This window comes from Corythoichthys intestinalis, chromosome 14, assembly GCF_030265065.1.
Source record: "Corythoichthys intestinalis isolate RoL2023-P3 chromosome 14, ASM3026506v1, whole genome shotgun sequence".
Classification (NCBI taxonomy): Eukaryota; Metazoa; Chordata; class Actinopteri; order Syngnathiformes; family Syngnathidae; genus Corythoichthys; species Corythoichthys intestinalis.
The window spans coordinates 43,868,072-43,929,019 of NC_080408.1; the positions used below are offsets into that span (position 1 = coordinate 43,868,072).

Below are 60,948 nucleotides of genomic sequence, written 5' to 3' on the forward strand. Positions count from 1 at the left end.
GGGGATTTCAGGCAGTGCAGGAATTTGGAGGGCAGGAGGGTGAACTTTCACAGTCAAACAAACACTTTTGTTCACATTCATTTGATTTGATATAAACGCTCGCATTGAGATTTTAAGCACATTTTCAGAGGTGGGTAGTAACGCATTACATTTACTTTGTTACATTTACTTGAGTAACTTATTGAGAAAAATGTACTTCTAAGAGGAGTTTTTCTAAACCATATTTTTCACTTGAGTAGATTTGTAAGAAAGAAACGCCACTTTTACTACTTTACTACTACTTTGGGCTAAACTTGTCATTAAATTATTCCTCTTTATTCTATATATTGAATTTATTTTTGCCTGAGATGCTGACAGTGGCTGTCTCAGTTTCACCAATGAGACGTCGCAATATTAATCACGTGGCTGCATGATACCAAACAGACTCAAGCTTGCCGTTCTAGGATCACTGCAGCCTTTTCAATCGCATGGCACCGTAAAAAATTAAGTATTTGACACATAGAGCGCTGCCGTCAACATAACCTCTCTCCCAGTTTTTATTTGGCACCGATTGACGACGGAAAACTGGAGATATCATCCTTTTAATTTCATGATAGTAAATGTTTTCTCCACTAGAGGGCACTCATGCTCTTTGGACGAATGATGCTTCATTTGTGTAGATTTTTTTCTCTCGCCTAAATTTAATGATTTTTTTTTTCCCCCTTTGGCTTATTGTGGTTATGTAATAGGTTATAGTCCGTGTACTTGTGTACTATAGTCCGTACTTGAAAAAGTAATTTAATTACTGATTACTGATTACACCTCAAAAAAGTAATCTAGTTACTTTATTGATTAATTTATTATCAAAGTAACTAAGTTACTTTAAAAGTAATTTATCGGTTACTTTTTACCAATTTTTCTCCCTTTGCCGCCTCAACATAAGAATAACAAAAGTATGTCATTGCATGTATTTGACGTTCCGATAACTGAATTTAAAGGGGAAGATCAGAATTTTTAACATAAGGCTTAATGTTCGAGTTATTGGAGGTTTAATTAGTCCATGGAGTTGATTTTAACCACCACTGACTCACGCTAGCTAAGCCACTCCGGAGCCCTGAAACTAACAAATAACTGACAAATTGCATGGAATTTGCTGAAATCAACTCCAACAACTAATTAAATCCCACTAACTCGAAGATTAAGCCTAATGTCAACAATTCTGAATTTTGAGTTAGGGTTTAGAGGTTAGGGTTAACGGAATATTAGTGCTATGCAATGTAAAACAATGCAAAATGACTGCACAATAATCAACAACACACAAATAAATTGCACAGTGCAATAAACACAAAGGTGGGGGCAAGCGCCTACACACACGCGTTCAATTTGGCCACAAAACATGGCCGCAACTAAGCACTAGACACCCAATCGGACTTACAACACATCCCAAAGATGCAAAACGAACATGTCACCTCACGGCATAAATGTGCAACACGAATATGATGTAAACAATGCTTGCCGATGACTACCCACCGTTGCAATGGCAAAGCTACGGAATGGTTGCGCATGTAGCAGTGCTAACCTATCGCTGCAACCATCCAGAATGAAGAAAATATACTCATGTTCATTCATGGATGCACACAGATCACCATTCCCCCGCACATCTCAACAGGTGGCTGCACTTGGCTCGAATGTGCACCCGCACTGGCACACGCCTTTCTCAGTCTTAAAACACTTAGCGCATGTGACTCGAGGCCAAAACAGGAAGTAAATGTGAGCGGTTACCATGGAAACGAACACGTAGTGCGAACCTTTCTTATAATAATAATAATAATACATTTTATTTGTAGAGCGCTTTTACCAATGCTCAAAGACGCTTTACAGTAGGAACAAAAACAGGAAACAACGTGAACAGAACAAAACAAAGAAAATAATTATAAGTTAAAAGCTAGTTTAAAAAAGGTGAGTTTTTAACTGTTTTTTTAATGTGGGAAGGTCTGAACAGGTACGGATGGGTTTTGGGAGTGAGTTCCAAAGGGAGGGGGCAGCAGTGGAGAAGGCTCTGTCCCCCCTAGTTCGGTGTGTTCTTTGTTTGGGCGGTGCGAGGATGTTTCCATTAGAAGAGCGGCGGTGACGGGAAGGGGTGTGGGGACAGAGAAGGTCTGTGAGGTAGGGTGGGGTCAAGTTATTGAGTGCTTTGTAAGTGAGAAGGATTATTTTGAACTGAATTCTGTATGAATTAGGAAGCCAGTGCAGTCTGTGGAGGACGGGGGTAATGTGGTTCCTATAGGGGGTCCGGGTGAGAAGGTGTGCAGCGGAGTTTTGGATATATTGTAGTTTATTGATGAGTTTGGATGGAGAACCGAAGAGAATGCTGTTGCTGTAGTCAAGTCTGGAGGTTATGAAGGCATGGATGAGGGTTTCAGCAGTAGAGAAGGTGAGGGAGGGGCAAAGATGGGCTATGTTCTTGAGGTGGAAGAAGGCAGTTCTGGTGATATGGTTGACGTGTGGTCGAATCTTAGTTTATTGTCAAGAATGATACCAAGGTTGCGGGAATGTGTTGAGAGAGGCAGGGTGCAGTTGTTGATGGTGAGGGAAAATTGACTGTCTATGATGTGGGCTGCAGGGTCGAAGATGATTATGTCTGATTTGTTACTGTTGAGTTGAAGATAGTTTTCTTGCATCCAGGAATTAATTTCACTGAGGCAGCTATGAAGTGTGGATTGGGTGCTGTGCGAGATTTGTTGTGTGGTTATGTAAATTTGGATGTCGTCAGCGTAGCAGTGAAATTGGAGTCCATGTTTGCGGATGATCTGACCAAGGGGGAGGATGTAGAGAATGAAGAGGAGGGGACCTAGAACTGAACCTTGGGGGACACCTTGTGGTAGGGGAACAGGAGGGGATGTGCAACGATTGATGGCGATGAATTGTTGTCCTTGTTGTTCTTACATATTCTATTCTATTCTCATTCTACATACACTTTGAGGCAATAACAAAATAATAACACACAGACACTAAGAAAACTAACTTTAATCAGATCACTGCATGGTTTGGAAAAACGAACATGTTAGGTTACTCGTTACTGAAAGAAAGTAATCAGATTACAGTAACGCGTTACTTAGTAACGCATTAGTGACAACACTGGTTATAGTACAGTATAATAACAGTTCATGTAGATAACTTTGTAAGGAGAAAAAAAATACCATTGTTTGAAAAAAGTTCAACATAGAAGTTACAATATTACTCATTACTTGAGTATTCTTTTCACTAAATACTTTTATACTTTTACTTGAGTACATTTTTTGGATGACTACTTTTACTTTTACATGAGTAATATTACGGTGTTTTGAAGTAACGCTATTGTTACTTTAGTAAAATTTTTCGCTACTCTTCCCACTTCTGCACATTTTTTACATTCACTATACTGTTGAACTTTGATTGAACTGACTTAGAGAAAAAAAAAATTCTTGTGGCTAAAACACACCAAACACGGTTCAAAATTATTGCAAGCAAATTTAAATAAAAAAACAAAACAAAGAAGTTAGTTTTCAAAAGTTTTTATTTATGCTATCGTTAAAACGTGAATCTGTTACATTAAAGTTGAACTGTACTTTGGTGCCTTGAGATACAAGTTCAATTCTCTCCTAATTCATAAAACTTCTATCTCAAATCTAGCCACAAATCCGTTTCTTGCTCAAAAGTATTTTGGGGGAAAATGTCTTCACTGAGTAATATAGCGCTAGATAAAATCTTGCCTGATGAAAATATGGCAAAATTATTCCACAGCCATTATACAACCCCTGTCTTAATTTATGAATTACACGTTTCGGAGGATGTTCTGTATGGAACCCCAAAAGTGTCGTAATTTGTGTGTTAATTATCAAAATTGTATTTATTTCTAAATGTTTTTTTAATGTATTTAATTGTGACATTTTTGGGGTATCATTAAAATATGGAACCCCCAAAGAGGCATAATGGTAGGTATTTATTTCAAAATGTTGTTTTTATTGATTTAATTATGACTCCTTTGGGGTTCCATAATGTTCATGCAGTTGTTTAATTTTATAGATTAAAAGCAGATAGTAGATTTAAATGGCAACTTTCTGGCTTTAACGCTTAAAGAAATCAAGAAAAAAAGATGTGGTAGTCAGTAACGCTTACATTTTTTAGAACAAGCCAAAGGACATAATTATGGAATCACTCAAATCTGAGGAAAAAAATTATAGCATCACCTTTTAACTTTGTAATATCAAACTTCTTTAAGAATGTCAATCGTCAAGCAGTGCTTCAGAAGATGTTGGTTGTTCACCGTCAGCTGTCTCTAAAATCTGGACCAAGTACAAACAAAAAATGGGAAGGTTGTTAAAGGCAAGCAAACTGGTAGACCAAGGAAGACATCAAAGTGTCAAGAGAGAAAACTTACAGATGCAGTATATACCTTGAAAACAGAAAAAAGCACAACATGACAAATGAGCAACAAATGGGCAGAAGCTGAAGTCAATGTCTGTGAGAAACCACCAAAAGGGAGTAGGAGTTACATACAAGAAAGCCAAACAAAAAACATCATTAATGCCTAAACAGAAAAAACAAGGTTACAATGGGCTAAGGGAAAGGAATTGTGGACTGTGGATGACTGGTTGAAAGTCATATTCAGTGATGAATCATGTATCTGCATTTACCAAAGTGATGGTGCTGGAACTTTTGTTTGTTCCAGTGAGCTTTATGAAGACAACTGCCTGAAGAAAACATGAAAATTTTCTCAGTCATTCATGATATAGGGCTGCGTGTCAGGCAAAGACAATGGGGAGATGGCTGTCATCAAGAGCGTTTGGGGATGATAACATCATTTTTCAGGATAACAATGGATCTTGCCATATAGTAAAAACTAAAAACATTCCCTGAAGAAAGACACATGAGGTCAATGTCATGGCTTTCAAATAGTCCAGATTTCAATCAAATTGAAAACCTGTAGTGGAAATTAAAAATAAAAATGGTTGATGACAAGGCTCTAATCTGCAAAGCTGATTCGGCAAAAGCAGTCTGAGAAAGTATAGGCCAGATTGATGTAGAGTCCTGTTTCTCACTCATTGAGTCTATGTCTCTGAGACTGATTTATTTTAGTGTTTCTTAACTCATTTGCTCACAAAAACGTATAAATACGTTCTATTTTTAATTGTTTCATTGTCCCAAAGACGTATTTATACGACTTTTACGTTTTTGTTTTTTTTTACAAGAGACATCTCTGGGTTCTGATTCAACTTAGCTCCAAAGCACAACACTGAAAATCCATTTTAAAGCAATAAAACTGGCCACTGGAGGGCAGTAGTGTATTTGGTAAGACCCACAACCCAATTCAACGGAGCGAACGGCCGACCAAATGGACGTCCAGGATGCCAGGTGGCGGACCACCGAGCAGAACAGGGGTCCCCATCTGCTGGGCCGCGGACCTGTACCGGTCCGTGGACTTTGCTACCGGGCCGCACAGAAATAATAATTTAATAACGACCGCATTCTGGCAGAATTAACCCTGTGCCCCTGCTTAACACACCAATATCCCTGTCTACTCTAGATATAATACTACGGGATAGATTAAGAATGTCGTCATAGAAATCCATTGATTGGACTGCTAACAGTACATCTTGTTTGTGTATATAATATATCTATGTGTGCTTGTCCTCGATAATAACGTATTGCTAGGCCGCGGGTGCAGCACATTTGTTCCCGGAAATAATTAGCCCCCACACGAGCGAAGATGACTGGAAAACAGACGTCTTTGGAGATATTTTTACGGCGAAAAGGGCAACTGACGAGCCTACAACCTCGAAGACCCACGAACTGCGAAGGAGTGGATTCGTGACCCGTTTGTGAATAAACCGAGTGATTTGAGCATGTCTGTGCAACAGTAAGATCAACTTGTAGAGATCGCTACTGACGGCGACCTTATTAAACGTACATTTGAGACAACATCTCTACCGAGGTTCTGGATTAAAGTCATTCTGGAATATCCTGACATCGCTACAAGAGCATTGAAAACCTTGCTACAATTTCCAACATCGTATCTTTGTGAAGTGGGCTTCTTAATTAATGTTTAACGACAAGGCGAAGTCGTTAATGGTGAGAGCGGTGTGAAGTTGTTGTGTGCAGCTTACATGGCAGGATGTATCTGAGGAGAACTTTTCTACAAGTTCTTCCATGATCAAGTGTAAGTTAATATTCCTTTCTTTCAAGAAAGTTTGTAGTGTTTACTTTGGAATCGCTGCATTTGCGCATTTTGCGGCTATGTTTAACGTTACGCGCATGCGCAGAACCGCATCATTGCAATTTTTGATGGGTTGCAAAATTTGTCAGAACACCGGTCCGTGAAAAAAAGACCCAAATAACACCGGTCCGTGGTGCGAAAAAGGTTGGGGACCCCTGGAGCAGAACAACCGGGAGGACACCCGGGATGCCAGGCGCCGGATGACCAAGCAGAATGACTGGGACCACCAGCGCAGCAGACGATGCCATTGAGTCCGTGCTGCTCGCCGAGCAGAGACAGGCGGCGATGAGGGAAAAGTTTACCCCGGCTATTGCGGCCACAACAGCGTCAAAAGTTCTATTTGTCTTGTTGTTTATGTTATATTGTAAAAGGAAAACATTATTCAGATGTTTGGGATGCAACTAAAGCAAAAAATAGCTGTGTTAAAGTCAAAGTTATGTTTGAAATGTATGCTTTCATAAAAAGCTCAATTTCTCTGTTTTTTCATTAGAAATTGGAAAATTGCTCAAACTAAGCTATTTTCTAATGCTGATTTCTAAAGAATGGAAAAAGATATGAACCAACTTTATTTTCCCGATGAAAGAAGAGACTCTAATCTTTCTTTTGGTGTGTTCCATGTTTATATAGCAATAGAACAGAATTTTCTGTGGGCCTTGGAAAATCAGTCAAAATCCGGTAAAACGGCCGGGAGCGAAGGGGGTTGCACCGGTGAAAATGACTGGGAGTGAATGAGTTAATGTCAGAAAGTTGCCATTCAAAATGACTTCAGTTTTCTGTCATTTCTGCGATCTGCTTTTTTTCTACAAAATTAAACAACTGCATTAACATCCTCCGAGACTGGTAATTCCATAACGTTTGCCAGGGGTTCTATTGCCACAAGTTTTGCACCGATACAAATGTTTGCCTCCCAATACCAGTTTCAACACCCTGCTGTGAGATATTAGCCACTTGTTATTCATCCTTTTTTTTTCTTCAACTTTTAATATTAAATTACTGCCTACTGACAAGACCAAATGAACCACCATGAAGCTTTGAACCAATTGGCTGCAAAGTTTTATTTGGCCATCACTGCTCCCTTGGGAGAGACAGTAAACCTCTGCTGCCAACTGCTGTCAACACTGTTGTCATCAACATGCCTCCTTGCATCCATTGCTGCGCTACCGATCTAAATAACAAACAAAATTCATATTCTGTGCTAATTATGTCTTCAGTTACTCTTCCAGTTGTTTCATTAATTGCAAGCCATGGTATTTGGTAACACTTTATTTGACAGTGGCACCATAATACTGTCATAAGACCATCATAATTATGACATGACACTGCCATGAGCATTACTGAATGCTTATGACAGATGTCATTTTGTGTCATCCGGCAAATGATCTAACTTTTGAATTGACACAAATGGAGTGTTAGTGACATAATTTGCCAGATGATACTTAATGGCATCTGTCATAAGCATTCATTAATGCCCATCATAATGTCATGTCACAGTTATGACGGTCTTATGGCAGTCCTATTACACCGCTATCAAATAAAGTGTTACCTAATAACCCAAATAAATCAACAAATAAGCCGCGCTGGACTATAAACTGCAGGATTCAAAATGAGGGGAAGAAGTAGCATCTTATAGTCCTAAAATTACGGCAATTTTTCCTCAGATTTCTTGAAATAAGACAAATTGCTAGCTGAAAATGAGTTTAACAGACTTATTTAAAGAAATAAATTGGGATATTTAATCTTTAAAAAGCTTTGAAATGTCAGAAATGTTCTTAATTCAATAATAGACATTGTTCAAAACATTACTTGATTGATTTTAGATGTATGGGCTGAATAAGAACAAATAGTAATATTTACTTAAAGTAAATGGAATAATCTCACGCATTAATCTGTTAACTAGTCTATGACACTCAAAACAAGATTGACAAAATTACTTGACGAGATTTAAGAAAAATAACCTGATTAAGACATTATATATTTGCAGTGTACTCATTGGCTTCCATTGAGAGCGCATATGATGTCATTTTAGTGCTGTATTAGGTCAGTGCAACACTTAATGGCACATTCTAAACACAAATGAAGGCGGGCAAACATCTGGAAGTTGTTGTAATATCAGTCATTCTTCCTGGGGGTTAAAGAATATACAGTATATGCCTGTAAGTATTGCTATAGTCACTCTCTATACAGTGGGGCAAATAAGTATTTAGTCAACCACCAATTGTGCAAGTTATCCTACTTAAAAAGATTAGAGAGGCCTGTAATTGTCAACATGGGTAAACCTAAACCATGAAAGACAGAATGTGGAAGAAAAACAGAAAATCACATTGTTTGATTTTTAAAGAATTTATTTCCAAATTAGAGTGGAAAATAAGTATTTGGTCAACTACAAACAAGTTAGATTTCTGGCTGTCAAAGAGGTCTAACTTCTTCTAACGAGGGTCCACTCATTACCTGTATTAATGGCACCTGTTCTAACTCATTATTGGTATAAAAGACACCTGTCCACAATATCAGTATGTCACACTCCAAACTCCACTATGGCCAAGACGAAAGAGCTGTCGAAGGACACCAGAGACAGAATTGTAGACCTGCACCAGGCTGGGAAGCCTGAATCTGCAATAGGTAAAACGCTTGGTGTAAAGAAATCAGCTGTGGGAGCAATTATTAGAAAATGGAAGACATACAAGACCACTGATAATCTCCCTCGATCTGGGGCTTCATGCAAGATCTCACCCCATGGCGTCAAAATGACAACAAGAACTGTGAGCAAAAATCCCAGAACCACCCGGGGGGACCTAGTGAATGACCGACAGAGAGCTGGGACCACAGTAACAAAGGCTACTATCAGTAACACATTGCGCCGCCAGGGACTCAAATCCTGCACTGCCAGACGTGTCCCCCTGCTGAAAAAAGTACGCGTTCAGGCCCGTCTGCGGTTTGCTAGAGAGCATTTGGATGATCCAGAAGAGGACTGGGAGAATGTGTTATGGTCAGATGAAACCAAAATAGAACTTTTTGGTAGAAACACAGGTTCTCGTGTTTGGAGGAGAAAGAATACTGAATTGCATCCGAAGAACACCATACCCACTGTGAAGCATGGGGGTGGAAACATCATGCTTTGGGGCTGTTTTTCTGCAAAGGGACCAGGACGACTGATCTGTGTAAAGGAAAGAATGAATGGGGCCATGTATCGGGAGATTTTGAGTGAAAATCTCCTTCCATTTAGAGCCTAGTTCGGGCCTAAAAAATCCAGCCCGACCCGACACGGCCCGCTGGTATTGAGGCCCGACCCGGCCCGAGCTCGATCACTTAACTAGATTTGCAGGCCCGAGCCTGAAAAACCCGATTTTTTTTTTTTTTTTTTTTTGAGTGACGCGGAAAAAACGCAGCAGCAGCAATTTATTTTCATTTCTTCGAGTTGGCAGAAAAAAACACAAGTTTTCTTAATGTTTAAATAATCTACATATTTTTTTGAGAATTATCAAAGCATTCACACAACGAAATAACGCTGGGAAAGTTTGTTAAACATATTTCTGAGTGTGTGGGATATTGTTCTCACATGGACGCGCCTCTCTGACAAGGAAATGAAAATGAGAGCGGCGCCTCGGCCGTGCCAAACGGTACAGCGGGAGGACAAGAATAAAGAGCGGCCGGCGCCACGGCGTTCGTGCACACGCACAAGCAAAAGCGCAATACAGAGAGCCTGCTCTCCATTTTTTTTTTTTTTTTGAGTGACGCGGAAAAAAACGCAGCAGCAGCAATTTATTTTCATTTCTTCGAGTTGGCAGAAAAAAACGCAAGTTTTCTTAATGTTTAAATAATCTACATATTTTTTTGAGAATTATCAAAGCATTCACACAACGAAATAACGCTGGGAAAGTTTGTTAAACATATTTCTGAGTGTGTGGGATATTGTTCTCACATGGACTCGCCTCTCTGACAAGGAAATGAAAAAGCGGCCGGCGCCACGGTGTTCATGCACACGCACAACCAGAAGCGCAATACAGAGAGCCTGCTCTCCCTTTTTTTTTTTTTTTTTTTTAAATAATTTATTAGTCCGGCATGGCGGCCCGACCCGAACTGACCCGAACGTGAATGCTTAAAATGTGGGCCCGACCCGACCCGACATTCGGGTCGGGTCGGGTCGGGTCGGGTTCGGGTTCGGGCACAAAATCTAACCTCTACTTCCATTAGCAAGGGGATTGAAGATGAGACGTGGCTGGGTCTTTCAGCATGACAGTGATCCCAAACACACAGCCAAGGCAACAAAGGAGTAGCTTCGTAAGAATCATTTCAAGGTCCTGGAGTGGCCTAGCCAGTCTCCAGATCTCAACCCCATAGAAAATCTGTGAAGGGAGTTGAAAGTCCGTGTTGCCCAACGACAGCCCCAAAACATCACTGCTCTAGAGGAGATCTGCATGGAGGAATGGGCCAAACTACCAGCAAAACTGTGTGAAAAGCTTGTGAAGAGTTACAGAAAATGTTTGGCCTCCGTTATTGCCAACAAAGGGTACATAACAAAGTATTAAGATGAACTTTTGGTATTGACCAAATAATTGTTTTCCACCGTGATTTGCAAATAAATTCTTTAAAAATCAAACAATGTGATTTTCTGGGTTTTTTTTTTTCATATTCTGTCTCTCATGGTTGAGGTTTACCCATGTTGACGATTACAGGCCTCTCTAATCTTTTCAAGTGGGAGAACTTGCGCAATTAGTGGTTGACTAAATACTTATTTGCCCCACTGTATATGGGTTCAAACACTAAAACTATTTCGACAGTTAACTTAAACTGGAAGTGGCAGTGAAAAGCTACAAATGTGTATTTTTGTTCTGTATAACCCAAGCCTCCCATTCTGGTCTAGATATTTTATTTAAATGTTTTCCTATTTGTTTGGTTTCGTAGGTTTCTTGGAAAGAGAGTTTTAAGCATTAACATTTAATATTCAAAGTGTCTCCTAAGTCACAATATTTTTTTTGTCATGATAACCCTCTTTACCATCCTCACTTTAAGAACCCTCCATTCTTTACTTCATTCCACCGCTTATGCCTTCATTGGATTTATTTGAGAATTGTTTCTTAATTGTACTTTGTATTCATTCAGTAACTATAGACGTTCAGATTTTCAACTGTTAATGACTTCTGGCTGTGTTCACCAATTATGAGCTTAGACATTATCTCCTTTTCTCTCTGATGGTCTTAAAGCAGTTGGCAAGCCACGTCCTAGAGATTAAATTGATCTTTAAAACGCAAGTAAAGATAAAGATAAACTCTTTGACCAGGATGGTCCAGTGATTTGGAACCCAGTCACATGCAGATTTGATGAGTTATTCTAAGAAATGTGAAATCTCATTTATGCCTTTTTTATTTTTTTAAGGCCTCATTTGTCTGCAACTGCGGCAGATTTTTGTTCATTTATTTTATTTACAGTAAAGTTGTTGATTTAACCATAGCATACTTCTATCAACAGATTCAATGGGGAAACACTTTAACTCTTTATAGGGCAATCATCAAACGCATTGACTGCCACAGATGGCACGAGACGTCCAATCCATTTTGACTGGGAGGGTCAAAACTGTGTATCACAAAGAAAACCAAAAGAAAATCAAAATTAGAAATGTGAACTTAAGACAATCAGCACAACTAAACTGAGTGTTACTTGTTGGGATTTTTTTCTCCATTCTTTCTACGCATCTGGACCATCATCCCTTTTGGGCTACATAGTTTCATCCATGCCATAATAGATGTCCTCTCTTGCAATACAATGTGGAAAGAATCTTTTTGAATGCCTAATCCATCCTGTGCAGGCATCTGCTGTGATGTCACTGGATGCTGCATTCATTGCATCCAGACACTTGCCATCTTCATGTGGAGAAAAATTCTTCTATGAGATTGAGGAATGGGGAGTATAGTAGGTGAAACTCCATTACCATTCTGTTGTGTGTTGCAAACCATTCCCTGATTATGTTGGAGTGGTGGAAACCCACATTGTCCCAAACTATCACAAATTTTGGCAGGTTAAAATAAGTTACATGAAATACGTAACGAAAATGCTTAGAAATAAACACACACATGTTGACATATTCTGACATCATGCTTATGCATTTTGCATGTAAAAACTCATGCAATGAAGTAATGAATAAATGATATGGGTGGTGAGACTATGACATCATCTGCAACTTGCTCAAAGAAATGAGATGTGCACTAGTGATATGCACTAGTGATACAATGTTGCTAGGATCGAACAAGTACTTTTGAGAATTTTAATTCTGATTTGAGAAACGTACCAAAGCATTTAAGAAAAACTGTTGACGTCCAATCCATTTTGACTGGAAGGGTCAAAATGGATTGGACGTCTCATGCTTTCAATGGCACTGAAACATAGATATTCACACCCAGTTACCCCCGTTTAGATTAAATGGACGTCCATTTTTGTCATGCCCTGGCGAGTTAAATCATATGAAGTTAATAATGTATGGACTGGAACTGATATGTCAGAACTTAAGGTGGGAGTAAATAAATTTTACATCTTCTCACTCCTTTTCGAATACTCATATTTTGTTCTTCTTTTCTTTTACTGGATTATTGTCACTGATTGTTGGTACTAATGTATTGCATATTCGAAATAAACATGTTCAATGAATCAATCAATCAATCAAATAATATGAAGATAAATATTATTAACTTTTCTGTGTTATTGGCAACCATATCCATAGTGTATCTCTGTTGTTATTACTTCTGCCAGTGAGTGAAACCTGCATCAGCAGAGCTTATTTATTCGGTACAGGTTGTCCATTTGTATGTTTGTGTTCTGGATAACTCAAGAAGAATAGAGGGAATATCATCAAACTTGTAATTTGAAACAGGGAACTTCATTAAATTTTTGAGTAATTAAAGATCACAGACATCAGAAAAAGAGTTTTGTTAGAGAATTATTCAGTCTTTCATTGCTATTGACAATGATAGATGTCAATTTATGTGGCTTATTTCATCCATCTGGTGTGAGTTTTTTGGAGGGGGTGGTAATCGCTAATAGGTGGCCAATCCATTTGAACTGAGAGAGTTGGCAGGGAATGAACATTCGTTCATACGTTATCACCCCTCCCAGTTCAGATGGATTGTACATTTAGCGCTATCAATGGCATCCAATGAGTTAAAAAATAAAATTTGTTCTTACTCTGGCCAAGATGTAGCTTCCCACCAACTATTTTACCACTAGTAGACGTCCAATACATGTCGCACAAGTAGCAAAATAACATGGATTACCTGCAAAAGCCAGTTTTCGGTGCAAAGTACTTCATCTATCGCTCAAAATTAAATTTCTGTGTCAATGAACATGTCAGTGCTGTCAGAATGATATGTCCTTGGTTCATTGGGTACAGACAAGAGAATCAAATTGCTTAGTCATGCTCTCAATTGAACAGCTACTCTGGTGGAAGGCTCTGATGCTGAAGATGGTGTACGCAAGTTTAGATTAAAATTGCAAGTTACACCTTTGTGTGTGGGAGATTGATTACAAGAGACTGGACAAGATCCATTTTACACATTTACTGTTTTACAACCTTTACAGACCATGTCATTGCAATACAGAAAGCAAAAGACAGCACTGAGTATCACAAAGAAATATAACATTAAAGCAAAATTAGAAATGTGAACATAAGACAATCAGCACAACTAAACTTCAAATGCTGTCAGGATTATTCACCAATTCTTTCTACACATCTTGACGTTCCCATCTCCGTGGCCACAAATTTTCATCAACGTCACAACGGATGTCCTCTTGCTGTACAGCGTGGAGAGAATGTTCTTGAATGCCTTACCTAGCTTCTGCAGGCATCTGCTTTGATGTCACTGCATGCAGCATTCATGGCATCCAGGAAAGTCATCTGATTGTGAGGCTGGCGATCATACATTTGCGATCTCCATGTGGAGAAAAATTCTTCTATGGGATTGAGGAATGGCGAGTGTAGTGGTAGGAACTTCATTACTGTTCTGTTGTGGATTGCAAGCCATTTCCTGATTGTGTTGGCGTAGTGGAAACTTACATTGTCCCAAACGATTACAAATTTTGGCAGGTTAAAATAAGTTACGTAAAATAAGAAATAAAAATGCTGAGAAATAAGCACACATATGATGACATATTCTGAAAACATGTTCATCCATTTTGCATGTAAAGGCTTATGCAATGAAGTAATGACGATATGTTGATATGTTGTGGGTGGTGAGACTATTCAATAGAGACCCATGATAATCCATTTTGACCATCATGGCAGATGCAACTTATAATGTAGGAAACAGCAGAGAATTGTACATTGTAGCCATTTGCAAGTTGCACATAGGAATGAGAAACTGCTCTTTTGATGTGCACTGGTGATGTGATGTTGTGAGGATTGAACAAGTAGTTTTGAGAATTGTAAGTCTATTCTGAGAAACGTACCAATGCAATTGAGAAAAACTGTAAAACTAGAAGAATTTTCACCAGACTTGAATAGCTCTGTTTGGGAAGACTTTGGTTGACTCAATATGACCACACTGTATTCATTAGAGATGTCCCGATCCAATCACATGATCGTAAATCGGGCGGTTAGTGCCATTTTTCAGAGTATCAGGATCGGATGAAAAGGATCGGGTTTTTAATTAAAGATGCACCGATACCGATACTGGTATCGGTAAGGGGTGCCGATCCAGCCTGAAATGGTGGTATCGGTATCGGCGAGTACCAACAAAGACGGCGCCGATACCATTTACCGGTCCAATATTATAACATTTGACCGCAGCCTTTTTTTTTCCTCCTAGCGCTCACTACACTCTGTCTCTGTGCTGTGTGATGACACGTGAACATCAAGCAGCTATCGCTATTGGCCTGCTCCAGACCAATGAGAGCGGGCCAATAGCCACTCCTAACCAATCACAAGGCAGCTTTTTCACATGGAGGAAACACAAACCAGGAGTAATGGCGGCAGTCGGGAAGTATTTCAAAGTAGAAATCCCGTCGATTAAAATCAATGACTGCATGCAAGATTTGCGGCCTGAAAGTTTCGAGATGTGGAGTTAAATTGGCCAATTTCAATACCTCGAACCTGATAAAACATTTGAAGACGAAATGTGAACGAACACAACGAGTTTGAGCGTGCAAGAGGAGAAGTGGTATCCAGAAGAAGGGCGCTGGACCGGAGCAACAATCTCTGGTCAGTTCACTACGTCTACTTTACTTTTATTGTGTTTCACTGAAAGAAATGCCGCAGTAATTTGGGAACTGTTTCCAAAGTAGGGTTGCCACCTTTCAGAAATAGAAATAAGGGAAAAAAGGAGGCTAATAGAGAGACGGGATGCTGTGGTCAGTTAATATTACTTATAATTGTTAGCGTCCGCAAATGCGGAAACAAGGTGGGAACTCAAAGCAGACAACAAGCGGGGGATATGTACAAGGGCTTAATGATTGCAAACAAAAAATAACACGCGATCGCGGGATAGAAGAAATAAAAAAAGGAGTCCGTGACAGCAGGTCGACGGAGCTCAATACTACAAACTCGAAAGTTAACTAAGACAATAAGCAGCGAGCCAAAAAGCCAAAATAAAAACATTCAAATACCTGCACAGGGCGTAACAAGCAAATGTAGCGAGACTATAGTGCGAGATGTCAAATGGCGATCAGCAAGGCAAAATTCCTTTGAGATCACCCGTGCTTAAATGCTGCGCTGATGAGATTGGATTCAGGTGCGACGTCAGGAAAGCCCCCATGACCAGCCCAGCAACAAGACACAATCTAACCAGCAGCAGAATGTGCCAATAATATAATGAAAGTTGCACTGTTTGGCCTTTGAGAGGTTTAAAAAGGTTTATTCAGTTCATTCTGAGTTTATTATTATGAATTTATTTTTACTTTCTTACTGTTGGGCTAGCATTATACATGTTTTATTAATTTCATAAATGTAGCACTATTTTGGCCTTTGAGAGCCAAAGGTTTATTCAACTATTGTCTACTAGGGTTTAGTAGACTATTCACTTTGTACTAGTCTTTTTCCTATTTTGCAAAGGTAAGCAACAGCCTGACAAAGCCTTGATAGCAATGATTTCACATCCAATTATGTAGCTCTTTGGGAAAAAAAGAAAAAAAAAAAATTATATACATATAAACGGGGTGGTATCGGTATGGTATCGGTATCGGCCGATACTGCACAGCCAGGTATCGGTATCGGGACCAAAAAATGGTATCGGTGCAACACTATTTTTAATGTAAAAAATATATTTATGTTTTTCTGCTCCATGCTCTTATATCCTCTCATGCGCCGTTCTGAAAAGCAGTGCCACCAAACTGTTTTTCTTGTTGTCACCAGTGCAGCTGGCATTTGGTACTTAAAGTTAATGATGACTAACAGCTCTGTAGCTTTGATCTGGCCAGAGTTACCTCAGTAGCTCTACGATCCAAGGCACAAATGTGTTAATCACCGTTAAACTTGGTATACTGTCTGAAGTGTGCTGTAGCAACTCATTCATTGTCTAAGTGAGACGTTTTTCTCGGCAGCGTGAGCATCAAAGCAAAAAAAAAAAAAAACAACTATACGGTATTGGATTGGGACTCGATATCGAAAGATTCTCCAAATCAGGTGACTCGGACTTGGGTGCAAAAATATGCAATCGGGACATCCCTAGTATTCATATAATACCATTTAATCCAGACTAAAATCTGTGAATTCTGTGAATTATGAAGATTTGTGTATATAAAAGGGATCCAGGAAGCCATGTTTCTGCACAATTGCTGCCTTTATGAAGAAAAACAAAAGTTTACATTTAAAAAAACAAAAACGTCCCGCGATAGGACTATTGCGCATGCACACATTGCGATGGCAAACGATACATTGTGCAGGCCTAATTGGATGTCTATCACCGTCAAAGGCACCCAAATGAGCAAATATCTCAGCTGATCACAGATATCTAGTGCTTCAATGATTAATCGATTAAGCTGAGTAATTCAATTAGAAAAAAGCTTCGAATCAAATTTTGCTGCTTCGATCATTCGTTTAACTAGAGTGTGGTTGTAATGATTTGTTTTGAAAGGGTTGCATTTAGTTTTATTAATTTGGGTGGATATAGTGCCCTCTAGTGGCAACAGTGAATATGCCATAACTCGTCTAACATGGCTGAATCCAGCTGCTCCCTGTTAAGACCAACATAAGGTATGTTTTTGTTTGAGCTAATATATTTGTTTATGCATTCATTATTTGGTTTAGAAGTATAATTAGCTGTTTTTTGTGGGAATATGTGTTTGAACTATTTGTTAAGAAAAAGAAAAGATAAAAAAAAAAGTACAGAAAAAAAACCTAGCGGACTTTTGCTACGCAAATTTACCAGTTGTTCTTTTGTTGAAGTTAGATCCTCATTTTTCCTTTTTTTTAAATACCGTTATGAGGCTAAGATCAGGCATTATAATTTCGTTTTAAATGCATTTATTGCTCTTGTGAAATGAAAGTGCAATCTTGCATAGTTGAAGAAACACTCAGGAATTTTATTTTGTATTCGCATTTAATGCTCTTTTGAAAATGCAATCTTAGCAAGCCAAAATAAATGTTATTGCTGGCGTAAACTCTTGTTTCTGTTTCTCCTCAAATTTATTCTGCAACACATTAAATGTTCGTAATCCGATTACTCGATAAGTCATACTAACTAATCGATAGATTAATCAATTACCTAAATAGTCGAGAGCTGCAGCCCGACAGAAATCAACTGCATTTTTTATTTTTCGATCTAAGACCTATTGGAAATGTCTGCCAATGAGGACCCAGTTGAATTGGACAGGCTGCTAATAGAGACAAGTGGGAGGAAAGCGGGAAGCGAGAGAGGAGGCTAGTGTTTGACAGGAGGCCTTTGTAAATCCCACACTCATCCATCATAAGTGGCGTTTGCGTGCTCTGAAGGCCTCATAATAGCCTTTTGCATTTTGTGCCTTCTGGATTCCATTGGGGGGAGAAGAGAACGCAGAGGTGCAAAAGAAGGTGGGGGTTCATTCATTCTCTTTTTTAACTCATCATCATCCAACTCTGTTTCCCCCCCTACATTTTGGGGAAAATCACTATCTGAATTGGAAAAGGGGCCCTGGGGCCACAAGGCGCAGCGCCCGTGTTTTTTTTTTTCTTATGGATAATTGACTCTCTTTGCCTGCTTGCATATAATTCATCAGTAGAAGAGACGCTGACGACCCGGCAACCTTGCAAACACACACTTCCTATCTTCTCGCACGCCAACACAAACACACACCGGCGTCGAGCGAAGGGTTGGCTTTGAACCCCGCGCTCTCCCTTCCCCCGCTCGCCTTATTCCTCCACCTGCCCCAGAGGAGCCAGCAGGCTGGAATGAGAAGAGGGAGCAAGCGGCAAGTTAGCGGTTGAAAAAGCTGAGATGATAGATGGGCCGCATTGTAGCGTTCTGAATGAATTAGAGCTCCCAAATACCTTGAGCGGTGCAAACTGTCAGCCGGTGTCTTTGCTAATCTGCCGGCAAGTAGAGCCGCTTGTACATTAAAAAGGCCCGAGCGGGCAGAATTAATTGAGCAATCAGGCTATTAGAGGGAAACATCATCCTGAGCCCGAGCGTCATTCGTCACCGCCCCAACACAAATCTGATGTCCTGCTCCCACTCCACAGATGAGCATTACTGCGACAAGACACGGGGAGCTTTTGTTTTCTTCCGTACTTCATCACGGCTGTCACTGGGCTCTCAAGGCCTTCGTCTAGCAGACTCTGGCCTATTTTTCAAACCACCTTTGGCACCAAACGTTGATTTGTTAACTTAATAGTACATGCAGAGGTGGCAAATTACTCACATTCACTACTTAACACTTTATAGAGCAAGTGATTATTTTTGGTCATTTAAAAACTAACTATAGACCTGCCGTCCACATATATAGACATCACATTTTGGGTCATTTATGCCATATTTGTATAGCAAATATTAATATTGTGGCCGACATGACCTAAAATGTAATGTTCATATATGTGGACACCAGGTCTGAATTATAATTACATAACATTTTGCGAGCTGCTTATCCTCATGAGGGTCGCAGGGGTGCTGGAGCCTAACCTAGCTTACTATGGGCAGTAGGTGGATACACCCTGAATTGGTTGCCAGTCAATCACAAAGCACAAGGAGACGAAAAGCCATTCACGCACACACTCATACCTAGGGAAGATTAAGAGCAGGGTTCACCAATTCCAGATCACAAGGCCACCTATTCTGTCGTGTTTTCCATGTCTCCCTCTTCTCCAACACACCTGAATCAAATAAACTGGATCAAAATCAGGCTTCTGCATAACTTTTTGATGACATAATCATTTGATTCAGGTGTGTTAGGACACAGAGCAGGAGTGAAAGTGGGCCAGAACGGCCCGGAACGCCGTTCCACCATGACTTTCCGAGCCAGAACGCCGTTCCGGCATACAGTGCTTTGATCCCGAAAATATGACGGCAACTGTCAAAACCCTATGTGTGATGGTTTGTTTAAAGCAGTGTTTTTCAACCTTTTTTGACTCGCTCGTTTTTACATTGGAAAAAATCTCACGGCACACCACACCACAAACCAAAAATGTTACAAAATTATTTTCTCCACAGTGTATTTAATTGTAAAATAAATTCTCAGTATGTATACTTACTCAGTGTGAAACTTGAGCCTGTTTAGATGAACACAAAGTCGATATCCTTATTCTTCAACAGCTCTCAGTCTTCCTCTGTTTTTATTATTTTTTCTTTTTATTGCAGTTGGGCTTGAAAAAGCTCAGAATTATCAGACAGGGGAACTTGAGCAATGTCTTTTACCACATCAGGGCCGAGCATCTCTCAGACAATGGCTTTGAGGGCAGATAGTATTAATTAATGTCTGTCACGGTGTGGGACTTTTTGGATTTAGCAACAAGGCTTTGAGGCATTGAGGGCTTTGTCATTTACAGTGCCTTGCAAAAGTATTCGGCCCCCTTGAATCTTGCAACCTTTCGCCACATTACAGGCTTCAAACATAAAGATATGAAATTTAATTTTTTTGTCAAGAATCAACAACAAGTGGGACACAATCGTGAAGTGGAACAACATTTATTGGATAATTTAAACTTTTTTAACAAATAAAAAACTGAAAAGTGGGGCGTGCAATATTATTCGGCCCCTTTACTTTCAGTGCAGCAAACTCACTCCAGAAGTTCAGTGAGGATCTCTGAATGATCCAATGTTGTCCTAAATGCCCGATGATGATAAATAGAATCCACCTGTGTGTAATCAAGTCTCCGTATAAATGCACCTGCTCTGTGATAGTCTCAGGGTTCTGTTTAAAGTGCAGAGAGCATTATGAAAACCAAGGAACACACCAGGCAGGTCCGAGATACTGTTGTGGAGAAGTTTAAAGCCGGATTTGGATACAAAAAGATTTCCCAAGCTTTAAACATCTCAAGGAGCAGTGTGCAAGCCATCATATTGAAATGGAAGGAGCATCAGACCACTGCAAATCTACCAAGACCCGGCCGTCCTTCCAAACTTTCTTCTCAAACAAGGAGAAAACTGATCAGAGATGCAGCCAAGAGGCCCATGATCACTCTGGATGAACTGCAGAGATCTACAGCTGAGGTGGGAGAGTCTGTCCATAGGACAACAATCAGTCGTACACTGCACAAATCTGGCCTTTATGGAAGAGTGGCAAGAAGAAAGCCATTTCTCAAAGATATCCATAAAACGTCTCGTTTAAAGTTTGCCACAAGCCACCTGGGAGACACACCAAACATGTGGAAGAAGGTGCTCTGGTCAGATGAAACCAAAATTGAACTTTTTGGCCACAATGCAAAACGATATGTTTGGCGTAAAAGCAACACAGCTCATCACCCTGAACACACCATCCCCACTGTCAAACATGGTGGTGGCAGCATCATGGTTTGGGCCTGCTTTTCTTCAGCAGGGACAGGGAAGATGGTTAAAATTGACGGGAAGATGGATGCAGCCAAATACAGGAACATTCTGGAAGAAAACCTGTTGGTATCTGCATAAGACCTGAGACTGGGACGGAGATTTATCTTCCAACAGGACAATGATCCAAAACATAAAGCCAAATCTACAATGGAATGGTTCAAAAACAAACGTATCCAGGTGTTAGAATGGCCAAGTCAAAGTCCAGACCTGAATCCAATCGAGAATCTGTGGAAAGAGCTGAAGACTGCTGTTCACAAACACTGTCCATCCAACCTCACTGAGCTCGAGCTGTTTTGCAAGGAAGAATGGGCAAGAATGTCGGTCTCTCTCGGTGTGCAAAACTGATATAAACATACCCCAAGCGACTTGCAGCTTTAATTGGAGCAAAAGGTGGCGCTACAAAGTATTAACGCAAGGGGGCCGAATAATATTGCATGCCCCACTTTTCAGTTTTTTATTTGTTAAAAAAGTTTAAATTATCCAATAAATGTTGTTCCACTTCACGATTGTGTCCCACTTGTTGTTGATTCTTGACAAAAAATTAAAATTTTATATCTTTATGTTTGAAGCCTGAAATGTGGCGAAAGGTTGCAAAGTTCAAGGGGGCCGAATACTTTTGCAAGGCACTGTACCTTCGTAGTTTTTATCAAAAAAGCTGCCTGTTTCTCTATGTTTTCACGAAGGCGAACAAAATAGTGCATCGAGTTGTTTTGAAGCGACGGGTGTTTCGTTTGGAGATGACGTTTAAGCTTGCTTGGTACCATGGCGCTGTTGGAATGGTCAATGCTCGTGTCGCGTTCAAGAACTGCTCAGATTTTTAGCCATTAGCCCCCTTGCTGTTCTCAACAATGTGTTGGAATAAAACACAGGGGGAGGATTGATGGTCGTCACATTTGGATAAAATAGAAAGGACACTTTTGAGTATATCGACACATGACGAGTCTAACAAAATAATGTGCAGTAGACGTGCTGGGGTCCACATTATCGCAGACAGCAAGGTCGTTGATGGCTCGAAATCTGAGCAGTTTTTGAACGCAACTAGAGCAATACTGCGCTCATCTGCACACGACCGAGAACTTTCTACCTACTCCTCCCTACCTTCCTACTGCAACTCCGCCCGACGACGTAAAAAAAATATTGTAATAGCCCCATATGGGGAAATAGGAGAGGAGTCGGTGATGACTTTCCCACTTTATTGTGGCACCAATGGAAAATAACAAACAAAATAACAGCGGCATCCGCAATATGCCACCGCTAACTTCACTCTCACGCCGTTCTCCCTCCCTCCTTGCTTGCTTCCCGCCAGTAGCTACGTCACCACTCTGCAGTCTGATGGCCCCTTCAACGGACGTTGCAATATTTATATATATATATGAATGCGACAGTAGATAATTTCTCGCGGCACACCTGACAATCTCTCACGGTACACTAGTGTGCCGCGGCACACCGGTTGAAAAACACTGGTTTAAAGTATTGTATTTTGTCAAGTGATGCCCTCTGGTGGCAACATTGGGTGTGGCTGGACTCATCCCTTTACCGACTGAGAACCAGAAGTGTCTGACATGGCTAAGGGACAGCTACGCTCTGGCTCGGCCCACATGAGGCTGTAAGTTGTTTCAGTCTATGTATGTGGGTGTAGGCATTTGTAGTTAAGTTTGGCGATACTGTCTTTTTAGTTCTGTTTAGCGATTTGCTATGAGAGAAGTGTAAATACGTTAGCATTCGTAGCTTTAAGCTAGCGGACTTTATTTTGCAGATTGGGTTGTTAGGATTTACTAAATTTGCATAATGATCGTACTGGAGGAACTTGTGACGTATATCTTAATTAAAGAAAAAACGTAAACGTTTACGTTAGCTTCAATTTGAGTGTACATCCAATGTTCTTAAATAGTTAAAGTTTAGGTTTTGCATTTAGGAAAAGTGGGAGAAAAATTAGGAGATGGAGGTTGAGGTTACTGCTGTTTTTGTTAACTTTATTTTGCAAATCATTGAAGAAAAACAATTTTGAATGAAAAGCATTATTTTGTTTGTATGTGTTATTGTAATAACTATGCCAAAGCATTTTATCAGCATTTAAGTGGTTTTAGGAGGTGTGATGATTCCCCCCCAGAGTTCCGCCAAGAAATTCTAGCCACTTTCACCCCTGGGAGAGAGACATAGAAAACACAACAGGATCGGTGGCCTCGAGGTTCGGATTCGGTGAACCCTGGTTTAGAGTGTTTGATCAGCCTAGATTCCATGTTTTTGAGATACGGGAGAAGAAAACCAGTGTACCAGGAGAAACCCCACACAGGCATGGGGAGAAAATGCAAACTACACACAAGAAGCACAGAGTTTGGGATTGAACCCTCGAACGCAAAACTGTGAGGCAGACGTACCAACCATTTCCACGTTTCCACGTCCAAGGCATTCAAACTTGGGGTAATGGCTGTGAATGTTCATTTTTTTTCCTGCAACTGACAGCCCTAGACGTCCATTTGACCCTTGCAATCCAAATGGATTGGATGCCTAGTGCTGACAATGGCAGCCAATGAGTTATTCATTATTGTATTTTTGTAAATTATTTTTATGTTATCTTATGTGAATAATATCTTAAAATTAATGAAATGTTAATACAAAGTAAAAGAAGTACACTCTAAATTTGTTGTTGTATTTATAGTATTTAACTTGTTGCCTGCTATTGACAACGATAGACATCCATTTTATTTAAACTGAAGGGACTTGCTGTGACTGTCCATATTTCACTGCCATTGATGGTGCTAGACAGCCAATCTATTTGGACTGGGAGGGGCGAATGGACGTCTGTAGTTGTACATGGGATTTACAGTTCTTCTCAATTGTTTTGGTACGTTTCTCCGCTCAGAATTGAAATTCTCAAAACTACTTGTTCAATCCTCACAATATCGTATCACTAGTGCACATCAAAAAAACAATTTCTCATTTCTTCGAGCAAGTTGCAGATGTTTTTGTGCATCCATGCAAATTTTGTACAATTCTCTGCTGTTTCCTACATTATCAGTGGCATCTGTCATGATGGTCAAAATGGATGATCATGGTATCTATTCAATAGTTTCACCACCCACAATATTTAGTCATTACTTCATTGGATAAGTCTCTACATGCAAAACGCATTAACATGTTGTCAGAATATGTCAACATGTGTGTGCTTATTTTTAAGCATTTTCGTTTTTATTTTACGTAACTTATTTTAACCTGCCAAAAGTTGTTATAGTTTAGGACAATGTGGGTTTCCACCACTCCAACATAATCAGGGAGTGGTTTGCAACTCACAACAGAATGGTAATGGGGTTCCTGCCACTATACTCCCCATTCTTCAATCCCATAGAAGAATTTTTAGCCAAACAGAGAGGAACGTGAGGATGTGTACAAAGAATGGGTGAATAATCCTTGAAGCATTTGAAGTTTAATTGTGCTGATTGCCTTATGTTTACATTTCCTATTTTGCTTTTGTTTTGTTTTTTCTTTGTGATACTCAGTGCTCTTTTGCTTTCTGTATCGCAGTGACATGGTCTGTCAAGAAATTGTAATAACAGTAAAAGTGTAAACTGAATCTTGTCCAGTCTCTTGCAATCAATCTCCCACCCACAAAGGTGTAACTTTTCAATTTTTCAATTTTCATCAAAACTTACATACACCATCTTCAGCATCACCGCTTCCCTCCAGAGTAACTGTTTAATTCAGAGCATGACTAAGCAGAAATTTAATTTTAATTTCATTTTGAGTGATAGACTAAGTACTTTGCTAAAAACAAAAAAATACATTTAAAAAAACACTTTTGCAGGTAATCCACGTTGTTTTGCTACCTGTGCAACATGTTGTGAGGATTGAAAAAGTAATTTTGAGAATTGCAATTCTGATCTGAGAAACGTACCACAGCAACTGAGAAAACCTGTAAGTGCAATACTTTTTTTTTTTTTTTTCTTTTCTTCTTATAATAGTTTTATATATATATACTGATTTTCTTTTCTGACATTCAATGTTCAAATTGTGTACGATGGTACATAGGTGTTAATTTTATTAATTAATTAAAAAAGTTAGGTATGATACCTTTTAATTTAATCTGTTTTTTTCCAAACATATTGCCATGCAGTATCTTTTTATAAAATTATATATGCAGTACATCTTAACTAAATACTTTCAGTATTTTTGTGGTACTCTGCTGAACAGATTTTGAAACTGACACAACCAGTGATTTTGCTGAAAAATCAGGCCTTAGGTGCAAGTAAGGTATGTAAATAAATGAGTAAAGTGGGTTTAGATGGCGAAATTAATAATGGAAATCTATAAACCAAATAAAACTGACATTCGCGTATTGGTACTGTATTGGTACTTTAACTTAGGATAAATATACATGGTCAAAAAATAAAATCTATCAGTATCAAAATCAAAGAAAAGCATGAAGTAGTACCCACCATTCACAATTGCTTCAGTCTTCCACCTTTAGTTACACTTTTTGTACATTGAGCATCATGAAACGCACACAAGAGCCATATAAAAACGCATAGTCATCTAGCACCCTCTAGCGGAAAACAAATGACACTTAAAGATTTTATACAACAGACCTAGTACTAATACAACCACTGTATTAAAATAACACTGTAATAATTTCTTTAAACCTCTATACGGCACTCAGTGAACTCATTGGCTGCCATTGACGGCCCTAGATGTCAAATCCATTTTGACAGACTGGAAGAATCTGGCAGCAAATGATCAGCCTCTCCAAATCAAAATGGTTTTGACATCTCGCACAATCAATGGCACTAAAACTTGAGCATTCAAAGCCCGTCCTCCCGGTTTAAATGAATTGGACGTCTGTTTCCGTCAATGCAAGCAATTAACTTAAAAGGTGTAATCAGGGTCCATAATCACTAATCAGTGTATTTCACTTTTAACTGATTTTAATTTCATTAATTTAGATTTTTTCAAACATGACATTAAGAATTGCACGTAATTTAATAAATAACATAAAGATACAAAACACAATAATAATATTAAATAAAACTATGTTGTTGTTTTTTAATTAACCAAACTCGTCAGTTGCCATCCTAAGGAGAAATATTTTTATGTTGTTTGTTATTGTTAAAAAAATAAAAAAAATACTGCTACAATGTTTTACTTAATCAGTCACAACAAATTATTGGTTAATCAAATGTAGCACCTGACTTTAATTTTCACAGTCCTTTATGTGGATTTTAGAGGAATGCAAACAGCTGGCATACACAACAATTATCTCTTGCAGATGCTCAAAGTGCTGTAGACATAGATACAGTGAGGAAAATAAGTATTTGAACACCCTGCTATATTGCAAGTTCTCCCATTTAGAAATGATGGACGGGTTTTAAATTTTCATGGTAGGTGCTTGTCCACTGTGAGAGACAATCTAAAATAAAATCCAGAAATCACAGTGTATGATTTTTTAACAATTTATTTGTACTATACTGCTGCAAATATGTATTTGAACACCTATGCTCTAACTGAGAGAAGGAGGTAATTCCCCCCAAATCTCACAATACATGGCCTTGGTCATCCTTCCCTTAATTGTGCAGTCATCTAGTGCTTCACAGTATGGATGGTGTTCTTGGGGTGGTATTCATCATTCTTTTTCCTCCAAGCACTATGAGTGGAATTAAGACCAAAAAGTTTCTTTTGATGTCATATGACCACATGACTTTCTCCCATGACTCCTCTAGATAATCCAAATGGTCATTGGCAAACGTAAAACAGACTTGGTCATGTGCTGGTTTAAGCAGGTTGACCTTCCGTGCCATGCGTAATTTTAAACCATGACGTCTTAGTTTATTACCAACAGTAACCTTGGAAATGGTTGCTTGGAAATGCTAATAATTGTTCCAACTGTGGATCTTATATTACTAAGCTGCTTGTCAATTGCCCTGTAACCAGTGTTCTTAATCTTACTTTAAAAAAGTAATTAATTACAGTTACAAATTTCTTCTCTCAAAAAGTAATAAAGTTAGTAACTCTGTTACCTGAATGTAAGAGTAATTAGTTACTTGGCAAAGTAACTGGTGTTACTTTTTATGTCTTTTTTTTTTTTGTTTCTTTGTTTGTTTGACCCCCCCACCAAAAAAAAGAAAAAGAAAAAGAAATAGGTCACACTATGTGAAGTTCAAAGGGTTTTTGGGACAATTGGCTCTAGCCTATTTTTTACCCTAAACTTAACTAGACACAGGGATACTGCAGATATTGGGATGATTAGATAGTAACCTTTGCTATGTTTGGAAGTCATTTAATGTTGTGAATGAACCGTTAAAGCTGTTAAAATCGCTCCTGTCATTGCATTAGTTCCCTTCTGTCTACTTTCGACATGTCAAAGTTTTAAAACTGTTTCATCATTTAAAGATAGATTCAAGTCAAGATTTTGCCGATTTAGGAGTATTTTAGATAAAAAGTTGCTTAGGTTTGCTGGAAAGGTTCTTTACAACAGAGCCTTCCTGAGAAATCTACTGCTTTAACATGGCCGCCGTTTACTAACGCCGGCGAGTCTATCATTTCACATGTATTTCTATATACATGTGATATCATACACGCCCAAGTCGGAGAAAAATCGCAGGGTGTTCAAATACTTATTTTCCTCACTGTATATGTATGTATACTGTGTATATACAGTATATAATGATTTAATATGCTCAACAGATAGATTATTCTTATATACATACTATTACATTCTGTTATCTGCTGGTCTTCACTCCTTTTCTAGACACACTTGTGACTTGATATAGGAAAATTTTCCCGACTTGTTCAGTGATACAATGAGGGACTTGTCAGTTGGCGTTGTCAACTTTTTTATCCTCTGCGAAGTACAACAGAGAGAGGAAACAATTATGCAATGTTATGGGACAGAAATAAAGAGAAAAAAAAAACTCTTCAGACCTGAGTGATTGATCCTGGAGTTTTTGTGACACTGTAGAGAATCCACAGAGGTATCATGATAACTGAAGAAAATGCAAGCAATAGTCCCAGAGCGTATGCCCACCAGGGGAACTGGTAGGTGTTATTGTACTTCAGAGGGGTGAATTGCACAAGGAAGAAAAATAGAATGCCCTATTCAGATAAGAAATGAGAAATTTTCCATTTAACATAAGCTCTCATATATCACATTTTGTATGATTGAAAATGCCTTAAACTTAAACTTACTGTAGACAAAAAAGGAGTCACAAACTTCCAAGAATACTTCATGTAAAGTGAAGGCCGATAGCCAATCATGTCTGTTATTTTATGATAATAATTATCAGCACCTAGAAGACAAACATACTCATTTTAAGTATGACACAAAGCCACCCAGCGTACAGACATTTTTTATTTTCAGTTGGAGGACTTTTGACCTTATGCCGCTCAACTGTCATGTACATTTATGACCTCTTTTAATTTTGCCCTCTTGCCGCAAAATGGCAGCACTCTTTTTCTACACATCATATCATTTTTATTTATTCCTTTTTTTTGTAAACCTGTCCTGTTCAGCTCTTTGACATGGAGAATGGAAGTCTAAGTGTCCGGTTGGTCTGAACAGTTTTGATGTTTCACATTAAGAGTATGACATACTCCCATTGTGATCATTCAACATACCTCGTTTATTATGACAAAGCAGCGAACGGGAAGGGAGGGAACAGAAGAAAAGAAAAGAAATACAAGAAAAGAAAGAAAAGACACAAAAAAACAGAAGAAATACGTTGAACTCCTACACTAACTATGAATATGTTGGTGCTATCGTCAGCTAGATGTATTTCCGGTTGACACAATGAGGAGGGCCTGTTGACCAGGGAAAGAAGGGGAGGGGGAGTCTATAAGATAAGTGATTGGAGGGGTGGAGTTCACACAAATCAGCTCTGTGATCTAGAAACCAGTAATCCTGTGAATCCCTTGTGAGTGTAAACCTGTCGGCAACTGACCTTACGCCGCCCCATCACCAATCCTGGCACCGGGCCCCCCACCCGAGCGCACCCAATCCCATCCAGCCACGCGCTAGTCCCACCAAACACGCGACAGACACGCAGACGAGTGGAGACGCGGCGCGGGCGCCACCCCAGGACCACGGCTCCCACCCAGCCAGCCCTCGGGAGGGGGGCCAGCGCAGCCCATCCCTCCTCCCGCATCCCAGCAAAGGGACCCCCAGGATCACCCCCCGGGCCACCCGCGCCCCCATCAGGGATGGGAAGAGGGGGCGCACCACCAACCCCATTCCCACCCGGCCCATGGCCTACACAGCATACCACCTAGCCTGCAAATTTTAGTTAAATTTATAACAGATTCATTTATTTATCATGAAATGCGTTTTGACCTTTGACCTCACTACTTTAACTTTGAATCGCCTCTTCTGTTTCACAAATATGGTCTACAAGTTTCATAATATTCCCTTCATTCGTTCTTAAGTAATCTTCAACACAGACATAAGGAAACCTAATACTTAACTTGCAATTTATATATAAGCCGATTAGTCGACTCGTAAAAACATAATCAATGATCAATTGACTATCAAAATCATCGTTTTTGGCAGCTCTACTCACCATATATCCATCCTATGCAAAGTGACTCCATAATGGCAAAAGCGATCAAGGGGATGCCGGTGCAGGCATAGTAGTCAAAAAGTTGAAACACATACAATCCACCCTGCAGACCATAAAATCAGATTTGATTAAAAACACCATACAAGTGTCTAGGCAACCTAAATGATTTATAGAAATTTGAACCCTCTCACCTCAGTAACCATACAGAAGCCAACACAAAAGGAAATACCACACAAACCCAGCAGCAGTAGTTTGCGTTGGTGTCCAGTAAAAAAGATGGATGGGTACAGGTCAGATATGGATGTGACCAATCCTTCAAGATACACAAACTGTGGGGGTAATATTTTTCAAAACTTTAACTCCTTTACTTCCATTGACGGCAATAGACATTCAATCCATTTGAACTGGAAGTTCAGCAGTGATCGGATGATCCCCTCCGAGTTCAAATGAACTGGGTGTCTATCGCTGTCAATGGCAGGGAAATATGTCTAGTTTCACCTGACTGTCCACTCCCAGGAAGATGATCATTAAGAAAAAGAGGGCTGCCCAGAGTTGTGGTAAAGGCATCATGGCTACTGCTCGAGGGTAAGCAATGAATGCGAGGCCTGGACCTGCAATAAATAAACCAAAGTATCCCAATCCTATTTTTCCGCTCTTACTTGACCATTCACAGGAAGTGACGCGTTGTTTGTTTTGAATTAAATCACAATTTTTTATTTATTTACTTTTTTAACATTGCGACAATCGGCTTTTTTGTTATTTTTCTAAACATTTTACTCGTTAGAGACTGGTTGATAAAGGAGCACTATGAGAAAGCAAACTTCCGCCTAGGCTGCCAAATTCAAAGCATAGCCATATTTCGTAGAGTGGACACTCCCTTCCCTCATGCCAAAAAATGACACCTATTCATCCTACAAACTTATCCTGCAAGTTTGATAATAGTCCCTGTGTTCGTTCCTGAGTTATTTTGAACACAAATTTACAGACAGACATACAGAGGCCAATACTTAACCGTAGGTTTCGCCTTCTCGCAGAGGTAAAAGGGGCCGTGTAGGAAATCGCTAAAACATGAACACTCTGCAGCCGTCATAAAATAAATGCATTGAAATCGCCATGCGTGCTATAGTTTCAGTTATATTCATAGTAGTGCTGTCAAATTTATCGCGTTAACGGGCGGTAATAATTTTTTTAAATTAATCACGTTAAAATATTTGACGCACAATGACTCAGTTTTACCACATTGAAAGCGATAAGGCAGAGAAATGCGAGTGGACACAGGCGTTCATTGGACCACAGCTGTTTTTGGCTTAAGCTTTGGCAACTCTTTCACAACAATTATAAGTATTGTGGCGAACGACGTGGGGAAGAATGACATGAGGCGATCTTTTTCTTAACACGCTTAATTGAACACAACGCAGAACATACAGTATACCATTTGCGGCCAGCACTGACAGTCATGGTTGCCCAACTTCCCATTATGCATTTGGGTGGAACAGTTAAATCACTACAGTATCATTTAGTGAAAGCACAACATAAATAATATTCCTATCGCTCAAAAAAATTATGTTCACAAAAAAGAAAAGCGCCCAATGCAGACAACTGGCATTCCCAATCAAAATAGCTATGCAAAATACACATAAAACTTACTCAGACTTCTAATTAATTTAAAACTCGCCATTGACACCTTGTGGTGTATTTCAATCACTACCTTGCGTAGTTAAAGACACTGTGGAAGAACGGCAGGGAGCCCGATGTGACGTCACCGCTCAGCGACGTCAACAATGGTGAGCTATTAGTTTATTATATGATTGAAAATTTTACAAATTTTATTAATAAGAAAACATTAAGAGGGATTTTAATATAAAATTACTATAACGTACTCAAAATATCTTTTAAGAACCACAAGTCTTTATATCCGTGGATCCCTTTAACAGAAAGAATGTTAATAATGTTAATGCCATCTTGTGGATTTAATGTTATGATAAACAAATACAGTACTTATGTACAGTATGTTGAATGTTTATGTCCGTCTTGTGTCTTATTTTTCCATTCCAACAATAATTTACAGAAAAATATGGTATATTTTAGAGATGGTTTGAATTGCGATAAATTACAACTGATTAATTTTTAAGCATGTGATTAACTCGATTAAAAATTTTAATCTTTGGACAGCCCTAATTTATAGACATATTTGTTTTCTGTCTATGAAGCTGCGTTAGCAATAATGAAAGCTAATTCATCTGTCTTTGCGTTCTGGCTTGAACAGTAAAATGCTCCTTGTTTAAAATGTGAAATTACTCCAGAAACCTTTTTAGGACTTCTTTCCGCTTCTGATACACATTTAATCTTGTATTCACGAACCAAAATTTCAGTGTTGCTGTAAACTGCCTGTCGATTTCAGTACCATTACGTGACATCATCATCATCGTCAACTATGCTGCTGAAACATATTTGAATACAGTACTTCGTATAATTCAGGATTGCCAACTGTCCCTTGAAAAACGGAATCGTCTGGTTGCTGACGGAACAGTGACAATACGAAATCACACTCATCTCATTGGTTGAGGTACTGTCGCTAACAGAACACAACATAAGGGGGTGGTAGATAAGAGGTTTGAGTGAAGCGAGAGCAAAAATCATGTTCAAATCGATGATCATTTGTTTTCTTGTTCTTCTGTATGTACTCCATTTTCAGCCATTGGATTATATTTTTTTAGGGATCACGATCGCGTCACTTTTCAGAGGATCGTAATCGGGTGAAAAGGATCGGGGTTTTAATCAGTGGTGTTACCAGGATGCCAGGTGTGGGTGGGCATTAGTCTTACCGGGGGGGGGGGGGGGGGCATGCAGGTAACAATGTTTTTTAGGTAACCTATTGTGGTTCCTCGGTTTTATTATTAATTATTATTATATCATAGTTATTCTTTGTTCCGCAGCCCGTTTGAGCTCAATTTGACCCCCTTAGAATGCTTTAGAATGCACCAAAATTGGCAGGCAGGTCAAGACAGGTGCAATCTTTGATACCGTTTAAAGACAACTTCCAAATACACAATGTAGCGCCCCCTAGCAGTCATTCTTTGTCCCGCCGACGCTTTGAGCCCTACTTTGACCCCCTCAGAATGCTTCAAAACTCACCAAACTCAACAGCCAGGTGAACACTGGTGTAAACTATACTAAAAAATAAATATATTAACAAAAATATGTGTACATGTGTGTAGCGCCCCCTAGGAACAAAACCAACATTTCATTTAATTATTTATTTATTTATTTATTTATCTATTTATTTATTTATTTATTTATTTTAAATTAAGGTGATAGAGGAGGTAACAAGGCAAAGGTTAGAAGACATCAGTACTATATGAACGGGATATCATACACAGTCCCCAGACTGCCGTTAGTACTACATCCAGTTTTCTTTGGGTGGGCAGAGCGTGTCCATGGGTGGGCACTGCCAACCCCTGCCCCCACGGTAACGCCCCAGTTTTTTTTTATTTCTTTTTTTTTTTTTATTAATTATTTTTTAAAGGGCTAAAAAGTAACAAAAACTTCCAGAAATACAATAACATTGCCAACAGATACAAAAATATATATGATTTAAGCTCCACAACACTCCTGGAATTTTTTTTTTTTTTTAATTAAATTAAAAAAAAAATTTCATTATCAGATCGGGACTTTGTATCAGCAGATTTTTAAAATCAGGTGACTCGCACTCGGACTTGAGTGCAAAAATATGTGATCGGAACATCCCTAATATTTTTGTGTTCTGTCAAATTCATTATATTTGGAGTGATCATTTGCGAAAATGTTATTGCTGATAAATATTGCTGTTATAGCTTTGTATAAAAATACATTAATATAATTATTGTTTTTCCATGTGATTATATAACTAAAATATGTTCTTTATTCAGTTTTGAGTAAAATTACTATAATATGATATTTAGGACAACAACAACAACAAAATCACTTTTCACATACAAAAACAATAATTAAAGAGTGACGGTTACTGGTCCGGCTGGCTCTACCAATGAGGTGTCCCTTTTTTTTTTTTTTTTTTGAGGATGTGGCAACCTTAGTATCGATAGTTAAGGACCAAATCTTTGCTTTTTTAATACCTTTGAACAACATTGAATTGTTTAATTACAGTAGTGTGAAAGTGGGACTTTAAAAACTGTACATTATGTCCTGTAGGGTCCTACCTGATTCCGCTACTTCTGAAATGTCAATACCCAGTTCGTATGACATAAAGCCAAGAACTGAGAATATTGCAAAACCGGCGACAAGGCTCGTTGAACTGTTCAGGAGGCACAATGCGAATGTGTCTCTAGAATGAAAGTCATAAATATTGAACAGCAAAACGACTGGAAATTCTCAGTCATGAATTGTTGACTCGAGGCAACTGAATGGCGTTAAATTTGTATCGCAATTAACATGAACGTATTATATTTTCAAATTCGGAACTGAAGTTGATTTTTTGGAATGGTAAAACATATACAAGAACCATATCCAGTTGCTTTGATTCAACAATTGTATTTATACATAAATATTTCTTACTTATAGCAATTGTTGTTGTATTTGTTGTAACTCCCCAGAGATGCCAAACATCCCGTGCAGACAGCATAGGAGTAAAATATCTGACTTGCTGCATCCATCCACACCTTTACAAGACATCAACAGTGAAATCATTCATTCATGAAAAAAAAGCCATTAACCACATGCTGCCTGATTTCACATGAATAAATATATATAACGCATTGGATGAATACATAAAAGAATATTGAATATAAAAAAGAAAGTCCAAAGATAAAAAATAAAATAAAATAAAATAAAATAAAATAAAATAAAATAAAGATTAAACAATAAGAAATCAATGTTGAAAATGAATTAATAAAACATTTAAATAAATTTAATGCATTTTCTTCATAGATTTTTGTTGATTTTAACTTTAATTGTCTATATTAGCCTCTAAATTTATTTATTTTCTTAATATTTTTACTAATTCAGGATTTTTAAATTGGACTTCTGTTCAAGTTAAAAAAAATAATAATAATAATACAGATGAGCTGTCCCGAGCTGATCGCGCAGTCTCCCTCTCGCTCCCTCCCTCTCCCTGCTCTTTGTTCATCAGGCAGACAGTGCATGTGTACTGGAGTTGTTTATTAAAGTTAACGATGATTGACAATGAATGTGTTTGATCTTGCCAGAGTCACGAACTTCTGAATCGCTACATGTGTCAATCATCGATCATTTAACTTGTTAAACAGTTGCTGTGGCAACTCATTGTGTGTAAGTGAGCAGCTACGAGCTGATTTGAGTATACTCATCAGTGAAGCATTTAATAAGCCAATCATTTTTCTACTACTACTTTATTCTTGTTTAAAAATAATTCAGTGGGAGAGTAACATGTTTAAAACATCATAATTATTACATTTGAAGTGCTTGAAAAGAACATTTAAATATATGTAGAGATTTTTTATTTTTAGATTATACTTTGGGGAAGAAAAAGAAAAATCATGTCTTATATGTATCTCTTTCCAATGCTAAATCAGAATAAATACATTGATTTTTTTTTTTTTTTTTTTTTTATTGCTGGGGGTGCTACTTCTCGGTTTTTCACTTATCGCGGCGGGTTCTGGTCACCATTAACCACGAAAACGAGGGTTTACTGTATTCCCCAAATGCTTCTTGATGTATATTTTTTAACTCATTTACCAATGTATCTGTACAGTACTATAGTATTCACAGAGTATGCGCTGTGTAGTTAGTAAAACAAGAATGGCATGTATATTAAAACACCTATTGACGGCACAAGCCGTCCAATCCAGTTAAAATGACTTGAACATCTAGCTCCGTAAATGGCAGCTAATGAGCTAAATGTAATATCAGGCATCAGGGGATTAAATTTGTTGTGATGGGATATTAAATGATTAATTACGGTACTATTCATAACTCTGCCAATGAAATCGAAGACTGGATTAAGATCAGATTGAATATAAATACATATACTGTATATATATATTGGCAGTCCTGCTAAAAATGAGCTCTTTCATCATGAGTAAACCTAAAGAACATCTTGACACCGATAAAGACTGCAGTTGAAGCACTTTAGGAATAAAGCTTGCATTAAGTAGCTTTATGAGAAAGTCAAAAATAAATTTGCCTTACTTGTGGCTCAGACAGACGTTTGGGATCAGGAGAGAGGTAAAATCGAATTCCATCCCAAGCCCCAGGCAAGGTCAGACCACGGACCAGCAAAGCAATCATCATCACATAGGGAAATGTAGCGGTGAAGTAGACGACCTGAAAGGGGGTCACTATTAGCACAATAGTTTTACTTTCTGCCTTTTTCTCGTGCTATTTTTATATATTATATTATGTCTGTCGGTGTTTCCAATCAAACCTTTCCTGAGGATTTAACACCTTTCCACACACAAAAATAACACGTAATCCAGCTGAGCACAAGACATCCAGCCAGGTCCCATCGAACACTTCCCATTTCCTCAATTCCGCTAGACAAACTTAGGACCCTCCGCCTAAATGACAAAAATATATATAAATTGCAGATTCTGGAAGACATGAGCCTCACATTGAGTTATGCTAAGATTAAATGACTACATACTGCCAGAATTCTTCAACAGAAGATGTCACATTTGCAGTGATGCTCATATTTGCTGAATGACTCTTTCGGTAATCAACACAGTTGCCTCGTAGAAAACAATGTGTTGTAGTAGTTAGTAAAAGAGGGACATTGATATTGAAAACAGCATTTCTAAGACAGTTCCTATGTATGTACTAAAACTTAAAAATTCTACACCAAGTCCAAATATTATAGTACCTGGAGAAAAACTTCAACGAGTTTCAGAATTTACCAAAATTTTCGGACTATAAGCCGCTACTTTTTTCCTTCATTTTGAATCCTGCGTCTTACAGTCCAGTACGGCTTATTTGTTGATTTGTTTGTGTTAATAGGTACACTTTATTTGACAGCGGCGTCATAAGACTTTCATAAGACCGTCATAATTATGACATGATACTATTATGGATATTACTGAATGCATATGACAGATGTCATTAAGTTTCATCCATCACTAACTCCATTTATGTCCATCTTAGATCTTTTACATCCGTTCAAAAGTGAGACAATTTGCCGGATGACACTAAATGAAATCTGTTATAAGCATTCATTAAAGCTCCTGACAGTGTCATGTCATAATTATGACAGTCTAATGGCACCACTGTCATATAAAGTGTTGTACGTAAATGGGAGAAATTACCCGCTAAGGCATTGGCGTCATAATTCGCAATATTTACGTAAAATAAATGCTAACTGCCCGTTTTTTTGCTTTTAACCAGAATCGAGACTGTTTTACATTCATATTTATAAAGACTTCATGGATTTAAGCATTTATTCACAAGAAGTTTCAATGTAAAAAGCTCTTTGTGGTGATAAGGTGGCACCACAGTCAGCACATTTGACATATCTACGTAAAATAAATGCTTACTGCCCGGTTCTTTGCTCTTTTAACAAAGAATCGACACTGTTTTACATCCATATCTATAAAGAATTCAGGGATTTAAGCATTTATTCACAAGAATTTTCAACGTAAAAAGATCTTTGTGGTGATAAGGCGGTGCCACAGTGGCCTGAAGACTAGCAGCACATTCGACATACAGTGTATCACAAAAGTGAGTACACCACTCGCATTTCTGCAGATATTTAAGTATATCTTTTCATGGGACAACACTGACAAAATGACACTTTGACACAATGAAAAGTTGTCTGTGTGCAGCTTATATAATAGAGTTAATTCATTTTCCCCTCAAAATAACTCAAAATATAGCCACTAATATCTAAACCCTAGGCAACAAAAGTGAGTACTCCCCTTAGAAACTACGTACATCCCTAAATTTCCAAATTGAGTATTGCTTGTCATTTTCCCTCCAAAATGTTATGTGACTCTTTACAGGAGTGCTGTCAGCATTGCTGCAGAGATTGAAGAGATGGGGGGTCAGCCTGTTAGTGCTCAGACCGTACGCCGCACTCTACATCAAGTTGGTGTGCATGGCTGTCACCCCAGGAGGAAGCCTGTACTCACTTTTGTTGCCAGGGGTTTAGATATTAATGGCTATATTTTGAGGGGAAAATAAATTAAATCTATTATATAAGCTGCACACAGACTACTTTTCATTGTGTCAAAGTGTCATTTTGTCAGTGTTGTCCCATGAATAGATATACTTAAATATCTGCAGAAATGCAAGGGCTGTACTCACTTTTGTGACACACTGAATTTACGTAAAATAAATGCTAGCTGCCCGTTTTTATGTTGGGTTTTTTTTGTTGTTGTTGTTTTTTTTTTTTTTTTTTGCTTTTAACCAAGAATTGAGACTGTTTTAAGTCCATATCTATAAAGAATTGAGGAATTTAAGCATCTATTCCCAAGAATTTTCAACGTAAAAAGCTCTTTGTGTTTATAAGGAGCCAAAGTGCCTTAAAGACTGGCAGCACATTTGACATATTTACGTAAAATAAATGGTAAGTGATCGTTTTTTTTTGCGTTTAACCAAGAATTGAGACTGTTTTATGTCCATATCTATAAAGAATTCAGGGATTTAAGCATTTATTCACAAGAATTTTCAACGTAAAAAGCTCCTTGTGTTTCTACTCGGTCAGCTTTGACGGAAATAGGCCCCATATTAATCGGCCCCGCGCCCCGTGTCCCGTCAATATGTTATGAAGTCTATGCACGTACAATAAATACATCCATTGATGGGACATGACGTCCAGTCCATTTTGACACTATCTTGACCTACCTGTGTTCCAGGTATTGTTACAGCTGGCCCATGGGAGTTCAGATTTGAAGGAGGAGAAGAAGTAGAGGAAGGCCCACGCTAGTATGACGATGTAATACATTACCGTGTACAGCATGATCAGGAGATTGCCGTAGCCTATACCTATGAATAGTTAGACAAAGGTCAAACTGAATTCTCTTCCACTTACCCCTCTGTTGAAAGTTTGCTCATGAGCAATGCACCTTCAAGTAAAGGACATATTTTCCTCCAGCACGTGATTCCTCCTTGACCGGTCAACTGTCCCAATGACACCTCCAGGAAGAAGATGGGGATCCCACAGGTCACCAGGAACAGCACATATGGGACCAAGAAGACACCTTAAAGGAGAAAACTAGGTCACTTAATGCACCTATCAGGTGAGTTGCATCACTCTTACCGCCTCCATTCTTGAAGCAGAGATAGGGAAATCTCCAGACGTTCCCTAGGCCGATGATTTCTCCAACCACTGCCAGAATAAACTCTCTCTTGTTGGCCCACTTTCCTCTCTTGATCAGAAGTGGATCATTTGGATCGTGGTCACTTTTCAGCGGATTCTCTTCTGGACTATCTGTTGGCTCCATTTGGACTTTGAACTGATTTTTCACATGTAAATAATGGAATGGACCTTACTGTATGCTTGACAGTACATTAAAGCAGTTTCCATTGTCAATGTGTTACAAGCTATATGGACTTCATCTGGGTAAAAAAATAACTTTCGTCATTAGATATATGACAACTTGTATATCGTATATTCGCACTTCACAATTAAGCAAATTCAAACCGATTTAGTCCAATGCGATTTTCAAATCGCAATGTCCGTTTTGCAATTAGTCGATAATGTTGAACCTCAGTTTTGATTCATGTTCAAGCAGTCACTCAATTTTTATTATTTAGACTGGCTGTGAATGCTCATGTTTCAGTGACAGCGTCAGACGTCCCATCCAGTAAAATGGATGGGACTATTTAACTCATTGGCTGTCAATGACAGCCAGATGAGTTAAATGACTGCCCTGTAAAAAAAAAAAAAAAGGGCTGGGTGTCATCATTTTTGCTTGAAAGAGTTCAGCAAGAGTATAATCATTAACTTTGAAGCTAAACACATAGAAAGAGTATCTTTATTGAAATTTTTTAAAAATCGGCTCGACAAATAATTCTGTAGCTAGAGTCTGACAAAAAGACCCTGTCAAACTTGGAATGTTCTTTCGTTACCATTTCTGACATGGCAGAAGATGGAGAATTGTCAAATATGACTGTAATCTCCATCTACTAGATTGAAAAATGGAAATTGATGACAACACCCAAGACCAATTACCAGCATGGTAGCCAGATTATGATAACTATAGCTACAGTAAACTTAAATCAAATGAATTTTCTGATTCTTCTGGAGGAATCTCGAGTCCTTCGAGCTAAGACCACCAGCCCACCTTTGGTAACCATTACTTAAGAGTCGTTCCCTGAATGAGATTTTGAACCTTGGTCTTAGAGGGTTGAAAAACCAGAGCCACACACACCTTTGAGGTATTTGTACCTCAGTATCTAATCAGATCCAACACAAAACTGCCGTAAAAGACATAGTAACATTGTCTGTTTGTAGTTTGCAATTTGCAAGTCTTTGTCAGAAATTTGGTTTGTTTTTAATAATGCATAGCCCAAGATTTTCATTATTAACTCCTCACTGATCCTTTTAACCGAATGGTTTATTCATTGACAGTACAGTATTCTTTGTTGTTCCAAATTTGTCTGGTCTGATCATAAACATTTCATATATTTGATGATACAAGAAATGAAACATAAGTATTATATAACTTTTATATAATAAATTATAATAGAATAAGTTTTAATCGGAATGATTTAATACTCTTATCAGGAAAACTCAACTGAGAAACATGCAATTTAATTGTCCTGAATCATGAGACATCAGCATCAATTAAGACAACTTTTTAAATGTACCTCGTGCTGTGCTGCTTGTAGTTCTTTCTTAGAAGCTCATAGTCTTGAAACAGAGCGGTTGTGAGTGTCAGTGATGCTTGACGTAACGCCCTCAAGCAAATTTGACCAATAGGAGAAGAGTGTTTTGACCTCTGTTCTTCTGTGCAGTCTGTCCACGTTTTTTTTTTTTCCTGTTTGCCAATACATCTCTTGTTATACAGCATAACTTATCACAAGGTCTCAGGTTGGTTCACAAGTTAGTCCACTAATGAATGTTTGTGTGTTTTTAAAGAGTCCAGTAAAGTCCAACTATAGGAGGAGCTTTTGTGTAATTACTGTACTTACATTTCTCACCTTGCATCATTGTAGCATGTAGGGTTGCCAAAAGTGTAAATACTCAAATGTAACTCAAGCTATATATGCAGGAGTGCATATATTTTTTTTGCCCAGGTTCTCAGAGGAGGACCAGGAGATGTGACTTGGTCCTCATTGAGCTTGAAAACCGACCCGCCTGATGCGATAAAATTATGACAAGCTTTACTTAGAGCCAATTAACTTTAATTAATTACATTAACAATTAATGCTTGATTAACATCAACTGGCACAACAAAATTGCCATTACTTTAAAGTGAAATGTAAAGAAATAAACATAAAAGCACCAATCCAAAATAAAGGGCATTATGCTGCTCCCACATTAACTCCAAGCCTTTGTAAAAGTGGGATGTCCTCCTCATAAGACCTCATTGAACGTGCATGTTTAGCTTTGTAAAATGCGAACAAAAACACGTTTGTCAGTGCGTGGCGCTGTTTTCATTACCTTTACTCCGCCACTTGTCCATAGGGCGAGTGGGGTCCTGTCTGACATCGATAGTTTGCTTAATTGCCACATGCTCTCTGTTTTTTTCGTGCTTTTCAAAGTTTGGATGGCTGAAATTCTTTGACCCTACATAAAATGCGCTGCTCTTATCAGCGAAATTGGGATTCTCACAGCACATTTTGTACCGCATTTCCGTGCGAGCATCATTTACTTCTAGTCATGGTTCCTCCTGCAGCCACTTTTCAGCAAAAGTCCTATTTTCCCGGTAGCTCCGGTGACGTCTCTGTCATCTGTCTGTCTTTTGACGGGGGTGGGGGAACACGAAATAATTATTCAGTAGGGCCTGACTCTTCGACATTTTAAGAAGTTATTTTCTCGTGTCCGCCGCAAATACAGTGGTCAGCCATCGGTACGCAAAAGCGTATGGAAGCCGTTGAGGGCCAGCGCGTTTATTTACGTCCAGTGCGCATGCGCGCATGCAGACCACTTATGTGCACCCCTGTATATATGTATGTATATATATATATGTATATATATATACACACATATATATACTGTGTGTGTGTGTGTATGTATATATATATATATATATATATATATATATATATATATATATATATATATATATATATATATATATATATATATATATATATATATATATATATACTGGACTGTCTCAAAAAATTAGAATATTGTGTATTCTAATTTCCTGAGACAGTCCAGTATATATATATATATATATATATATATATATATATATATATATATATATATATATATATATATATATATATATATATATATATATATGTATATATATATTAGGGCTGTCGCGTTAACGAGCGGTAATTCATTTTTTTAATCAATCCCGTTAAAATATTTGACGCAATTAACGCACAAATGCCCCACTCAAACAGATTACAATGACAGCACAGTGAAAGGTGCACTTGTTGTGTTTTTCGGAGTTTTTCCGCCCTATGTTGGCGCTTGGGTGCGACTGATTTTATAGGTTTCAGCACCCATGAGCATTGTGTAAGTAATTATTGACATCAACAATGGCGGGCTACTAGTTTTTTTTTTATTGAAAATTTTACAAATTTTATTAAAACGAAAACATGACGAGGGGTTTTAATATAAAATTTCTATAACTTGTAATGCCATCTTGTTGATTTATTGTTATAATAAAGAAATACAGTACTTATGTACCGTATGTTGAATGTAAATATCCATCTTGTGTCTTATCTTTCCATTCCAACAGTAATTTAAAGAAAAATATGGCATATTTTATAGATTGTTTGAATTGCGATTAATTGCTAATCGCTGGATATTTTTTCTTTTTCGGACCATTCTCTGTAAACTCTAGAGATGGTGTGGCAACCATGCCACATTCAAAGTCACTCAAATCACCTTTCTTCCCCATACTGATGCTCGGTTTGAACTGCAGGAGATTGTCTTAAACCATGTCTACATGCCAAAATGCACTGAGTTGCTGCCATGTGATTGGCTGATTAGAAATTAAGTGTTAACGAGCAGTTGGACAGGTGTACCTAATAAAGTGGCCGGTGAGTGTATAAGTGCTGTTAAATTTATCGCGTTAACGGGCAGTAATTAATTTTTTAAATTAATCACGTTAAAATATTTCACGCATTTAACGCATGCGTGGAATGACCCGCTCATGCATTGCCTCAAACAGATTACAATGACGCCGTTTTTTGCACATTGACAGCTAAGAGGCAGAGAAAGGCGAGTGGACACAGGCGTTCATTGGACCGCGCCGTTTATTGGCATAAGCTTCGGCAACTCCTTCACAACAAACATAAGTATCATTTAGTGAAAGCACAACAAAAATAATATTCTCAAATATTCTTTCAAAAAAGATAATGTTCACAAAAAGAAAAGCGCTTCAATCGTTTAGCTCAACAAATACACTGGATGGCAATATTTGGTCATATAATACAAACTCGTACGTTGTGAAGCCAGCACTCAAATGACCGTGAAGTACTGTATTTAGCAGTATAGTACCTGTACCTCTAGTCTGGAATATCTAGTTGCCTGTAGCCCTTAACTCAGTCACTGCTCTTGACAGTTATAGATATCAAATCCATTTCAGTTGGGAGGCTTGCAGCAAAATAATAATTTCTTTGTTAAAATTTTCTTTCTGGCTTGTCTCACATTGCATAGATGATGTTGTAATGCCATCACAAGATGGCAGGAAAATATCTTATTCCTTACAAATTATTCCTGTATAATTTTCTGAAAATATGAAATATAAATCAAAAGTGTCGTGAATATTATGCAGTAATTTGAATTGTATTTGATGTCATCAAAGGGGAATATATCAAGTTTTGAGCAGAGGTGGGTAGAGTAGCCAAATTTTTTACTCAAGTAAGAGAAGCGTTACTTCTATATACTATTACTCAAGTAAAAGTAAATCATCCAAAAATTTACACAACTACAAGTAAAATAAGTATTCATTGAAAAGAATACTCAAGTAATAAGTAACATTGTGAGTAACTACTTACAACATGTGATTTTTTAAAATAATGGTATATTTTTTTTCTCAGCGCAGCTTCCTACACATGAACTATTATTATTCTGTACTATAACCTATTACATTACCATATTAGGCCAAAAATATTACATGAAAATCATCGAATTCAGACTGGAAAAACACGTGAAACATCACCCGTCCAAAGTGGTCCTCTAGTGGGAAAAAAAATCTTATTACCACTGATTGTTATAATGGAGTAATGTGGTTATTGTTGCGATGTCTCATTAGTGACACTGAGAGCCACTGTCGACATCTCTGGCAAAAATAAAGTCAATATGAAGAATAAAGGCCATTTCAAACTAGTGGCAGCCTAGTGTGAAGGGTTCAGCGGCAACCCATTCATTGTGTATGTGGGAGGGGACTTCTCGGCATAAAAAAGTGAGAGGCGGCGGTCATTTGGGGCTGGCGAAGTCTTAAGTGAAATTTTGCCGAGGGGTGAAACAACACCAATCGCAGAGGGGCAGGCGTACTTATATCTGTGCTGTCAGGCTATTATGGAAGACGGATATGTGCAAATCACGGCCAACGAAACCTTGATAAATGCCCTTTTTTAAGGTTTCGCAAGCTCTGGGAAACTCGAAAAATGACTCTCATACTTCTCCTTGCTAAGCTAAATGGTACTTCCATGTGCGTTTGTGTGGAAATGTAGTTCACGAACAACAACAAAAAAAATGATTTACCTTCTCACCGGAACTTTACAAAAAAAAAACTCTTTACACGGTTATTATAATTCCTCCTACTCCGTGAAAAGTCTATGTTTTCTTGTACAACAATGAAAAATAAACACATTGGTGCTTTGGACTATAGTACCGTATTGGCCCGAATATAAGACGGTGTTTTTTGCATTGAAATAAGACTGAAAAAGTGGGGGTCGTCTTATATCCGTGGTTATACCCTTTATACCCATTCACGACGCTAGATGGCGCCAGATTATCATTGATGCGATGTTCTGTCATGACAAAACTCAGCTACTCTCAAGTTTACCCAGTTTGCATTATTATATTGCAATGTTTTTCCTTATTCAGATTTGTTTCAAGACTACAGTTACAGTTAGACTTCACTTTGATGGTTAATGCAGTTATTGCAATTTTGTTGTTTTATCACAATAGATTGGTTTATTTACATTGCAAAAACCAGAAGCCATTCATTTACGAATGTGATTGCACTTTAGTTCACATATTTAAATGTTCAGATATTAAGATTTGAATGAGGCAAAGTAACATGCTTTTTTTCTCAAATATGTTGTTATAATCATTTGTTTCAGATGTACTGCAATTATTTTCTGTATAAAAATTAATTTGGTGTCCAAAAAGTCTGTTTTCAAACTTGAGTCTTGAAAAAGAGGAGGTCGTGTTATAATCAGAACTGTCTTATATTTGGGCCAATACGGTAAATATATTTGCCGCTTCTCACTTCCTGATGGCGTCTACGTCAGGCTACGTGGCTCCTCCCGTTTTACGCTAGTGTGAAAAGGCTTTGAAGAGGAAAAATGTAACGACCAGTGTTGTCACGGATTAAAAAAGTAATTTAATTACTGATTACACCTCAAAAAAGTAATCTAGTTACTTTACTGATTACTTTATTATCAAAGTAACTAAGTTACTTTAAAAGTAACTTATCAGTTACTTTTTACCAATTTTTCTCCTTTTGCTGTCTCAACATAAAAATAACAGAAAAATTTCATCACGTGTAATTGAGTTTTTCCACATAAGGCTTAATCTTTGAGTTAGCGGGGTTTAATTAGTCGATGGAGTTGATTTCAACCACCATTGACTTGCCCTAGCTTAGCCATCCCGGAGCCTTAAAGCTAACAAATAACTGACAAACTGCACGGAATTTGTTTAAATAAAGTCCAACAACTAATTAAATCCCCGCTAACTCCAAGATGATGCCCAATGTAAAAAATTCTGAACTTCCCCTTTGAAATAAAGACCTAGCCATTAAAATGTTGTCTATAAAAGTTGTAAAGCAATAAAACAACAAAAAATTATGAAATTAACAAAAATCCTACAACGTACAGTTTTCATAATGGGTCAAAATCGTTTTTCGAACAGATCATGTGACTAGCACCTTGAGACTATCCTTTGCTTTGTTTTGCCAAAACTACACCAGAGGTGGCAAGATGGATATTTAGAATTCCTTTAAACCTAAGCTTTCAAACGCTACCAACAACAACTTCAACAGCTGATTGAACTCGAACAGTATCAAGATGTGTGTGTGTGTATATATATATATATATATATATATATATATATATATATATATATACACATATATACATATATACATACTGTACAGTATTGGCCAAAAGTTTGGAGACACCTCAAAGATGGATACTTTGAAGAATGTAGAATACAAAACCTGTTTTCAGTTATTTCACTTTTTTTGCCATTCCACATGTTCGTTCATAGTTTTGATGTCTTCAGTGAGAATTTACAATAGCAGTGAAAATATATCAAACGCAAAAATTATGAATTGTGTCCAAACTTTTGACTTTCGTTTCAGTCTTCAACATGCTTCTCCCCCCAGTCCCACAAATGTAAAACTCCGCCTACGATTACAAACTCTAACTCTAAAATGTACATAATTACACATATTATAAAGGCTGGTTACAAACTGCAGAAGTGCTGGCTGTCTCGTTACCTGTCGGCTTTGATTCGAGTTTTTTCGCGTTGTGCTGTAATTCCAAGTGCTTCCTTGTTGAATTGGATGTCGAGTATATACCAGTCGACAGTCCATCTGAGCCAGCGCAGAGTTTGCAACGCACTGAGATATTTTTGTCATCTGTACTGGACGGATATGTGAAGTAATGGCTGTATCTCCAGTGAGCAAATGCAGCCGTTTGTTGTATCCCTCTGGCTCCTTTACTGTTAGCATCCTGATATGATCCTGATGCCAGGCTATTTGGCAGAAGGCGTGCATACAGCATGGTACTGCACGTGACCCGTTTTTTTCCCAATGAGAAAACATGAGATGTGATGTCACTCCCAAACTCAAATGCGGTATTTTCTATTCAAATGCTCTTCGGACATGACTACAGTATTCTTCATTCTACATACAGTATGAGGCTAAAACAAAATAGTAACGCACAGTTACTGAGGAAACTAACTTTAATCAGATTGGAATTGGATTGGCTTGGAAAAACTAACGCGTTAGACTGCTCGTTACTGAAAGAAAGTTATCAGATTACAGTAAAGCGTTACTGACAACACTGGTAACGACTCCAGTTCAGCCCAAAGTAATGGAGTAAGATTAGTGTTTCTTCCACATAAATCTACTCAAGTAAAAGAAAAATGTATTGCGTGGTAAAGCTACACTTAGAAGTACATTTCTCTCAAAAAGTTACTCAAGTCAATGTAATGGAGTAAATGTAACGCATTACTACGCACCTCTGCTTTTGAGTATCGATGCAAAGCAGTAAATTACTTTAGGAAACAGTTATCTGAAATACAATATGAATGAGTTATTGGCCTGTCAATACAATTATCCCAAGATAACAAGTCATTTGTGTAAAAGGGCTTGATTTTGTCCCCACTGTGCACAGTGTAATTGCTGCCTTGTAAAACAAAAAATGACTAAATCTGACCATGACATTTATTGGATAATTACAATCAAACTGCAACAATTTTATGATTAACCAATATTCCTTAAACTATCAAAAAGCAAAGAAAACTGCTTTTGGATAGTTATACCTGTAACACACAGTAAAACACGACAGGTCTTACATGTGCATTACACTTACTGTAACATGATTGCAACAATGCACACATGATGTTTTTTTTTTAGTAAATAAGTACACATTATCATTCACTCCTTATGGTGTATCTCTTAAACAGCTGATCAATTTTCCGTTGCATTGTCCTTTTTTATTGCATGAATTCAACAAGTTGTTCATTACCGTTCTCGTTTGTTCATTTGTTGTTGTTGCAGAAAAAGTGCATTCGAATAAATCGGAGCTAACTATCCATGCTGAACACATGTCAGGCTTTCAGCTAAGTGCATGAAACCGGTATTTCATAGCAAATCAACACTTGAAAACTCATCCGGGGCAGTTTGCTGCGCGCATGGTTCACATCAACGTGACACGTCATATGCACTGAGAGAGAGCTGGTGGACAGAACTCCATGGATTAATCAATTATAAATATCTGTAGAAACAGATTACGCTACACAAGCAGACTGGAACAAGTCAGAAGCACTTTATTAGACTTGTCGTTAACACTTGTGCATGTTAATCTAACTTTGGATTGTCTTCTTCATAGAGATGCATGTGTTGAATCCTGGCAGGTTATTTAACACGGGATTTTCACAGTTGCCGTCATATTTTCGGAACTTAAGCATTGTATTGCACTTTCCTGGATTCGCCATGGAATCTATGGCGTACGGGATCGTATCAGTCCACTTTTAACCCTGTGATTAACTGAAGCATTTGGGGGGGTGTCACTGCCTTTGTACATTTCAGTTGTATTTAACTTTTAAAACAACGCTAGGTAACTTTTCAACCTTTATAAAATTATTTCATTACATTTGTGATGATATTTCGACCGACAACTCCTTGAATGACACCTCTTTTATATCTCGAGGGGGTCTGTATCACTTTCATCGGCACTAATTAACCCTTGAGAGTCGAAGGACGCGCCGGCGCGTCCTCAGCGCACGTCGTCTTTGAAGCGCCCTCACGTTTTAATTACGTCACCCACATGCCGTTGGTTGGTCTCGTTTTAAAGTGCGGAAGTTGCGGTTTACTCTCGTTATTATTTGAAGTCAATCGACCAACTAGAACGTGAGATATTGTCATTTAAGTTTTATAGTTTTATTGTCCTCTCAAAAAAACATTAAAACGCTGCATGGATCATTTGTTTATGTCTATATTTCCATCATTTCTAGTCCTTTTTCAAAACGGAAGCTCCATGAAAAAAACACAAATCAAACGAACCCTTTCGAAGTCACAGTGGAAGCACAAAATGCGTTTTTTTTTTTTTTTTTTTTTTATAAATATAACTGCGGTGCGAGGTTCAACCGAACGAGAGGGAGGAGTTCTGAAGCAGCGAGGTGGCGAGCGACGGCCAGTTGGATACTGCTGGATCGAGCAGCGACTTTGTGTGACTTTGACAATGAACGGAAAACTAAATTTAGCGCAAGCAATTGTGCTTCTGATCAACTTGAGGAAGAGGATGGTCCAAATTCGTCATCATCGTCTTCTTCGGAAGAGTCCTCGAGTGAAGATAGTGACGGATTTGAACACGTGGGTGACGCCATCGACGAGCAGAGGTAAACCAACTCACTCTTTTTTTTTCATGCTGAAAACGTTTCTTTTGAAAGTTTCTTTTGATATTGCAAGACAAAGTTAATTTTGATGCAATATAAGTGTGTGTTTGTGTATATAATAATAAAATGTGCATATCAGATCAAAGTCGTACGTGCACTGTGGGTATCCCAGGCAGGAATTTATAATTTGTGGTGTTCTTCTTTCTATATGAAGATTAGGGATGTAGCACATATTCAGCTATGGTATTCTTTCTATTGTCATACATATAGATTTCCATTATTATTTATTGCTGTATATATTTTTATTTTATACTTTATTATTTTCATAAATACTGACTTATTTTCATGTACATTTATAGTGACAATGAAAGTAAAGTGAAATGAAAATGGAAGGGTGGAAAGAGGACCGACACCCCATGGAAGTGTGAGCTGCGTGATGTAGCCGTGTCTAATTCCAGGACGAAACTGCTTTTCGGAGTGGCATGACTGAAAAAAATTTAACTTGTTTATTGTAAATATTTTTTAAAATGCTTTTTTTCCCCCAATGTTATATATTTTTTTTTTTCCCACATCAATCTTCTCAATTTGTGTATATAAATGTGTGTTCAAGAAGCTTGATTGTGTGTTCATAGTTTTCATCAGGCGATGGGCCGCAATACCTAAACTCATAAAGAGATGGCCTCTAAACACTTTTTGTGTTAGATGGTATATATTTTTTCACTGTTCTTCACTGTTAGGTCTGCTGTATATAACCTGTTTTGACTGGAGCATGTATAAAGGCAAAAAACGCCTATGGCTATACCTGTTGTTTATGTTGAATTGTCAAATATAAGACTATTTATTCTAAAATTTTTTGGTTGAATGTTCATCCTAACATGTTGAATAAATATTACAAAGTTTCAAAACGGTTCGTTACGCATGTTTGGTTGTCAATTGGACATCAATATTAAAAATTTTGACAAAACGATTTTGGAATTTTTGGTCTTTTTGGGCCCAAAATGATGATTTATAATTGATCAGTGAAGGAAACAACAATTTGGACATGAAGTTCAAGGTGTCACAAAAAAAGGGACCAAACCAGGCCATCGTAAACAATTCTTTCTTTGAAATATAAAGGCAACTTCAAAGGCATGCAAAATCAGACAAAATAGGCCCAGAACTTAAAGGGTTAACTTAGAGGAAAGTGGCAGGAACCCTGCCACACACAAAAACTACATATGTCTAGACTGCGTTACGGTATACGTCGCTTCCCACTTTCCCCATTCATTATAAAGACGAAACTCGATTTGAATGCTTTCGTGCGAAGTCTGCAAAGATGACAGAGCAAAAAAAGACAAAAAGTTTTGTCAGAGGAGGGAAAAAAAGATAAAAGGACAGTCAAGAATAAACATTGGCTTGGCCTTAACTCGCTGGCGTGACACCCCCCCCCCCCAACCAAACTAGTCAGTGCTGACAAGTTCGGGTGGGGAGGGGGTTACCCACAAGAAGCCACACGGTTGCTAAACATCATATGCTATTGTTTAGCCACAACTGGATTCTTTACCTCATTACTATTCATCCTTCACACAGCCGCAAGAAAAATAAATGTCGCTTAATCCATCTGCAGGCGACCAGTAGATGAGGATTTTACAACACTGCGCTCATATGCTGGTCCTCATGGGAAACACAGTCTTCCTTAGAGCAAAACACTACCGCTTTTGTCCACCGGCGTCGCTAGAATCGACCAAAACTGAAAAGTTACCAAGTGTTGCTTTAAGTGTAATTTATTTAATATATCTGGTTTGAATCTGTAATTACTGATTGTTTATAAACTTTTAATTTGCTTAAATTTTGATTTTACTCTCATGTTCATTGCTTTTTTTTTTAATAAAGCACTTTGTTATGATTCACATTGTACACACGATTGCAATACAAGTAAAAAAAAATAAAAATAAAAATAAAAAACTTCCTCATGCTATTCATATGTCTTCAAACATGAAGGTAATGCACTTGGCAAGAAAACCTATGTCTGTTTTTTAATTTAAAAAAAAAATGAGCCTATTTTATTATTTGATTTTAATATTGGGATTATGGCAGGCCAAAGTGCAATTCTAGGAAGTATTTTGTTTAAAAAGTTGAGGGGGGGAACATTTGTCTCTGGTAAGCTAAGAAAATGCACGTTATATCCAAACAATGTGGCTAAGTAAACGATTTTATTGTACTTTCAACATATTTAATTTTTTAGATCACACAATTAGAAACAAAACAGTGGAATTTAAGCTTGAATTAAATAATGAAACTGAAATACTATTTAAATACAAAGGTTTGTCCACAACATGAGTAGATCAAAGGATCAAAGGTCGTCTGATCACGTGACCACTGATCACAGAACTCGCGCCAGTACTTTCTGCGCATTTTACTTCGTAGCAGCTGGCCAATCAGAAAGCTTCTTTTCCTTAGCTAGCGTCCCGTTGCTACGCATTTGTCACCGGTTGTGACTGCTTCCTTATGCCTCGTACAGTAGCGGGGCAAAGCACAAGCTAACGTCATCTCCCTTGAAGGGTTCAAGCCAAACGAGTGAGTAAAACTGTCTCTTTTTCATAAATGTGTCTAAAATTACTTTTGCTAATATTGTCACATTTGCAAAAAGTGTCGCTCTTAGTATGTCAGAAGTCAGGGAAGCAGGGTTCGTTACACGTCCGAACATGAAGGAGCATGCTGTGCACAGTGGCATGATTTTTTTCAAACTATATTTTTATTTTTAAATAACAAAAATGAAGGCACGTGTGTGGATAACGATGCAAAAGGTAAAAGTACAAGTCAACTTATATGTCTAAGTAAAATCCTCTAAATATTAAAATAATTTTAAAGTCAATTTGTAAGCTACTGGAAGCTAAAACACCTGTTTTGATAATAGATTTTTATTGTTGTTGAGCGAGCAACAAACATTAGCTCATTCTTTTACAGTATGCTATCAAAATGTGTCCACAAAACGTCTTAACGTTCTGAATGGACTAACAAAATACAAAGCAAAATTAACTACATACAACAAACACAACAGAAAACTACTTTTACTACTGCTAATACTGCTTGTATATGTTTTTCAGATTAGAATAAGATTTTTTTAGCACCAGAAGCTAGTTGACATTTACATAAATGCATAGGCCTACTCTAAATGTGCACCTGATGCCAAGATGCAAGATAAGATGTCGAATCTACTTAAGTATTTATATTTTGTTACTTCCCATTTGAGAGAAAGAAACCTTTTACATTTAAGCATTCCAGTTAACAGTTATAAGTCACCTTTGACCTAGCATGCATTTTGGGGGAGATTGTGAAAACTTGACTGCAGATCGAATTTGAACCGCTATTCTCAGAACAGTGAAGCCGGCATGCTAATAACTGAAACACTTCTTTTGATTCAGCCTATTTGTAGCATTATTGTTAATATTTTTTTTCCAGCCGCATGCAGGGTCTCAAAAAATTCTACACAGCCCTTTTGAAATGATTGATTTTTACTGATTGGATTTTTAAAATGTATTTATTAATTTTTAAGTATTGACAGCGAATAGAGGTCCAATCCAATTTGACTGGATTGTTTGATCACTGCCAACCCATCATTCAAATTGGATTGGACGTCTATTGCCTCCAATGGCATTAAAACATGATCACTCAATGCCAGCCTTTCCTGTTGAAATGGATTTGATGTCAATAACTGTCAACGGCAGTGAATGAAGGGCTAATGGTTACAAAATAACAACCAGAACAAAGAGAAAATCAAATCAATAGGTGAATTCATCCTTTTATTGGATTGTTTTTTGTCTAAATGTTCATCATGTAAAAGAAAATACTGAAATTCTGCAGTTTTCTATGTGGTGAGACGTCCCACGCGATGTTCAGTGCGCTTGCTCAAGCATCCGCACGCATGTGCACATCGGTTAAAAGCACCGAGTACTCACTATTTTTGTTTTTATTGAGTTTTTTATTACCTTTTCAATGCCCCAAATACCTTTTGCATGTATTTCCCTTTCATACTTTTAACCATTGTTTATTCTTGCGGTAGTTTTACACCAGTGTTGATCCGTTGACCACATTAGTCATGTAGCGTATTTAAACCGTCTTTATTTGATATAACTACATTTACGTATTTTCTTAAGGCATTTTTAGTACGTTCTGCCTTTATGCATCTAAACAAAACCAAGTTGAAAGCGCACGGTAGAACGTTTTGCCGATGTAGCTTATTTTGGCAGAACACCGGTGCTAATGAGGCACTGTTTAAGTGGCAAATGCTATCTATGTTGAAGATGAGTAGTGAAACAGAATATTTGCTGAATTCAAGCTTCTAATGTATGCCATATTCAATTGTGTTTTATAATTTGCTGCTGGTCAACAACAACTAGGCAGTGGGTCACAGTTGGCCCGCTGGCTGTGGTTTGGGCATCCCTGTTCTCAGTCAATGTACAAGGGTTGAGCAAACTAAAATCATGGAACTAAGTACTCAGGGAAGTAGGCCTGCTCGATATATCGTTTGAATATCGCAATCAATGATGTGCGCATACGCAATAGTCTTATCGCAGCATATGCGATTTTTTTTTTTTTTAACCCGTAAACTTTTGGTTTGCTTCATAAAAGCAGCGTGTGTGCAGAGACATGACTTCATGTATCCATTGATCCTTAACAGATAAACCTCCTTAGCCTGGATTAAACGGTATAATATGAGTACTATCATATTTTGCGGTTTTGCCATTTTTTTGCACTTTCAGTTCTTAAATAACTGAATAATAAATATATAAATACAATTAAATTTAAGCACCTTAAATCTATAATGCAACAAAAAAAAAAAACAGACTAAGATAACATTTTTATTAGTGTTGCACCGATACCATTTTTTGGGGCTCGATACCGATACCTGGCTGTGCAGTATCGGCCGATACCATACCGATACAACTTCCTTTGAAATTTTCATACATATGTAAATCTAGTAGAACTTTTTATTGTAAACCTGGTATGGGTGAAAGTACTTAAATAAACCTTTGGCTCTCAAAGGCCAAAACAGTGCTAAATTCGTGAAATTAAAATATGTATAATAGCAGCCCAACAGTAAGAACGTAAAATTACAGCGAATGAACTGAATAAACTGTTTTAAACCCCGAGTTTTGGCTCTCAAAGACCAAACAGTCCAACTTGAATCATGAAGTGATAAGTAATAATAATTGACCACAGCATCCTGTCTGTCTATTAGCCTCCCTCTCTGTGCACCAGCAGAAACATACACTTAACCACTTAGCTTAGTTTACTTCTACAGCACTTTTGAATAGGCTTGCCACTCGTCCTTTGAAATAAGGAATCGTTCCGAATTGGGAATTAAAAGTTGCGTTCCAAATATATATAAATAGATGCATTACACGTTTGGGGATGTCCCTTTTTTCCGTTGCCCGTACGGCTTTGGGTGGGAGGGGGTGTCCCTTATTTCTATTTCTGAAAGGTGGCAACCCTACTTTGGAAACAGGTCTCAAATTACTAAGGCATTTATTTCATTAAAAGGCAATAAAAGTAGAGAAGACATAGTGAACTGACCAGAGATTGTTGCTCCGGTCCAACCGGCCGATTTAACTCCACCTCTCGAAACTTTCAGGCCGCAAATCTTGCATGCACCCATTGAGTGAACTGGACGGAATTTCTTTGCTGAAATATTTCCAGACCGCTGCCATTTCTCCTGGTTTGATTTTCCTCCATATGAAAAAGCTGCCCCGGCATTGGTCAAAAGCGACTATTAGCTCGCTCTCATTGCTCTGGAGCAGGCCAATAGCGATAGCTGCTTGGCATGCAAAGTGATCATGTGTCATCACACAACAGAGAGTGTAGTGAGCGTCAGGAGGAAAAAAGGCTGCGGTCATCTGCAAAATACTGGACCGGTAAATGGAATCGGCTCCCTCATTGTTGGTACTCGCCGATACCGATACCGTCATTTCGGGCTGGATCAGCCCCCCCTGCCGATACTGGTATCAGTACCAGTGCATCTTTAATTTTTATGATTAAAATTATGATAAATTGTTTAAAGAATATAAAATAAAGGAAAAATATAAGAATACAAGGATAGATGTGGGGAAGGGGGGGGAAACAAATCTAATAAAATACTGCAATACACTAATACAAAAACATGGTGAGTCAAGCAAAGTCTTCCCAAACAGAGCTATTCAAGTCATCTGGTTAAAATTCTTGTTTTAATATTGCAATAGACAGTATATCGCAATATATACCTAACCCCCAAAAAGTTGCAATGTACGTTTTTTCCAATATTGTTCAGCCCTACAGGGAAGTAAATTTAATGTATAACAGGTTCAACTAAGCACTGCACTTAGTAACAGATTAGTATGGTATAGTATGGTATGGTATGGTATGGTATGGTATGGTATGGTATGGTATGGTATAGTATAGTATAGTATAGTATAGTATAGTATAGTATAGTATAGTATAGTATAGTATAGTATAGGGTGTAACAGTATTTTTTTAATAACTCTTTTGGCACACTGGAGTTTATTATTTAACGCTAAGTAGTGTTGGCCAGTCTTTGTCTTGAGACCACTTTTTGGGGGGCGGGTGGTGGTCTTGTCTTGGCGCTAGTGGATTGGACGTCTCTCGCCGTCAATGGTATTGAATTAGTGAAGTACTTGAAACAAACTTTTGAACAAACGTGCAGTTGCAGTAGAACCGCCGCCAGAGAGCGACCGACCTTTCCATCCAATCTCACCGGAGAGCAAACCGAGGAATTAGCATATGGCCAATCAGGACATTTATGCAAATATTTTCCCCGGGTGCCATTGTCCTCCCCTGACTCTCTTATGTGAAGCTGCTAGATTCTGACACTTTAGTTGCACTGGAAGCGAGGCCGGCTCGACACGCGTGCGAATAGCAGACAAGAGAAGGAACCAGAACTTCCCTCTAAAGTGGATTTGGAATTTTAAGTACAACATGACATTTGAGGAAATAAGTGGCGATTACTCTCATGAAAGGTATGGACTGTTTCCTTTATATTTGTTGCGTTGTTGGGCGCAATGATTCTCGTCGGTCGGTTTGTGCGTAAGCATACGCAGCGTATATGTAAATGACGACGCTGCAAACGGATTAAAAGTAGGCAAACGATAGTGAGCATGCACGCAAGTGTGTTTGGCGTTTGCAGTCGTTGCCCAAAAGGCTTTCAAAGCCATAGGAAAAGATGAGTTTTCAAGTGTCGACTTGCGTAAAGTACCGGTTTTATGCGCTTGTTGTTAACAACTTTTTGCTTGGCTGTGTTGCAGAATGGATTCGGTAGCGAAAGCTTTAGAAGAGGTGCTGACCAAAGCTTTACCGCAGGGCTGCATTACCGTGGGTGTCTATGAGGCAGCTAAGTCCCTCAATGTGTAAGTACAAAATTATAAACTCATGTCACCCTGTCATGACTTACAATTCAACTTTTTTATTGTAGAATTTTATGCAGAAGCCTTTTTTTATTATTAATATTTTTATTTTATTTTTAACAATGGTCTATTGTCATCTTTTCCTCTCCAGGGACCCCGACAATGTAGTCTTGTGCATCTTGGCGGCCGATGACGAAGACGTGAAAGATGTGGCCCTGCAGATCCACTTCACGCTCATCCAGGCTTTCTGCTGCGAGAATGACATCAACATCCTAAGAGTGAACAACACCCGGCGCCTGGCTCAAGTTCTGGCAGCGGGAGGAGCAGGCGGGGGCAAGCAGAGCGGGGGCGAGCCCGTCGACCTGCACTGTGTGCTTGTCACTGTAAGTCATGCCAACAGTTTTTAACTTACTGCTCATGGGTAGTTTCCTCGACGGTTATTTCTATGTCCATGAATCCCCTGCCTTTGAAAGCAGATACAGTACTTGGGTATTTATAACTCTACACGTTCTTTGGCTGCCATTGAAAGCGATAGAAGTCCATTTGCTGCGAACCCTTCCTGTTCAAACAGATTGGATTGCCATCAATGGCATCAGAATCACATTCCTAAACCAAGGTTTGACTAAATTTCAAATATCTTGCTATAGATTAAAGCCCGTATTATTGTGGTTCCCAATTAAATGGCTTTTTTTTTTTCTTTTTTTTTTTTTTTTTTTTTTTATGGCAACGCCAATCCCTTTATTGCAACCCAATAGAGCAGGGTTTTCACCTGATAAATATAAAAATGAAGCTGCAATGACTCGCAAAGCATCTTCATTAATGAAACTGAATTTGGTGCACAGTGATTGGACATCTATTTGTGACAAATGAATTTAAATTTACCGAATCATTAATGGGATGACATCGTCATCTTTTAGCCGTTTAGTTAAAAATTTTTGAAATAGACATACAATTTGTCAAAAGTATTAAAATTGCTTTGTGATTTAAAAAACGTTAAGTGAAATACAACATTTTTTCCAACATGTAAATATCATGTCATCATGGTCAAATTGAATCAATAGCATATTTTGTAATATCAGCAAAGAACTGCCCAAAGAATCAATATCTTATTGCATTTGTTATGAAATTGTAAAATTGCACCCAAAATATGCTAGCTACTGTACCAAGTTACCAAACTGCAAAAATAGGCCATAAACTCAAGTGAGGTTGAGCTCATCTCTAGATTTTTTTAATACACTGAGGAGCGTAGCCTCGATTCAACATAAAATGCATGAACGCATTTCTAAGTAAATGAAAAATCGAGGTATTTTCACTAGCCTTATATTAATAAGTTGAATGATAGGCAAGTTAGTAGCTAGCTCATGTCAGTTTACGTTACCCAAACTATGGTACTTTGGTAAATTTAAGGAGTTAAATAAGTACCCCCTCTTCTACCAAAGTCTCTGCACAAGTATCTGTGCTTCTAAATATATATCCCTATAATTTTCTTCACAATGCATTGCCGAAATGCACATCAGTATGCATACACAGTTACTGGAAGGCGCCGTCACGTGACTGAAACCAAGTCTCGTGTGCATTTTGGTAAACATGCGCATGACTCCTCCCGCCGTGACTTGTGAGGAATGTCGGTAGAGGGAATACCTCATGCGCACGCACACACAGAGGCCACTTGTCTGCTTAGGTGAAGTGTATGTGACTCAAGTTCTCCTTGTTTTCCAGAGCCCTGACTCTTCTTCCTGGAAGGACCCCGCGTTGAGTAAAGTCAACCACTTCTGCAGGGAGAGCCGGTGTATGGACCAGTGGGTCCCCATCATCAATCTGCCGGAGCGGTGAAAAAGAAGAAATAGACGTGAAAGGACGTTAAATCGCACATCAGAGCGGGCACCTTACCAGCCGCAGATCAAAAGTTCCGAAGCACTACTTGGGTTGGATAAAACAAAAATGAAAAAAAGACAGACCCCGTTGTGTCGTTGGGATGGATTCACAAAAGGCAAAAAAAGACAAAAAAAAAGTGGGAAGTTGTTTCCCACTTGTTCCGGAGTTGCGTCTGGCCGTCGTTGTGTCGTCATGGCTGACGAAAATGGAGCCAGCTGGTTTGCTTTTGTTGGCGTTGCAGCCGGACGCAGCGTGGGAAGAAGGATTACATCATAGTGTTGCTACAGAGCCCGCATGACGCGTTTGAGGAAAGGCGGAGCGTCAGATGGAGAGCCGAGGCCTCGGCGTCTCAGCTCAAAAAAAGCACTTAAAACACACTGGACCTTTACTAATTGATTTAACTTCATTCAACTGTTCATATTGATGTTGCTGTAATTTATAAAGGGAAGGGCTTTTACAAATCCAGTGAAGTGTGTATTTAATAATTCCTATGCCAAGTACAATTGTTGTATTACAATTTTAAGTTATTTTCCAATATATTTAAGTATATTTATGTTAGGGTTTTTTTTTGTTTTTTTTTTACATTTGCAGAATTTGACTGGACGCGCACGTATTGATGTCAATAAAAAGTATTTGTTCTGAGCCACAACTGTGTTTTTCCTTTTATTTGCCAGTATTGTGACCTTTAGCCAACGGTTGTAAAGCGGGAGTCACGTGCGGATCACGGGGGTCACGTTGGCCTCTGTGTCCTCGCTGCCATCTCTGCGCTATAGAAAACAATAATCCTCCACGCGCTCTGCACGGCTTCTGCGTGGCTCAGCACCACCGTGTTCATTCATCCAAACCCTCGTTCCCTTTTCAACCATTCTCTTGATTTAAAGGGCACGTTCCCTATGCATTCTTGCTAGCTGACCACCTTAGCAGGGGCGTGCCCTAGCTAATTTGACATTGTCCCATGCCTAAAATCCAACAGGTGTTTTCTAATTACATTTTGGACAGATGGAGCCCTCTGCGATAAAATTCCCAAAATGCATCATTCTGCTAGCAGCTTCGTCAGCGCTAGCATAGCACCTTTGTCGTAGCACACTTCGGATATTCATACTTTTTAAATACCTTCGGTTATCCTTAAATTGTTCTAATGTAATGCTACCAGGAAGCAAAGATGTTTTGCCAATAAAATTCTTAATAGGGCTTGATTAGATCAGCTAGCAGCGGCGCTAGCTCAGCAGCTTCATCTTGGGCACCCAAAGTTTGTGCGACAACAAATCGGCATATATAACTCAAAATAAGCCCTGATAAATGTTATCACCAGGAAATGGTGTTGATGGTATGATGAGGATGCCGGCCGCTAAGCAAAATTAATGAAACGTCTGCTAAGTTCAATAGGGACATATAATAGTAAGCCTGCAAAAAGCAACGAAATAGTAACTTTGTTAATAAACGAAGCAAAAAAGAAAGCAATTTATACTCCAAAAACTACCGCAATCATCATTGGTTGCAAGGATCTCATGCTATTAATCGGGATTTTCTCATTGTTCAGCCAAAATTTACAGTACATATGCTGTATTTTGTTTTTAAGAGCACAAGTATCAAATAGACAAAATTGTCACCACAAATGTGCAAATTTGATATTGCCAAACAAAATTTAAAAGCAAATTTCAGGAATTGCAACCAAAAATAGTACTGAGCATTCAATTAACTGTGTTTGCCTACATTCATGAAACAATGGACAAATCAGACAGGAATATTGTAGAAAACTACAAGATGTTTTATCAAGTTCAAAGTCAAAGCTGATAGGCTCCCATTGACAACAATAGACGTTTAATCCATTTGGACTGGGCGCTGCCACCCCTCCCAGTCAAAATAGATTGGACATCTATCACCGTCAATGGCAATGAATGAGTTCAGACTGCATAGAATAAAGAGAAGAGAGAAGGCTCATTAACTCTCTCAAGCGAATCTGGTGCTTTTCCAGCTGGGCCACTAGCAGGTGATGATGTCACCGGGGTGAAGTCAGGCGGGCAACCACCCCCCTTTCCAAACCCTCCTCTGCAAAGTGATGAGTCACCGTCACGAGAAGGTACGTTGTCCTGCAGTTGCACAACACCACGCCGAGGTGTCACATGACAACACTTCACATTGTAAAGCACCTTCGTTACATGATGAAAAAATAATGCACCCTAGACTGGTCGTTCGCCATCTGAAACTTTAGCCTCATTTTTACACCAATGGGCATTTCGGACTTTGCAGCAAACCTCATTGTTGTGGAATGTGGAAGGAAGCTAAAGTTCACAAAGGAAAGTATGCAAAGAGACAATGCAGTCTGAGTATATACAAAAATTCTACACACCCCGCTGCTCACATGTGTTTTTGTGTATTTTTCAGGCCAGGCGTCTTACTTGAGTATGTAAGAAAAAATAATGCACTCGAGTATGAATCAAATTTTATGGGATAATTTTATTAGAGACCAAGAACAAACATTATGAATTATATGAAGTTATTGGTTGCCATTTAGGGGATTGACACACAATACATTCCGGCTACAGACATTCATTTACCCCTGCCAGTCAAAATGGATGGGACTTCGATA

General features: G+C 38.3%; 2 protein-coding genes across 3 annotated transcripts; one reads left to right on the forward strand and one right to left on the reverse strand.

Annotated features, from left to right (window-relative positions):
* Nucleotides 1–27,884: 27,884 nt before the first annotated feature.
* LOC130929409 (sodium- and chloride-dependent GABA transporter 3-like) lies at nt 27,885–40,833 on the reverse strand. Its single transcript, XM_057856515.1, has 15 exons — nt 40,824–40,833; nt 38,938–39,165; nt 38,744–38,878; nt 38,523–38,663; nt 36,331–36,415; nt 36,112–36,244; nt 35,877–36,011; nt 34,266–34,369; nt 33,911–34,035; nt 30,213–30,325; nt 29,906–30,043; nt 29,715–29,817; nt 28,348–28,448; nt 28,084–28,254; nt 27,885–28,003 (listed from the first exon to the last, which is right to left on the reverse strand). Exons 1-15 carry the CDS (start codon nt 40,831–40,833, stop codon nt 27,896–27,898), a joined length of 1,830 nt encoding a protein of 609 aa, XP_057712498.1. The 3' UTR covers nt 27,885–27,895.
* A 10,734-nt stretch (nt 40,834–51,567) lies between these two features.
* gadd45aa (growth arrest and DNA-damage-inducible, alpha, a) lies at nt 51,568–58,999 on the forward strand. Of its 2 annotated transcripts, none has more exons than XM_057857434.1 (4): nt 51,568–51,663; nt 56,385–56,486; nt 56,635–56,866; nt 58,203–58,999. In XM_057857434.1, the coding sequence occupies exons 2-4, from the start codon at nt 56,386–56,388 to the stop codon at nt 58,314–58,316; spliced, it is 447 nt and encodes a 148-aa protein (XP_057713417.1). In that variant the 5' UTR covers nt 51,568–51,663; nt 56,385; the 3' UTR covers nt 58,317–58,999. The 2 variants fall into 2 exon arrangements, with proteins under 2 accessions (XP_057713417.1, XP_057713416.1); XM_057857433.1 differs by lacking the exon at nt 51,568–51,663 and adding an exon at nt 55,934–56,099.
* Nucleotides 59,000–60,948: the final 1,949 nt, after the last annotated feature.

Excerpts from the sequence above, each read along its gene's own strand:
- LOC130929409 (XM_057856515.1), bottom strand. Across the intron at positions 28,255-28,347 it reads TGACTCCTTTTTTGTCTACA|GGCATTCTATTTTTCTTCCT; the intron begins GTAAGTTTAAGT and ends TTATCTGAATAG. Across the intron at positions 28,004-28,083 it reads CTCCAGGATCAATCACTCAG|AGGATAAAAAAGTTGACAAC; the intron begins GTCTGAAGAGTT and ends TGTACTTCGCAG.
- gadd45aa (XM_057857433.1), top strand. The coding sequence starts at position 56,059 with ATGACATTTGAGGAAATAAGTGGCGATTACTCTCATGAAAG. Across the intron at positions 56,100-56,384 it reads GGCGATTACTCTCATGAAAG|AATGGATTCGGTAGCGAAAG; the intron begins GTATGGACTGTT and ends GCTGTGTTGCAG. Across the intron at positions 56,487-56,634 it reads GCAGCTAAGTCCCTCAATGT|GGACCCCGACAATGTAGTCT; the intron begins GTAAGTACAAAA and ends TTTCCTCTCCAG.